Raw genomic sequence first — 69,804 nt, forward strand, 5'->3', positions numbered from 1 at the left:
ACCCCAGGCTTGGTTTGAAATTTGCCAGCGAGGAGAATCCAGCACTGCCCTGGGACGCTGTTTAAGAGTTCGTTCCCCCCAACAAGCAGCCGGCAGCAGAAGGAGGCGGAGGGCCGGTCTCTGGATGCGCAGCTGAGCCATGTTCAGGCATCAAAGGCAGACAAGGACTCGGACACGGCTGCAGAAAACACGGATCAGCTGCCGTGCAGAGGGGCTCCTTGTCCATCGCTGGTGGGCGTGAGGGCGTTCACATGGGCAGTGAGCTGACGCCAGCTGGGAGATCAGGGCCCAGGAACGCTGCTCCCCTCCCACCTCGCTGAGCCGGGCGCTCGGCCTTGTCCTGCCACGCTGGGCTCACCAGCAATTCTCCAGTCACCTCAGCGCAGCTCCAGCCCCGGGCCTCAACCAGCCACCACGGAGGGTCGCAGCGCAGATGTTCCCTGGGCCCAGTACCCCGGGGTGGGCGCTGCTCACTCAGGTGTGGGGGGAAGGGGGAGCGGCTGGGACTGTGACCAAGTCCCTTTCCCCCGTAACAGCCTGGGTCACGTCAGTGCTGTGATTTGTGGTCAGCTGAATAAACCAGAAGTGCCTTAGATCCCGTGTGCTGCAGTCTCTGTGCTGGGCCCTGAATAACACCTCGGCCCTGCCCCTCGGGCGCTGGGATCCAGGTCTGGGTGTGTCCCACGCCGTGTGCCACTAGCACACCCCTCGACACGTTTACACCCCAATGCAGTGCCCCTGCTGTGCTGCCACCCCACGGCTCCCACAGACAGACTCAGCACTGGGCACCAGCGGGCCTGGCCTCTGCCCTGACCCCGTGTAGGGGCTGGGAAAGTCTGGGGCAGGCCCATGTCGTCTCGGGGATGGAGGCTTTGGTCGAATCAGAGACTGGGATGAAGAACCCATCAGCGCCATTTCCCCAGAGCTCGTTACACCGATATCGGATCCCAGTGATGTCACGCTCGCCCTGTGATCTCAGTGCGGGGGAACAGACCTGCCCTGGGAGGTGATGGCGGCGTGAGGGGAACCGGCTGGTTGAGGTCAGTTGGGTGTTTTGACGCTGAGGACTCCTCCTGCCCATGGCTGGGCCCCAGTTAATGGAGCACAAAGGGGCCAGACTGAGGGGAGGGCAGCCCCCAATTCACTCTGAAGAAGTGGGTTTTTTACCCACGAAAGCTTAGGCCCAAATAAATCTGTTAGTCTTTAAGGTGCCACCGGACTCCTTGTTGTTTTTGTAGAACGTTCTCAGGTCTACTGTCCAGCTGCTCCGTCCCATCCTTGTGGTGTTTGCTTTTCATGGACTGCTTGGGGGAACCAGCTCCTCCTCCCCGGCTCACCGCGCGCAGCACAGTCCCACCCCACCTCTCCTAGGTCTGCCCCACGAGCGGGGGGTGGGGTTCCTAACTCAGACAGAGGTACCCGCGCTAGATCTCATCTCTGCTAGGGGCAGCCACCGTAACACGGGCGATGGCAGTACGTCTCGGCCCCCCCAAGGACGCACCCATGTGGTTCAGGGGGGTTGTACACGGGGCAGCCGGCAGGGGGCCGTGGCTGTCCATGTGTCCAAGGCTACACGGCGATTTCAGCGTGCTGGATCCATGTGAGCTAGTGCCAGCGTGTTTGTGCCAGCTGGGACTCGCCCCCCTCGCTCGCAGTGCGGCCGCAGGGGCGGGGAGGATACAGCAGATTCGAAAGGGCTTGAGAGACCGGCAGTGGGAAGAATTTGGGGTCGAAGGGAGGCTGAAAAGACTGGGAGTGTTTAGTTTACAGAGGATGAATCAGAGGGATGTAAAATACCAGCTGGGTGGGGAAGGCAGATCCCCCCCCCTCCCCCGCTGCTATTCACCCATCTCGTTACAAGGGGCCACTGGACAAAAGCAAAAGGCAGCAGTAAAAGGAAGAGGTTTGTGCAGCAGCACACACACAATCAGCCTGTGAATGGTCCAGTCTGGCTGTGCCCATGGTGCTGTGAGGGCCTGGGGGCCAGGCTGGGAATGAGAGATGAGCCCGTTAGCCGGATCTTTCTGCTAAAATGGTCGGCAGCAAAGGGGTTCACAGTGTTGTCATTTCCATTGCCACCTTCGGGTTTCAGCGCCATCAGCCCGATCCATGGGGCAGTTCCCCTCTCGGAGCAACTGGGCCAGGCTCTCTGCAGACTCAGGCAGCGTTGCTGCATCATTTACATGTGGTTCAGATTTTAATGTGTTCTTTGTAACTGTAAGTGCTGAGAACGTCAATCCCTCCACTGAAATCTTAGATCCCGGCCACACGCCTGTAACAAGAGCTGGATTCTCTGGCAGATCCCACAGCTGTGGAATCCACAGGGCCCCGAACATAAAATTCACTGTACGATTTTGTTAGATTAAAGGTGGCCTTTTGTAAAGACTAAAGAGCAGGAGTGTCCCTGGGACCTCAGCTTCTACGTCAGGTGGGCACTTCTTGAAAATCCCACCCTAGGAGTCTTTCATGCAAAGGAAATTCTGACAGGACGTTAGTAACGAACAGCCAAGGGAGAGAGGTCCAGGGAAGAGGGGCTGAGGGTTACCAGGCTGCGCACACAGCCTGGTGCCTCCCAACGCTGCTCTCACAGGAGCCAGCTGGGTCTGGGGGCACTGTGGCGTGGGGAGCAGGGGGACCGAATATCCCAGCTGGCCCTACAGGGACTGGGCCATGATGCCATTGGGGCAGCCCCATATCCCAGCCCCCCCGCCCCAGCTCACAGACAGCTGGGGAGTTACTGCCTGAGTCTCAGTACAGCCCCCACAACCCCCGCAGACCTGGGGTTCCCAGGCCACAGGTACCTGGGAGGGGCTGAGAAACCCAACCCCACATGGCTCCCAATTGCCCCTCTCTCCTTAACCCTTTGCCTGCCTTTGCCTGGTGACAGCCAGGGGGTGGATCAGGCCCCGTCCCCCCACCCCCGGGATGAATGCCAGGTGGGGGGAGCGGCCGGCACAGGGCACCCAGAGCTGATTCGCCCCAGAGCGCTGGGAGTGGGGACTGCTATCCGGCCGTGGGTCTGTGCAGCAGTGAACGGCTCCCTGTCAGCACCAGGCGGGTGCCACCTCTGAGCCAGTCCTTGACGGTGTCTGAGGGGGGCAGAGACTGTCCCAGGGAGCACGTTGATGCCAGCGCTGGGCAGGTGTGTCTGAGCCTCACCCAGCGACATCAGAACTCCTGATCCTTGCACTTTGCACGTTGTTACAGCCCCTCCCTGTGATCCGTGGAAAGTGAAAGGGAATTCGCTGAGGGCCCTGCCAGCCCCGGAGAAGATGGCGACTCTGTGGGGATGGAGGGCAGGGACCATGGGGCTGGGGGGTCTCCTCATCCCCCTCCTCTTCCTTGGGGTGGCCGGTAAGTACAGACCCCCTGGAATGCCCGGGGCGGGGCGGGATATCAGCCCTGGCAGGAGTCGCGGGGGGGGGGGGGGGGGGGAAAACCTGGAGTTGCTCCCACCACAGGCCGGCCTGGCAGTGCTGACAGGCGCAGTGCTGCGCAAACACCAATGAATTCTCACCTGCACTTTGTTACCTGTTTTTCCAGTTCTAGCCCGTGTGACCCATGGGGAGTGAAGGGCTCTCCTACCAGCCCCAGAGATGGCGACTCTGGGGGGATGAAGGGTGGGGACCATGGGGCTGGGGGGGTCTCCTTGTTCCCTCCTCGTCCTTGGGGTTGCCAAGTACAGATCCCCTGATGTCCTGGGGGAGGGCAGGGCAGGGCTCTGGGGCTCCCCGGCAAAGTAAAGTCCCGGGGACAGGGCCTGGGGACAGGTTGGTCAGTCACAGAAGATCAGGGTTGGAAGGGACCTCAGGAGGTCATCTAGTCCAACCCCCTGCTCAAAGCAGGACCAACCCCAACTAAATCATCCCAGCCAGGGCTTTGTCAAGCCGGGCCTTAAAAACCTCCAAGGAAGGAGATTCCACCACCTCCCTAGGTAACGCATTCCAGTGCTTCACCACCCTCCTAGTGAAATAGTGTTTCCTAATATCCAACCTAGACCTCCCCCACTGCAACTTGAGACCATTACTCCTTGTTCTGTCATCTGGTACCACTGAGAACAGTCTAGATCCATCCTCTTTGGAACCATCTTTCAGGTACTTGAAAGCAGCTATCAAATCCCCCCTCATTCTTCTCTTCTGCAGACTAAACAATCCCAGTTCCCTCAGCCTCTCCTCATAAGTCATGTGCTCCAGACCCCTAATCATTTTTGTTGCCCTCCGCTGGACTCTTTCCAAATTTCCACATCATTCTTGTAGTGTGGGGCCCAAAACTGGACACAGTACTCCAGATGAGGCCTCACCAATATCGAATAGAGGGGAACGATCACCTCCCTCAATCTGCTGGCAATGCCCCTACTTATACAGCCCAAATTCCGTTAGCCTTCTTGGCAACAAGGGTACACTGTCGACTCATATCCAGCTTCTCGTCCACTATAACCCCCAGGTCCTTTTCTGCAGAACTGCTGCCTAGCCATTCGGTCCCTAGCCTGTAGCAGTGCATGGGATTCTTCCATCCTAAGTGCGGGACTCTGCACTTGTCCTTGTTGAACCTCATCAGATTTCTTTTGGCCTAATCCTCTAATTTGCCTAGGTCCCTCTGTATCCTATCCCTACCCTCAAGCATATCTACCTCTCCCCCCAGCTTAGTGTCATCTGCGAACTTGCTGACGGTGCAATCCATCCCGTCATCCAGATCATTGATAAAGATGTTGAACAAAACCGACCCCAGGACCGACCCTTGGGGCACTCCGCTTTATACCAGCTGCCAACTAGACATGGAACCGTTGATCACTACCCGTTGAGCCCGACGATCTAGCCAGCTTTCTATCCACCTTATAGTCCATTCATCCAGCCCATACTTCTTTAACTTGCTGGCAAGAATACTGTGGGAGACCGTATCAAAAGCTTTGCTAAAGTCAAGATAAATCACATCCACCGCTTTCCCCATATCCACAGAGCCAGTTATCTCCTCATAGAAGGCAATCAGGTTGGTCAGGCATGACTTACCTTTGGTGAATCCATGCTGACTGTTCCTGATCACTTTCCTCTCCTCCAAGTGCTTCAGAATTGATTCCTTGAGGATCTGCTCCAAGATTTGCCGGGCTCTGCCCGGCCTCAGCCGCTGAGTCTGTCCTGAGCCCGTGTGAATGCCCCAGAGTGACAGGAGCTGGCGAAAATGGGGGAGAATCCCAGCGAGGACAAGGGGAGGACGGGGTCTGAGAGCCCAGACACGGCAGGGTGCACCCAACAATTAACCTGACATTTATTTGTTGCACATCATTGGAGCTGTCACCTCCCACACCCAGCCCCGTCTCCCTGCCTAACTCTCTCCCCACCTCCTCTCCAGATTCCCAGCTGGTCCTGTCCGTGGGCCCCTCCCCGGTGAGGGCTGCGCTGGGCTCCGACGTACAGCTGCCCTGCACCTTCACCGTCATGGAGCGCTTTGAGATCACTAAGTTCTACCTGGCCTGGTCTCTGGGGGGCCACAGGGTGGCCGAGTACATCAGAGAACAGAAAATCTACCAGCAGGGATCAGAGCTTTTCCCCGAGGAGCTGAGCAGGGGGAACTGCTCCCTGCGGCTGCGCCAAGTGGCCGTTCGGGACGGAGGCAGATACACCAGCACAGTCATCTACACGCCCGACAAGGAGGAGAAGCAGCTGGAGCTGCAGGTGACGGGTGAGTTTGCTGCAGCTTTGTGGCCAGGTGGGAGGCTGAAGTCCTGGAGTTTTTCCATATCCCGTATTTATAGCGGGTTAAACTCTGGGCGTCGTGTTCTCATTCCAGCTGCTCCCAGACTCTCCATCCCCCGGAAAGCAGGAGTGTTAAACGCAGCGACCTCCTTCCCCTGCCACGTGTGGGGATTCTACCCCCAGGACGTCACCGTCACGTGGCTGAGAGACGGGCGGGTTCTGACCGACGCCACCCGCTCTGCCCCCCAGAGGAACCCGGACGGGACCTTTAACCTCACCCTGACCCACACCTTCACCCCCACCGCGAACGACTCCGGCAGCATCTTCTCCTGCCACGTCAGCCACGCGGCTCTGGCCCAGCCCCTGCGGGAGGAGTTCCCCCTGGTTATTGGAGGTGAGTGCAGCTTTCTCTGCCCCCAGCAGCTTCCCTGAGAGGCAGAGCGGAGACCAGCTCTGCCCCACTGCAGCCAGCTCAGCTGGGGGCGACCCCGAGGGAGACCCGCTCTGCTTGGCTCAGGCCCTGTCCGCACTGGCCGCTGCAGAGCGATCTCCCGTCACTGCTGTAGCACCGGTGCAGCTCCATGGGCACCCACAGCAAAGGGAGCGCCCGTGTGGGCCGGCCCACGGCACTTTAACCCGTGTGTAGACGAGCTTTGTGCAGGGTCAGAGAGCCCAACGGCACGTGACCTGAGCTCGGCCTCCAGACAGCAGCTCCCGCCCGCTGCCGCAGCAGGACGGGGGCAAAGGTGGGAGATCTCCCCCAAGCTATCCGTGCAGACAAGGGGGAATGCGGGGGGTCCGCGGCCTGGGCACAAACCATTGGCGTTGCCCAGACACGGGCCAGCTCTGCTCCAGCCCCAAAGTGCAGACAAAATACTCCAACTCCCGGGGCAGAGACTAACCGGGACACGCCCACCCTCAGGGCAATGGCGCAGCACTGGGAACCCAGTGATGGGAGACCCCCAGCAGCCCGACAGACAGCGAGATGGGGCCCTGCTGGAACTGGCCGTGTCTCCTGTGCGAACGGGGCCAGACTGGGATTGTCCAGACTACAGATGCAGGCGGGCCGGATCTGAGAGGACCCGGAGGACCTATTGGGCACAGTATTGTCAGCACTGGGGCGTTGTGCTAGGTTAGACGGACACTCGGTGAATTTCTATTAGACCCATAATATTTGCCTCTTCCGCATTTTCAGCTCCTCCGAGAATCTCTGTTCCCAGGCGATCGGCTGTAAGAAATACAGAGACCTACTTCCCCTGCCACGTGTGGGGATTCTACCCCGGGGACGTCACCGTCACGTGGCTGAGAGACGGGCGGGTTCTGACCGACGCCACCCGCTCTGCCCCCCAGAGGAACCCGGACGGGACCTTTAACCTCACTGCAGTTTACATCTTCACCCCCATCGAGAGTGACTCCGGCAGCATCTTCTCCTGCCGCGTCAGCCACGCGGCTCTGGCCCAGCCCCTGCGGGAGGAGTTCCCCCTGGCTGTCACAGGTGAGTCTGGGCTGGAGACCCCGTGAAACACCAGGTGCTGAAGGGAGGACTCGGTACAGCAGGGCTGAGTGGTCAGGAACGTGGCACAGTCTGCACTGCTGCTGCATCGGGGTACGGTAACCATGGTAATGTACAACCCGGGCCGGAGCCAAGGGCCTGCCACAAACAGCTCCAAGGAGTGACCCGCAGGCCGGGGGTTGCGTGTCCTTGCCGTGTGCTGGAACCAGCTCTGCAGCCGCAGGAGGTGGCTGTGAAGGTCGGGGGCGAGGGGCGGTACGGGGCGAGGTCTGACCCTGTCTCTGTCTCCTCCCCGTGCAGAGGCGCATGGTTCCACCACGGTGCTCACAGCAGTGCTGGGGATCTCGGTAACACTGGCCGCGGTGACGACAGCGTTAGCCACTTACTTCTGGTGCCGATGGAAAGGTAAATGCTGATGCCATGAGCCACTGGGGGAGAGGGGGGGGCCGGATCCATTCGCCACCACAGGGGGGCCACAGGACCCCCGAGGGAGCAGCGGGTCGGGGAGAGTCCATTAGCCACTGAGCCTGTGCCTTGTCGATGCTATTCACCTTCCCTCTCTGCCTAGGCCTCTGTGCCCCCACCAGCACTGGTGGGAAAGTTCCCTACTCCGACTCTGAGGTACCAGATGGGAAAGTCTCCAAATCCGTCTCTGAGGTGCTGGTGCCGGGCGATGCCATGGAGGGGACATTCCCCGAGGACACGGCTGTGACATGGGAGCGGATACACGGACAGGACAGGACACTGATCGGGACTGACGGGGTCAGCGAGGCTGGGGAGGGGCCTGAGCACCAGCCGCTGTTACACCCCCAGCCCCAGCGCTGGAGAGCGACACAGGAGAGATCAGGGACCTGCCTCATGGATAACGGGGCACGGGACAGCTGCAGCTTCCACCACGAGGCCAGAGGGATCCAAGAGCAGCGAGAGTCTGGGGAGATCCGGCCGTGGGGTGAGTGTCCCCAGGGCTGTGATGTGTTGCTAGGACCCCGCCCCTGAGCCAAGCAGAGTCCAGCGAGTGCCCAGGGACTCCAGCAGCCGATGGGCTGTCAGAGCCGGTAGTTTGGGTCTGGCTCAGTGCAAGGAGGGCGCGTTGTGTTAGCTTTGAGGGAAGGTTTCTGGTTAACGTGGGGGGATCCCAGCACTGACCCCAGCAGCCTCCGGCCGAGATAAACAGCCACTGGGCCCCGGTGCAGGTGTCTGTATCTGCCAGTCCTGGGGGCCGGGGGCTCTGGTCACAGCTCAGGACACAGGCAGGCAAACCCCAGCCTGGGCTGTTTCCCGCCTAGGGAAGGCGTATTCCCACCCCAGCATCATCCCCCCAGGTCTCAGCCATCGATTAGCTACAGTTCCTTTATCAGCAGTGGGACCTGCTGGGAGGCCGGAGGGAACTGGGCCAGGGAGGAGTCCCGATTTATAGGCACCGTTTGCTCAGGGGCACCTGGCTGGTGCCTCCCACCCGGATGAGTCTCTGCAAGGGCCCAGGGTCCCTGGGGTCATGTGGGGATGTAAAAGGCACTGGTGGGTGGGTCTCTGCCAAGCTCCGCCCCCTGATGGTTGCAGAATGAGACGCAGCAATTGGCAGGGTCTGCAGACAATCAAACAATCGTGTGTGTTCTGCTGGGCTCAGCCCCCCCACCCTCCCGGCAGGGCTCAGGGCCCCCGCTGGGCTCCACGGCCTTGACCTCTTCACTGGGGAGAAGACTATTGGGCTGCAAGTCCCCAAGCGTGTCTGTTCCTTCTCCCAGGGCTGGGCTGTGTCTGGGGACTCACTCCCCTGCAACAGGAGTTCAGTCCCCCCTTTCCACCCGTAACCCGTCTGCCAGGGGGTGTCGGCAACAGCAAGGGCCGGGTTCGATGTCTGGGGGTTCCTCTGAACAGCACAACACAGAACCAGCTCCAGCCCCCACCCAGGAATCCAGGAAACCAAACCCCACCCCTGGGGGCCTCTGAGGGAATATTCCCCCACTCGCAGCACTGAGAGTGTCTGACAAACAAACCCTCCTTACAAGGGAGAGGGGACTCAGCATTCACTTGGGAAAACACCACAACAAGGATTCCAAAGCCTGCAAACCCCAAGCAAACACCCACCCCCCAGTTTACTGGGCAGTGCCCTTTGCAAGGCGGGAAACTGAGGGAATGTTAAATGTAAAGGGTGGATGTCCCTGTAACATGCTGCTCCCCTGTTTCTCCACGGCACCCCACTCACGGTTAGTTGTCCAAGAGCAGCAACATCCCAGCATCCAGGGTGGGGTTGCTCCTACCCCTGGGGGGCTGGTTGAGTGGATCCTCTGCCTCTGCCCCCTGTTCTGAGGTTCCTTCCCCTAGCCCAGCGCTCCGTGTTCAGCTGCAGTGATCGGCAGATGCCAGGTACAGCGGGAATGAACCACGACTCCGTCACATCAGTTCTAGCTTCAAAAACGGAGCAAACAGGTCAAAAACTTCCAATCCTGCTAATCTGATCCAACTCCCCAAGTCTTTCCTGTCCATTTGGCATAATTGTCTCCCGCTCACAGAGTGGGTTCTGTCAGGGTGCCCCCTGGCCCTGGCCCCATTAGGACACATTAATCACAGTTCTGCTGCCCTGTACTCACAATCAGCCTGACAACATTTCATTGCCCCACAGCCCAGACTAAAGTGAATTTTAACCCTCAGCAGCCCGAATGGATCTGTGGCTGAGTAGGGGCATCTGGGGAAATACGGCGTGCTCCTGGGGTCTCGTGCCCCAGTTCATCGCCAGCTGGCAGAGCAGAGCTGGCTCAGACCCTGCGTCCACACACAGGCTCCATCACACCCGTATGTCACTGAGCACGTCGCGGGGTCTCCAGCTGTTATAAGGAGAGTGAACCAGACACGCAGAGCAGAGTAACTATTCGGGAAGGGGGTTCACCTGCAGGGGATCCTGGCTTGGGCTAAAACCCCAGCCCCATTCTCACTGCTGTCTGTCCCCAGCCCAGCCGCAGGTGTCCGGGATCCAGGTGTTACCGCACTGGGAGCCCCGGGACGAGGTGCCGTTTGCCGTCCAGATCCAGAACTTTTACCCCAGCGAGATTCACCGGATCCAGTGGAGCTGTGATGGGAAAACCTGGGAAAAGTGTGAACCGATCGACTCCAGCCAGAACCCGGATCTCACGTTCAGTGCTACCAGCGTCTGGAGAATCCCCAGTCACCAAATCACCCGTCCGGAATTTACAGTCACTGTGTCCGTTCAGCAAAGCCCTCAAAGCCCCGCAATCGAGAGAGAGATCAGAGCCGGGGACACAGGTGAGGGGGGCTCCTTGGGGGCGGATGGGGAATGAGGGGAATCGCTGCCCCCCTGAGGGGTCCCTGAGGGATGAAGGAGCTTTGGGAGCTAATATTCCTCATCCCCGTTTCCGTCTGGAGACGCCTATGGGTCGGGGTGTAACAGTGTCACACACAGGGGTGATTTTATGGGGTAACAGCCCCACTGAGGGGTCAGATCTCTCCTGTCTGAAGGAAGGCGGGGGGGGCAGCCCCCCCCCCCGCCCTGTCTCCCCCTTACGGGGCCTGTAACTATCCCTGGATGTTTCATTCCCCAGATCTCCTGCGGCCCCCAGAGGTGTCGGAAATCTCCCAACCCGAGTCAGTGATGGCGGGGGAGGAAATCACCCTGAGCTGCTGCATGACAGGGCATTTCCCCGGGGCGCTGAGTGTGACCTGGCTCAGGAGGGGCCGGGGGGCCGGGGCTGCTGTTCCCCTGCAGGGCTCTGCCGAGTACAGAATCGAGCTCGGAGCTCCCCGCACACAGGACGGGAAAAGCTTCCAGCAGGAGACGAGACTCAGCTTCACCCCCTCGGTGCAGAGAGACCAGGGGGCCGAGTACATCTGCCAGGTGGGACACTGTGCCCTACAGACCCCCCTGGAGAGACGCAGCCGGGAGCTGCAGGTGACAGGTCAGTGTCTCTATCTGAAATCTCTGGTCACTGGAGCGTCTCCTCCATTCCGGGGGTGAAGGGAAACAGCCCAACAGAGCCCGTGAAATTGGAGCAGTTCTGGCCCCATCAGCCCCTCGCTGACCCCCACGTGCCCCCCACGCTTAGGGTGACCAGATGTCCCGATTTTATAGGGACAGTCCCGATTTTTGGGTCTTTTTCTTATATAGGCTCCTCTTATCCCCCACCCCCGTCCCGATTTTTCACATTTGCTGTCTGGTCACCCTACCCACGCTGGAGCCCCAGTGAGTGCAGGGGCCGGGTGCTCAGTCCCCCACCCCTGCGGACGGTGCAGCCCCTCCCCTCTCCCTGCCAGCCGGGGCCATGTGCCCACGGGGGGCAGCCCCACCTCCCCCCGCTCCCTTTGAGGGGTAAGGGCGCCATTTAGGGAGGACGGGGGGCACCTACCTCCCTGCCCCGATATTGTACCACATTGGTGGGGGCTGATGTTGGGGTGTCACCCTCCCCCCACCCGTATACCCGATCTCTGCTGCGTGGGGATGGGGGACACGGGAGCCTCTCTCTGCTGCTGCCTCTGGCTCAGGACTGGGAGCTGCAGCTGCTGCTGTCTGGACAAGGGTTTGGGCTCCTGAGAGCTCGGCTTAAAGAGACAGCGCTGACACGCTCACCCTGGCACGCACACACTTCCCCCCTCACACACCCCCCAACACACACACTGTCCCCAACACACACACGCACGCGTGTACACACACACACACACACACGCACGCACACGGTCCCTCTCTCACACAGTCCTCCCAATACATACACACACACACACACATTATTGTTACTTCTCGGTACTGCCTGAAATGCACAAGGCACATATATTCGCTGTAAGTTTAGTCTTTCAAAGTTCATTAAGGACAACAGTGCTGTTAGTTCAGTGTTTTGACCGGTTGGTGCATTTCATAATTTTATTGCTCTCTTATGCTTACATTGAATTCTGTGAGTAGTGAGTTCTAAAATGCCTAACCTGTCCTGGCTGGAATATTTATCATTATTACTGTTATTATCATATTGTGCTTTGTCATTCATTATTTAAAGTGGTACAATCAGTGTCACGGAGTCCCCGGGCGATGCTCTAGAACTGCTCCCCACAAAGCCAGTCAGGACTCTGGGGAGCCTCCTCTCCCTCGGAGCAGACTGTCTTCAGGGCAAGAAGCTCACACGGCTTCACCTCCTGGGTCTCTCCTGGGAGCATTCAGCATATGCCCCTCCGTGCGCTTCCCACAGCGAGTCCGCCCAGGCGGGGTCCTGGGGAAGCCAGAGGGTCCTGCACCCCCACTTCGCAGTCAGACGTGACTCTCAGCCAGCCAGTAACACAGAGGTTTATTAGATGACAGGAACACGGTCTAAAACAGAGCTTGTAGGTACAGCGAACAGGACTCCTCAGCTGGGTCCATTCTGGGGTCCCGCGAGTCAGACACCCACGTCTGCCCTCACTTCCCGTCCCCAGCTAGCTTCAAACTGAAAACCCCGTCCAGCCCCTCCTCTCTGGCCTTTGTCTCTTTCCTGGGCCAGGAGGTCATCTGATCTCTTTGTTCACCTTTAGCTATTTCCTTGGGGGGGGGGGAAGGGCCTCGGCCATTTGTTGCCAGGGAGACAGAGTGTCGCTGATTTATGCACACTGGCCTTTATCCCTCCACCTAGAGACTTAAGAAATGCATAGGGGAAACTGAGGCACCCACACAGTATTCAGAGGAAACATTAAGAACAGTCTCACTTTGTCACAATCAGATAATAGTATCCTCCTAGAATGTAACTTTAGCTTGTACTCACCTGAGCAGTGCCAGTTTAAAAACATTAGCTAAACCATAACTTTAGACACTGGGCAGATAAGTTTGCCAACTTTCTAATCACACAAAACTGAACACCCTTGCCCCACCCCCTGCCCCACTTCTCCAAGGCCCCACCCCCGCTCACTCTATCCTCCCTCCCTCTGTCGCTCGCTCTCCCGCACCCTCACTCACTTGCTCATTTTCACTGGGCTGGGGCAGGGGGTTGGGGTGCGGGAGGGGGTGAGGGCTCTGGGGTGGGGCCAGAAATGAGGGGTTCAGGTGCGGGAGGGGGCTCCAGGCTGGGGCAGGGGGTTGGGGTGTGGGAGGGGGTAAGGGCTCTGGCTGGGAGTGCGGGCTCTGGGGTGGGCCCGGGAATGAGGGGCTTGGGATGCAGTAGGGGGCTCTGGAATGGGGGCTGGGGCTGAGGGGTTCAGAGTGCTGGAGGGGGCTCTGGTCTGGGGCAGGGGGTCAGGGCACAGGATGGGGCTCAGGGCTGGGGCTGAGGGGTTCAGAGTGCTGGAGGGGGCTCATGGCCGGGGCAGGGGGTTGGAGTGCAGGAGGAGTTTCCGGGTACGGGCTCCAGGCAGCGCTTACCTCAAGCCTCTCCTGGAAGCAGTGGCATGTTCCTCCGGCTCCTAGGCAGAGGCACAGCCAGCGGTTTCCGACCAATGGGAGCTGCAGAGTTGGCACTTGAGGAGGGGGCAGCGCGTGGAGTCTCCGTGGCCACCCCTGCGCCTAGGAGCTGGAGGGACATGCTGGCCACTTCCTGGGAGCTGTGTGAAGCCGGGTAGGGAGCCTGCCAGTCCCGCACCTACTGGACTTTTAACGGCCTGGTCAGCAGTGCTGACAGGAGCCGCCAGGGACTCTCTTCGACCGGGTGTTCTGGTCGAAAACTGGACATCTGGTCACCCTATGTGCAGATGAAGGTCGATTAGTTTTAAATTGTATTTTTAGTTATATCTGTAAAATAACTTAAAATTCGTATGAAAGTAAATGTGGTACCAAGTCTCATACTAATAGCAATGATGGAGTCACATGCTAGTGAGTCACGTACATGATTGTGATCGATAAACATAAATGCCAAAATAATTAGAAAAAATAAATTCCTGTTCTTAATAAAAGAGAAAAAAACCTTAATCATGTATGTTAAAATGAAGTAAATACGTTTTTAGTGAAAAACCATTGACTGAAATAGAAGAGATAATTGCAGTAACACAGAGTGCATCTGTTAGAGAAAGTCAGCAGATTTTAAGCAGATTTGATTTATCTCTACTAAAGATAGTGCACAAAGTATCAAACGTGTGTTTCTGACATCTGTGTTGAGGCGCCAGAATTTATACCTCAAGGTTTGGGATTGGGAATATCTTGCTGTATTTGGGATATGGGGATTGGGGATTTGGGATATGTATATGGGATAGGATACAGAGGGACCTAGACAAATTAGAGGATTGGGCCAAAAGAAACCTGATGAGGTTCAACAAGGACAACTGCACTTAGGATGGAAGAATCCCATGCACTGTTACAGACTAGGGACCGAATGGCTAGGCAGCAGTTCTGCAGAAAAGGACCTAGGGGTTACGGTGGACGAGAAGCTGGATATGAGTCAACAGTGAGCCCTAGTTGCCAAGAAGGCTAACGGCATTTTGGGCTGTATAAGTAGGGGCATTGCCAGCAGATTGAGGGACGTGATCGTTCTCCTCTATTCGGCATTGGTGAGGCCTCATCTGGAGTACTGGGTCCAGTTTTGGGCCCCACACTACAAGAAGGATGTGGAAAAATTGGAAAGAGTCCAGCGGAGGGCAACAAAAATGATTAGGGGGCTGGAGCACATGACTTATGAAGAGAGGCTGAGGGAACTGGGATTATTTAGTCTGCAGAAGAGAAGAATGAGGGGGGATTTGATAGCTGCTTTCAACTACCTGAAAGGGGGGTTCCAAAGAGGATGGATCTAGACTGTTCTCAGTGGTACCAGATGACAGAACAAGGAGTAATGGTCTCAAGTTGTAGTGCGGGAGGTCTAGGTTGAATATTAGGAAACACTATTTCACTAGGAGGGTGGTGAAGCACTGGAATGGGTTCCCTAGGGAGGTGGTGGAATCTCCTTCCTTAGAGGTTTTTAAGGTCTTTAAGGCTTCTTTGACCTTCTGGGACCACATCCGAGTTCGCTGGTGACTGGAGCAGTCTCGCTCATTTGCGTGTGCAGGGAAGTGGCTTTGTGTAACACCTGCAGGCAGAGGAGTTGTGACCTCAACACACTGACTGACCCCCACCGGCAGAGCAGTTGTAGCCCCAAAACAACTCTTGACCCCTCTCCCGGGTAACAGCAACACCCGTGAGGTTGTGGGTGTCACAGGAGTCGTTCAGGGCAGCTCTCGCTGGGTAAGGGAAGGGCCTGTCTGAGGCTCCTGTGGACACAGGGCCAGGTCAGACCAGACGGTGACGTGTGTCAGATCTCCAGGTGCTGTAACTATGATGTGCAATTTCCAGATGTTCTAGTTCCAAAGACTCCAGTTCTGGGCGAGATCTCCCGGCCACAGGTCCTGGCCCCTGGGGAGCAGGTTACACTGAGCTGCTTCATATCCAGGTTCTACCCCAAGGAGCTGAGAGTGACCTGGCACCGACGGGGAAGAGGAGAGGCGACGTTCAGGTGCTTAGACAACCCGGACACCCACAAGATTGTCACCCTAGATCCCAAAGCCATGCCAGACAGGAAATCCTACAGCGTGACATCCCAGCTCCGCTTCACCCCCGTGGTGCCCGGGGACGACGGGGCAGAGTACCGGTGTTCTGTGGAACATCAGACCCTACAGGAGCCTGAAGCAAAATCCACTGGGCCGCTGGAGCTGCGAGGTACGAGCGAGCGGGGCCGGGCAGCGCCGCGCTGATGCTGGGGTGGTTGTGACTGAGGAGGTCTCTGCTCTCAGGCACTTGGAGTGTCCAGACAAAGCGGCACTTTGGGCTGAGCCTCCCCCGGCCGGTTCCCAGCACGTGGGGCGGTTCCTGGAACGTTTGGGGACTGGCCCGTTGGCTGCTTGCAGGTCCCCCCAGTGCTGGGGAAAGGGGGTGTCAGGTCTGGAGAGAATTGATGGGCGGGTGCAGCAGCCCCTCTGTTTAAACTGGGTTCAGTTTTCCACTTAAGGCAGTGACTCGCCCTCATTGTTTCGCAGGAGGAGAACAGTGTGTCCTCCCCACACTCACAGTCCAGGGTCTGAGGGCAGAGGAGAAATTTTCTAGGGAATTTCAGCTAAATCTGGGATCTGGTATGGGAATGGGAACGGCACCTCTGAGAAGGTTTTACCTAACGTGTCTGACCTTTGTTGACACTGTTTGCTAATAACAGCTGGGTCTGTCTCCTTCCCATGGCTGCCATGACTAAACCCCACTGCAAACTAGTTGCAAAGGGACAGGTGAAGACATTAAGCTGTAATTAAGCAAAGTGATTAATGGCTGTACCCAGTCTTTGATCTCATGGGCACAATTGGCCCTTGCCCAGGAGAGCTGCTGCTCCCCACACAGCGCCGTGGGACTGACGCCACCTCATGGGGTTGAAGCTACTCAAACCCTCAGCAGAGACGGTCCCTTTTCCACTGGCGAGGCCGCCCACAGTAAAGATGGCTGCTGTCTCCTGTTGTTTCAATAGCACTGAATCTACCGGCTGCCCTCAGAAAAGATGGCCGACCACATGAAAATGAGGCTGCCTGTACCAAAGATGGCCACCCTCTCCCATTGTTTCCAGTACAACAGTAGCCAGGCTGCCCTCACAGAAGAGCCCCCTCTTGGCCCCCCCACCCCGCCATGTTCCTTGGCAGGAAAACTGGGCAGGAAATTGTGAGGTGACATCTGTGCCGTGAGCCCCAGCTCAGTCCTGGGGAGCAGCAGCAGCTGGGGGGCCTGGGGCAGAGACACTCCCAGCTCCGGTGCTGGGGGCTCGTCTGCTCCCAGGGGCTGTGGCGGGCCTAGGGACCAGACGCAGCACTGGATGGGCTCCCTCACCAGTATAAGGCCGGCACCGCTGGGTGGAGTTAGGGGGTAAAGACTGACACGCTGCCTCAGAGCACCATTGTTGTCAGATGTTGGCTGTGTGTGTGTGTTCTCCCTGCGCTGCCCCAGCTTGGCACAGACAGCCGGCACGGCAGACCTCGAGCAAACTGCCCAATATGACCACAAGATCCATTGCAGTAGTGAAGGTGCCCGGCCAGGTTTATTGTCAGTGAAGCACGGTCCTAATGCCCCGGCTCGGTGGTTACAGGGGCACTAACACGTGTGCCCGTTGCAATGGACTTGCTCAGTAGTGACAGGACTTTCCATTCCCCACTCGGCTGGCCAAAGACACCCCCTCTGTGACCCCTCTTTATACACCGATACAAACAAGTTACGTATCGACCCTCGGACGTGGCTAGTTACCACTCGTCACCTTATACATGTTGGTTCGGTCAAAGCATCTCTATCCCTCACCCTGTCATCCTGACCTTATCTTTAGGAGGGGTCAGTGTGTTCTCGTTATATTCCGGGGGTGGGGGTGTTTGTACCATCCTTGGTATGGGGTGTTCTGGTACCAGCCGTCTGGAACGTGTCTGCTTGTGTGTCCTGTGCCTGGCACGTCTCAGGAACGTGTGTTTCTGCAATGCCAGCCCTGCTCTCGCCACGTTCTGTGCACCTGCCCCCAGGCACGTTCTGTAGCCGGGCCTGGCTTCTGCGCAGAGCCGGAGTTTTGCTCACTTTGCTTTATACCAGCAAGGCTTGGCCACCACCTTAGTTCAGGCCTCAGCACTCACACCGGGCCTTGGATACAGGCTCCCTTCCTACCATTAGCCTCCCCCAGTCTCTGCCTCCAACATCTCCACTACCTTCCATAATCCCACACAGCCCCACTTCCGTCCCACCCCATCCCCCCTCCAGTTGCTGTGTTAAAGAGACAGAAAAGCCTATAAACAACTCTACAATCCCACGCTGCCAGCCAGTCCTTTAGTGTCTGAAACTAAAGATTTATGATAAAGGAAAAGAACAAGAAGAGAACTGTTAAATGGTAATACAGTCACATACATACAGAGACCTCAGAGTCCCTGTATCAGGTTCCTAGCAGTATTGGTGAGTTTGGTGACTTGAAAGTCCCCCTGGAACACATCCATAGCTGCAGGGCCGGCTCCAGGCACCAGCCCACCAAGCTTGTGCTTGGGGCGGCACCTGGAGGGGGGCAGCGCGGTGCTCCGGCTCCGGCTGCCGGGGAGAGCGGGGCCACGGCCGGAGCTCGCCGCCCTCCCCCCGGCGCTCAGGCCGCCGGGGACAGCGGAGCCCTGGCCGGGGCTTGCTGCCCTCCCCCCGGGGCTCCAGCCGCCCTCCCGTGCCGCACTGGGGAGGGGGTGGAGGGGCGGCCAGAGGCTTTTTTGCCTGGGGCGGCAAAAAAGCCAGAGCCGGCCCTGCATAGCTGGGCTGGGTCATTCAGTCCTTTGTTCAGAGCTTCAGTTTGTAGAAAAGTCACTCCAGAGGTGAGAAGCAGGAATGAACACAAAACGGAGAAGATGCAGCTGCCTTTTATATCGTTTTGCCGTGCGGCTTGTATTTCCTTTGTCCCAAACACAAGCTGCCCAACCAGAGGTGCCGACTTTCTAATGTGCCAGGGTGTTGCCCCAGGCCCCGTCCCCCCTCCACCGCTTCCCCCAAGCTCCCATCCCACCCCACCCCCTCCAACCCTGCCCCACCCAACCCACCTCTTCCCATCCCGTTCCGCCCCCTCCCCCGAGCGCACCCTGCCGCTTACTGCTCCCCCTCCCCCCCAGAGCCTCTTGCACACTGCAGAACAGCTGATCTGTGGCAGGCAGGAGCCACTGGGTGGGAGGGGGAGGCTCTGATCGGTGGGGCCTGCTGGTGAGCGGGATGGTGGGGGGGGGATGACAAGCTGATGGGGGGGCTGATGTTGGGTGCTCAACACCCATCATTTTTTTTCCATGGGTGCTCCAGAGCACCCTCGGAGTTGGCGCCTATGTGCCCAGCACATGGCATGGAAGCCTTAGAGTTCTGCGCACAGGTGTACCACATTCCTTCCTGACTCATAAGGTGCAGTCCCTGGCTCCTTTCAACGGGCTCATTGTACGATTGATGACCCTTGATGGGCCATCGAACAAGCTAGGCAGTGCTGATGCCAATCTGTCTGCCATGGCCCCCTGCCCCCTCCTGTTCTGGCGCCCCTGCCCTGGGCTCCTCTGACCATCTGGTGCCACATCTGAGCTGGCTGGTGACTGGAGCAGTCTGGCTCGTTTGCGTGTGCAGGGAAGTGGGTTTGCGTAACGCCTGCAGGCAGAGGGGTTGTGACCTCAACACACTGACTGACACCCCCCCTGCAGGGCAGTTGTGGCCCCACTCTGACTCCTGACCCCTCTCCCAGGTAACCCCAGCACCCCTGAGGTTGTGGGTGTCCCAGGAGTCGTTCAGGGGAGCTCTCGCTGGGTGAGGGGAGGGCCTGGCAGAGGCTGCTGGGGACACGGGGACAGGTCAGACCAGATGGTGATGGGAGGCTGTGGTGTTTAGATGTTGCTTGTAATTATTAGAACTGGGAGCACTGGCTGTTGGGAGTCGGAAAGGACAGGAAACAGGAAGGAGGGGGAGGAGTTGAGGAGGCAGAGTGAGAGTTACAGAGGGTGCAGCAGCAGCAGCTTGGTAAAGAGGTTTCCACTGTAAAAATAAAGTCCTGTTGAAGTTTGTTAGTACCTTACCTGGTTGATACAACAGAGGTGTGTGTCAGATCTCCAGGTGCTGTAACTATGACATGCAATTTCCACATGTTCTAGTCCCACAGGCTCCAGTTCTGGGCGAGATCTCCCGGCCGCAGGTCCTGGCCCCCGGGGAGCAGGTTACACTGAGCTGCCAAATATCCAGGTTCTACCCCAAGGAGCTGAGCGTGGCCTGGCACCGACAGAAAAGAGGAGAGATGGTGTTCCGGTGCTTAGACAACCTGGACACCCACAAGATTGACACCCCAGACCCCACAGCCGCCGCAGACGGGAAATCCTACAGCGTGACGTCCCAGCTCCGCTTCACCCCTTTGGTGCCCGAGGACGACGGGGCAGAGTACCTGTGTTCTGTGGAACATCAGACCCTACAGGAGCCTGAAGGGAAATCCACTGGGCCGCTGGAGCTGCGAGGTACGAGCGAGCGGGGCCGGGCAGCGCCGCGCTGATGCTGGGGTGATTGTGGGTGAGGAGGTCTCTGCCCTCAGGCACTTGGAGCGTCCAGACAAAGCGTCACTTTGGGTTGAATCTCCCCCGGCCGGTTCCCAGCGCGTGGGGAGGTTCCTGGATCGTTTGGGGACTGGCCCGTTGGCTGCTTGCAGGTTCCCCAGTGCTGGGGAAAGAGGGTGTCAGGTCTGGAGAGAATTGATGGGCGGGTGCAGCAGCCCCTCTGTTTAAACTGGGTTCAGTTTTCCACTTAAGGCAGGGACTCGCCCTCATTGTTTCGCAGGAGGAGAACAGTGTGTCCTCCCCGAACTCACAGCCCAGGGTCTGAGGGCAGAGGAGAAATTTTCTAGGGAATTTCTACTAAATCTGGGATCTGGTTCGGGAATGGGAATGGGAACGGCACCTCTGAGAAGGTTTTACCTAACGTGTCTGACCGTTGTTGACATTGTTTGCTAAACAGCTGGGTCTGTCTCCTTCCCATGGCTGCCATGACTAAACCCCACTGAAAACGAGCAGCAAAGGGACAGGTGAAGACATTAAGCTGTAATTAAGCAAAGTGATTAATGGTGTACCCAGTCTTTGATCTTATGGGCACAATTGGCTCTTGCCCAGGAGAGCTGCTGCTCCCCACACAGCGCCGTGGGACTGACGCCACGTCCTGGGGTTGAAGCTACTCAAACCCTCAGCAGAGACGGTCCCTTTTCCACTGGCGAGGCCGCCCACAGTAAAGATGGCTGCTGTCTCCTGTTGTTTCAATGGCACTGAATCTATCGGCTGCCCTCAGAAAAGATGGCCGACTACATGAAAATGAGGCTGCCTGTACCAAAGATGGCCACCCTCTCCCATTGTTTCCAGTACAACAGTAGCCAGGCTGCCCTCACAGAAGAGTCCTCCCGTCCCCCCCCCCCCCAGCCCAACCTCATGCTCCATGGCAGGAAAACTGTGGCGGGCCTAGGGACCAGACGCAGCACTGGATGGGCTCCCCTCACCGGTATAAGGCTGGCACCGCTGGGTGGAGTTAGGGGGGAAAGACTGACACGCTGCCTCAGAGCACCATTGTTGTCAGATGTTGGCTGTGTGTGTGTGTTCTCCCTGCGCTGCCCCAGCTCGGCACAGACAGCCGGCACGGCAGACCTCGAGCGAACTGCCCAATATGACCACAAGATCCATTGCAGTAGTGAAGGCGCCCGGCCAGGTTTATTGTCAGTGAAGCACGGTCCTAATGCCCCGGCTCGGTGGTTACAGGGGCACTAACACGTGTGCCCGTTGCAATGGACTTGCTCAGTAGTGACAGGACTTTCCATTCCCCACTCGGCTGGCCAAAGACACCCCCTCTGAGACCCCTCTTTATACACCGATACAAACAAGTTACGTATCGCCCCTTGGACGTGGTTAGTTATCACCCATCACCTTGTACATGTTGGTTCGGTCAAAATATCTCTATCCCTCACCCTGTCATCCTGACCTTATCTTTAGGAGGGGTCAGTGTGTTCTCATTACCTTCCGGGGGTGGGGCTGTTTGTACCATCCTTGGTATGGGGTGTTCTGGTACCAGCCGTCTGGAACGTGTCTGCGTGTGTGTCCTGTGCCTGGCACGTCTCAGGAACGTGTGTTTCTGCAATGCCAGCCCTGCTCTCGCCACGTTCTGTGCACCTGCCCCCAGGCACGTTCTGTAGCTGGGACTGGCTTCTGCGCAGAGCCGGAGTTTTGCTCACTTTGCTTTATACCAGCAAGGCTTGGCCACCACCTTAGTTCAGGCCGCTGGACTCTCACCGGGCCTTGGATACAAGGGCTTATGTCTCAGGCTCCCTTCCTACCATTAGCCTACCCTGTGGGCTGGTGGCGTATGTCTGCATTCGGTGCAAGGAGCTCCTGGCCCTCAGAGACCGTGTACAGGCTTTGGAGACCAGAGTGGCTGAACTGGAGGAGCTAAGGGAGACAGAGGTACATAGATGAGACTTTCCAGGACACAGTAGTACATCCCACCCCCGGTCTGACAGCCTCTGTGCTGTTGAGGAGGATGAAAGCCTCAGGGAAGGAGAACATCCAACTGGAGCAGAGGGAAACGATCCCATAGTTGGGACCCTCCTCCCAGATGATGATGTGGTGTTCTCTCACACTGAGAATACATCTCCAGGGGAGGGAACTCCAGTTATTAGGAAGAGACAGATATTAGTAATGGGTGATTCGATCATTAGAAACATAGATAACTGGGTTTGCGATGACCAGGAGAACCGCATGGTGACTTGCCTGCCTGGTGTGAAGGTTGCGGATCTCTCGAGACATCTAGACAAACTTATGTGTAGTGTTGGGGAGGAGCCGGTGGTCGTGGTACATGTAGGTACCAATGACATAGGGAAGGGTAGGAGAGACGTCCTGGAAGCCATATTTAGGCTGCTAGATCAGAGATTGAAGTCCAGGACCTCTATGGTAGCATTCTCTGAGATGCTGCCAGTTCCACGTGCAGGGCCAGTTAGACAGGCAGACCTGCAGGGTCTCAATGTGCAGATGAGACAATGGTGTAGGGAGGAGGGGGTTTAGATTTATTAGGAACTGGGGAAACTTTTGGGAGAGGGGGAGCCTTACAGGAAGGATGGGCTCCACCTAAACCAAAATGGAACCAGACTGCTGGTGCTTAAAATTAAAAAGGTCGTAGAACAGTTTTTAAACTAAGAGTTGGGGAAAACCAACAGGTGCGGAGGAGCATGTGGTTTGGACATCCCTTAGGGGAGGATCTATAAATGGAGATTCCCTATGTCCTAATAAGGAGGAGGGGGGATCGACGGGGACCGGGTGGGCTGAAGAGTCAGAGAGAGATGGTTCAGGGGGTGATTGAGCCCTGGGAGTGTGTGACCAGAGAGAGGCACTGTTGCAGTAACAGGGTCCCCCGGGGGATCGGAGCGAGCGGTCTCAGGGGCGGAGGAGTCTGCAGCTCGACCCTGGCAGAGAGGGGGTGACCTGAAGAAGGGCTGGCACACTGGAACGGTGGAAAGCGGAGAGCACAGGCCGGCGAGTGGCAGCAGGAGGATGTATGCTAAACGCCTTTAGAGCGACCTGGTGGAGCTGTGCAGGCAGAGGGGGCTGCGCATTGGGAGGTCCACCAAAGAACAGCTCATTGCCCAGCTGGAGGAGAGGGATCGCTTGGATGAACCGAGCCCTGTCCTGAGGGAAGCCGCCCGGCGGATGCAGCGTGGGCCCTGGGGCCAGACCTGGCTGGGAGGGGTCAGACTGCTGCCAAGGACATCCCGAGACCCTGCCTATCTATACCTAGGGGAGGGGTTGGGGGAAGCCCAGCGAATACCGAGGGTGCCCTGACCCCGGCGGCCAGCAGGGGATCGTCCCGGCGGAGCTCCCCATCCCGGGAGCGGATGCAACTGGAATGTGACAGGGAGCTGAGACTGAAAGAGCTCGAGTTAAGGCAGCAAGAACTGAAGCAGGAGCGGGAAGAGAAGGAGAAACAACGTCAGCATGAGCTGGAACTGGCCAGGCTGAGGAGCAGTGGGGCCCCGGCTGTGGTGAGCGAGGGGGGATCCAAGACTGCAAAGAGCTTTGATAAGTGCTTCCTGGCCCAGCGTAAGGAGGGGGAGGACATGGATACCTTCCTGACGCCCTTTGAGAATACCTGCGAGCTGCTCCAGGTTGACCCTGCAGACAGGCTCCAGTTTCTCATCCCCTCACTGGACTCCACAGCCAGGGAGGTGTACAGCCTCCCCAAGGCCAGGGCGCAATGCCCCTCGCCGGCTCTGACTGCGGGTCACAACCAGGGCACCCTGGGGGTTGCTTGGCCAGTCCTCCAGGTCCCCCCCCATCAACAACTCAGTGGGCAAATACGGGTGTACCCCTACGCCCTTGGGGCCCTCCTTGGCCCCCCACTTCAGGTGTACCCTCGCCACAGGCACCTTGAATGGAGTCCCACCCACCCCCGTCAGAGTCAGGTGGGTGTTGGGCACCACCCAATCTGGGACCACCACCTCGGGCCGGACCAGCGTCACCCCCTGGAGTGGCACCTCCATGGCGCCCTATATAGGGGCCCGCCGACCCTCCACCCCCTCAGTTCCTTCTTGCCGCTCGTGACGGCTAGCTGGAACTTTGCTCGCTCTTGCAGCAAGCATAGCAGTGTCCCATTTCAGTGTATATAATAGTTTCCTCTCTTAGTTTAGAATTAGAGTTAGTTGTAGATAGTTGATAGCTGTTGGGTTTTTTTCCCCCCAACATACTAGTCGCCCCGCTGGGGCATGCCCGGGTCCCCAGGGTTTGAACTCTGCAAGGACTGCGGGAAGTTTATGCCGAAGAGTGACCCACACTCTTCCTGCTTAAGGTGCCTTGGAGAGAGCCACCAAAGAGACCGGTGCAGTATCTGCAGGGGATTCCGTCCCAGGACTCTTAAGGACAGAGAGCAGAGACTCAAAGTGCTCCTGATGGAGGCGGCCTTATGGCCACACTCGGACCCCGAGCTGCCCGACCCGGCGCCCAGCACCTCATCCTCGGTGCGCAGCGCCCCAGCACCACTAACAAGGCAGGAGGCCCAGTCTAAAACCTCTAAGTCCCGGCACTGGAGAGAATCGGGACATAGAAAGTCGGCCTCCGTGTGGGACTGATCACCATCTCCAGTGCCCGTGAAAAAGAAGAGGCCGGTGAGGGGCCGATCACCCCACCAGGACCTTAAAAGGCCAGCGGCATCCACAAGTGCCGGGGGACAAGCTGTGCCACAAACTCATCCTCCCATAGCTCTGTCGACTCCCGCCCTGGCGAGGGTGCGGTCGAGTCCGGACCGGTCAAGATCCCGGACCTCAGCGAGGATGTGCGTCTCCCATCGATGCTGGAGGCGTTCAAGGCAGCCTCTGACTTATTAAGCCTCCCGGTGCCGGCCTCTCTGCACCGGTGGAAAGAGCCGCCGACCATGGCCCTACCCCTGATACAATCACGGGGCAAGCCAGCCATGATGTCGCCTCAGTCCCTGCCCTGCGCTGCTCCACCGGCACCGGCCCAGAGGGAGCATTCCCCGGCCCTGCGGCACCACTCCCCGGCGACAGTGGGTACTGCTCCCCCTAGGTACTCCTATTCGGAGACCTCAGACTCGGAGGCGGAGTCCTACCGCTCCAGCAGATCGAGGAGTAGGAGGTTGGCTTCGCAGGCGAGCCAACAACCTTACCTGCCGCAGTGGCAGCAGCAGTGGCAACCGCCCTCCCAGTGGCCCTTCTGGACTCCCTGGGCCTACCCTCAGTCCATGGGGCAGGCGTACAGCCCTCACTCCAGGTCCGCTTCGGTCTCATCGATGTCGGTGGCTCTGGCGCAAATGCCTCCACCACCGGCACCGCCGTCCGAGAGGGGTGTGACACAACAAAGCCTGGCACCCCCTAGTCATACACCGGCACCGGCGGGGACCATAGTTCCGATGCCGCAGGCACCGCCCAGCATGCCTTGTCGTTCGGTGTTGACCCCGGTACCGGCCGCGGTGCCGCATCCTGTGTCCGCACCGGCCATGCAACCACAGTACCGTGTGCCAAAGGCCCCGGCGGAGACCGAGGGTGCGGAGGAAGTCCCGCTCCAAGTTATCTCTTCCTCTTCCTCTCCGGATGAGGCGGTCGCTGGTACTTCAGTGGCACCGGCCCTAGAGGACAACAGGATCCTCCAGCAGCTACTTACGCATGCAGCCCAGAGCCTCCTGATCCAGGCTGAGGAGATTGAAGTGGATGTGTATCTGGTGGTGGACATTCTGGCCCCCTCGGGCCCATCCAGGGTTGCCCTACCATTGATAAAAATGATGGCAGACACATCCTGCACTTTGTGGCAGACGCCAGCTTCATTGGCCCCTACGGCCAAAAGGACAGAGAGGCGATATTTTGTCCCATCCAAGGGCCATGAGCATCTGTATGCCCACCCTCCCCCGGACTCTCTGGTTGTGGATGCGACCAACCAAAGGGAGCGTCAGGGGTTCCAAGGGTCTACACCAAAGAACAGGGAGGCCAAAAAGTTGGACCTGTTTGGGAGAAAGGTGTATTCCACAGGGAGGCTGCAGTTGCACATAGCCAACCAACAGGCTATAGTGAGCCGGTATGGACACAACACATGCTCAGCATTGTCCAAGTTCGCTGAACTCCTTCCCCAGGAATTGCGAACAGAATTCTCCGCTCTGGTCGAGGAGGGGAAGTTAATTACACAAGTGTCCCTCCAGGCAGCTTTGGATGCGGCGGATGCAGCCTCACGCACTTTGGCGACTGGGCTGGTTATGAGGCGGGGAGCCTGGCTTCAGGTATCAGGCCTTCCACATGAGGTCCAACAGACCATCCAGGACCTCCCCTTCGAGGGGCCCATGCTCTTCTCCGAGAAGATGGACAAGAGGCTACATAGCCTAAATGACTCAAGGGCTACCTTATGTTCACTGGGCTTGCACACCCCAGCCACCCAACGTAGGCAGTTCAGGGCGCAACCGGCCCCATGACCGTACCAGCCTCAGAATTGTACAGGCGCCTTGCGTAGGCGAAGCAGAAACGGCAGAAGGAGGCAACAACAGCCCTCCGGCCAGTCATCCGGCCAGCCAAGGCCCCCATCGGGGCCTAGACCCCCAATTTGATGGGATGGTCGGGGACGACCTACCGGTCAGGACTCTGGATCCTTCCAACCCTACCTTTTTGTCACATCTGTCCCCCTTCTATCGTGCCTGGTCCCGAATCACGTCGGACAGTTGGGTGCTCCGCACGGTAGAGAGGGGATATTCTATCCAGTTCTCCTCCCTCCCGCCCTTCCACCCCCTCCCCGTCCCTCTTCAGGGACCCCTCTCACGAATAATTTCTAATCCAGGAAGTACAGTTGCGGGGGAGGGATAGCTCAGTGGTTTGAGCATTAGCCTGCTAAACCCAGGGTTGTGAGTTCAATCCTTGAGGGGGCCATTTCAGGATCTGGGGCAAAAATTGGTCTGGGGATTGGTCCTGCTTTGAGCAGGGGGTTGGACTAGATGACCTCCTGAGGTCCCTTCCAACCCTGATAGTCTATGAGTCCCTCCTCGCAGCAGGGGCAGTAGAGGAAGTTCCTCAGGAGCTATGGGGCAGGGGCTTCTATTCCCGCTATTTCCTAATACCGAAGGCAAAAGGGGGCCTCAGACCCATTCTGGACTTGCGGCATCTGAACAAGTTTGTAAAGAAGCTCAAGTTCCGTATGGTCTCCCTGTCCTCCATCATTCCCTCCATGGATCCAGGAGACTGGTACGCCGCCCTCGACTTGAAGGACGCGTATTTTCATATTGCAATAGTTCCCCAGCACAGGCGTTACCTCAGATTCATCGTGGGCAATCCCAATCTCCAGTTCACAGTCCTGCCTTTCGGCCTGTCAGCAGCCCCAAGGGTCTTCACAAAGTGCATGGCAGTCGTGGCAGCCTTCCTGCGCAAGCAGGGGATTCAGGTGTTCCCCTACCTGGACGATTGGCTCATCAAGGGCCGTGCCAATGCACAGGTGGAGGCTCAGGTGGTCTTCATCAGACAGACCTTCCTCGAGCTCGGCCTCCTGCTGAATGAGGCCAAGTCCACCCTGTCTCCTATCCAGAGGATAGAATTTATAGGGGCAGTTCTGGACTCGACACATGCCAGAGTGTACCTACCGGAGGCCAGGTTCCGGGCCATGTCCGACATCATTCTCAGTCTCCAACGTTGCCCGACACCACAGTGAGAAACTGCCTCAAGTTGATGGGTCATATGGCTGCGTGCACCTATGTGGTGGGCCACGCCAGGCTCAGGCTGCGCCTGCTCCAGTCCTGGTTAGCAACCGTGTACCGGCCAGCCAGAGACGCCCTAGACTCTGTGGTGACGCTCCCCCGAACGGTGCTGGATTCCCTCCAGTGGTGGCTCGACCCGTGGGAGGTCTGCGCAGGAGTACCCTTCGTCAGTCCCAGCCCTCCCTATCCTTGGTAACAGACGCATCGGGTCTGGGGTGGGGGGTGCATCTGGGGGACCTCAGGACCCAAGGCCTTTGGTCACCAGAGGACCTCTCCTTGCACATCAACGTCAGGGAGCTACTGGTGGTGCGTCTAGCCTGCCTGACCTTCAAATCTCGCCTGGCGGGCAGGTGTGTTGCAGTCCTCACGGACAATACCTCGGCGATGTTCTATATCAACAGACAGGGGGGTGCACGCTCCTCTCCCCTGTGCCGGGAAGCCCTCGCATTATGGGACTTTTGCGTACAGAATGCAATTAATATGACGGCATCCTACCTCCCGGGGGAGCAGATCGGACTGGCGGATGCCCTCAGCCGCTCGTTCCATGGACACGAGTGGTCCCTTCGCCGAGATGTAGTACGCTCAATTTTCCGTCTCTGGGGCTATCCCCAGATGGACCTGTTTGCCTCGAGAGACAACAGGAAGTGTCAACATTTCTGCTCCCTCATGGGGCGCAGTCCAGGGTCTCTGACGGATGCCTTCCTCCTCTCGTGGGAAGGCGGCCTGCTTTATGCCTTCCCCCGGATTCCCATGGTTCACAGGGTACTCCTCAGGATCCGCAGGGATCACGCTCGTGTCATCCTGATAGCGCCGGCATGGCCGTGCCAACTCTGGTACACGTCGCTCCTGCACATGTCCACACGGGCGCCCCTTATGCTGCCCTGCTCCCAGACTTGATCACACAGGATCGGGCCATCTCCGCCACCGAACTTGGAGTCGCTCCACCTTACAGCCTGGATGCTCCATGGCTAAACCCCGTAGAGATGCAACGCTCTCAGCAGGTCAGGCAAGTCCTCCTCGGTAGCAGAAAACCCTCCACCAGGGCCACATACATGGCCAAGTGGAAATGCTTCTCCATCTGGGCCGAGCAGCAGGGACAGGCCCCATTGCTCGCCCCGATCCCTCTCATACTGGACTACTTGCTTTATTTGAGACAGCTAGGACTTTCCCTCTCTTCGGTTCGGGTCCACTTGGCGGCCATCTCAGCGTTCCACCCAGGAGCGGAAGGTGGTTCAGTTTTCGCGAACCCATTGGTTGGTTGCTTCCTCAAGGGCCTGGACAGACTGTTCCCGCATACTCGACAACGAGCCCCGGCTTGGGACCTCAATTTGGTCCTTTCCGCCCTCACAGGGCCCCCCTTCGAGCCCCTGGCTACGTGCTCTCTATTATATCTCTCATATAAGGTCGCATTCCTAGTGGCTATCACCTCGGCCAGGAGGGTGTCAGAACTCAGAGCACTGACGTCCGAGCTGCCATACACTGTCTTCCACAAAGACAAAGTTCAACTCAGGCCACACCCGGCGTTCCTTCCGAAGGTGGTCTCCCAATTCCACATGGGTCAAGACATTTTTCTCCCTGTGTTCTACCCTAAGCCACACTCCTCTGGCACGGAGCGTAGGCTGCATTCCCTGGACGTCCACAGGGCCCTGGCATTCTATATTGAAAGAACCAAACTGTTCAGGAAATCAACCCAACTCTTTCTTGCCGTGGCCGACAGGAGAGGGTGCTCCAAGTCTCATCACAGTGTATCTCCTCATGGATCACGGCCTGCATCCGAGAATGCTACCGTCGGGCTAACGTACCTGCCCCGCCGATCACGGCCCACTCCACAAGGGCACAGGCCTCCTCCGCGGCGTTCCTGGCTCAGATCCCGACACAGGAAATATGCAGAGCTGCCACGTGGTCCTCAATCCACACATTTACGTTGCACTATGCCATCACGCACCAGGCCAGAGACGATGCAGCCTTCGGCCGTGCAGTGCTCCAATTCGCAGTGAACTCCGATCCCACTGCCTAGGTTCAGGCTTGTGAGTCACCTGCTTGGAATGGATGTGAACAATCACTCGAAGAAGAAAAAACGGTTACCTACCTTTTTGTAACTGTTGTTCTTCGAGATGTGTTGTTCATGTCCATTCCAATACCCACCCTCCTGCCCCTCTGTCGGAGTTCCGGCAAGAAGGAACTGAGGGGGTGGAGGGTCGGCGGGCCCCTATATAGGGCGCCATGGAGGTGCCACTCCAGGGGGGCGCCAAGGCCAACCCTATGGACGCTGCTAGGGGGAAAATCTTCTGGCTGGCGTGCATGCGGCACGCACACACCTGCTTGGAATGGACATGAACAACACATCTCGAAGAACAACAGTTACAAAAAGGTAAGTAACTGTTTTTTTTACCCCGAGGGGATTCACCAGATCAAGTGGAGCTGGGACGGAGCAGAGAGATGGAGAGACGAGAGCCCAGAAATCAGCCAGAACACGGATCTCACGTTCAGCGCTACGAGTGTCTGGAGAATACCCCGCCGGGGACTGAACCGTCCGGAGCTCAGAGTCCAAGTGTCCGTTCAGCAAACCCCTCAAAGCCCCGTGATCGAGAGAGAGATCAGAGCCAGGGACACAGGTGAGGGGGGCTCCCTGGGGTCAGACGGGGAATGAGCAGGAATCGCTGCCCCCCGCGGGGTCCCTGAGGGATGAAGGAACTTTGGGAGCAAATATTCCTCGTCCCCCTTTCCGGCTGGAGACGCCGATGGGTCAGGGTGTAACAGTGTCACCCACGGGGGTGATTTTATGGGGTAACAGCCCCACATAGGGGTCAGATCTCTCCTGTCTGAAGTGAGGGGGGAGCAGCCCCCCGCCAGACCCCATCTCCCCCTTGCGGGGCCTGTAACTGTCTCTGGATGTTTCATTCCCCAGGTCTCCTGCGGCCCCCGGAGGTGTCAGAAATCTCCCAACCCGAGTCAGTGATGGCGGGGGAGGAAATCACCCTGAGCTGCTGCATGGAGGGGCATTTCCCCGTGGATCTGAGTGTGACCTGGCTCAGGAGGGCAGGGGGGCCAGGGCTGCTGTTCCCCTGAAGGGCTCTGCCGAGTACAGAATCGACCACGGAGCTCCCCACACACAGGACGGGAAAAGCTTCCAGCAGGAGACGAGACTCAGCTTCACCCCCTCGGTGCAGAGATACCAGGGGGCAGAGTACGACCACCGGGTGGGACACGATGCCCTATGGACCCCCATCGAGAAGTGCAGAGGAATGAGGGTGAGTCAGTGACTCTCAGCCCAGAAAACTGCCCCCCAGCACTGCCCCTGCCCCCTCAGTCCCAGCCTCCCAACACCTTTAGTATGTATGTGGTGTTTGCACAGAATCTCTGCCCCACCTCCTCATAGCGGGATCTTTCAGCCCAGCCCCTAGACCAGCTGGGGAGAGGGGCTGTGGCTGGGGGGGGGTGGCTGAGGGTGGGGTCGGGGAGGTGAATGAGTGAGATGGGGAGAGAGAGGGGAGGGATACCCGAGAAGAAGCCTCACAGGAGATGGTCCTGGGAAGAACAGCAAACCCAGGGAAGGGAGCACAGAGACCACGGCCGGGCTTGGTGAAGAGCCAGAACACAAGGGGGTCCCGGCTTCTACAGCTTGTGCTGGGCCCTGCTGAGGTCCCTTCCCCTCAAGCTGCCCCATGGACAGGGTATGAGTGGGGACATGGAATGGGGTGAACCAGATGCAGCTCCAGTGCCTCTATGGACAGAGCCTGGTTTTCTCCCAGTGAGGGGCTAACCAGGGCCCTGGGGGCTCCGCAGAGAGAGACCTCATCCCCTCCCCTCTGCTTTTCTCCAGGGCACAGAGCCAGCGGGTGGCTCTGGGATCCCAGGCAGCAAGACTCCCAAAGAGATGTGGACAAAGACCTCGGGGTTCCAGGACACACAGGACCACCCACAGACCCACAAACCTCCACCCGCCAAGCCTGTCTGCACCTTCCCCCACCCCACGCCTGCCCGGGGCCTGGCACCAGCCCAGGTGCCTCGGAGGTCTCTCTGTGCAGGGATCCCCTGCCTAGAGGCCCATGTGAACACCACGCACTCAGTGTCAGAGCTGGGGGCACAGAGTGACCTTCAGGTCAATCCTTTGACTTGTGTCAAATCACTGACGAGGATGTTTGAGAGCCAGATCCAACAACTGCACCCACCTCCCATCCAACCCCGGCAGCACAGTGGCCCCCAGAGGCCGTGAGCTTTTCCAATCCAACAGCAAACCCCTCTTTGGCATAGACCGTATCCTTATAAATAATGGCATAGAGAGCACACTTATAAAGTTTGCAGACGATACCAAGCTGGGAGGGGTTGCAAGTGCTTTAGGGGACAGGATTATAATTCAAAATGATCTGGACAAACTGGAAAAATGGTCTGAAGTAAATAGGATGAAATTCAATAAGGACAAATGCAAAGTTCTCCACTTAGAAGGAACAATCAGTTGCACACATGCAAAGTGGGAAATGACGGCCTAGGAAGGAGTCCTGCGGAAAGGGATCTGGGGGTCAGAGTGGATCACAAGCTAAATATGAGTCAGCAGTGTAACACTGCTGCAACAAAAGCGAACATGATTCTGGGATGTATTAGCAGGAGTGTTGTAAGCAAGACACGAGAAGTCATTCTTCCGCTCTGCTCTGCGCTGATACAGAATCAGCTGGAGTATTGTGTCTAGTTCTGGGTGCCATATTTCAGGAAAGATGTGGACAAATTGGAGAAAGTCCAGAGAAGAGCAACAAAAATGATTAACGGTCTAGAAAACATGACCTATGAGGGAAGATTGAAAACACTGCGTTTGTTTAGTCTTGAGAAGAGAAGACTGAGAGGTGACATGAGAACAGTTTTCAAGTACATAAAAAGTTGCTACAAGGAAAAGGGAGAAAAATTGTTCTCCTTAACCTCTGAGGACAGGACAAGAATGGGCTTAAATTGCAGCAAGGTAGGTTTAGGTTGGACATTAGGAAAAACTTCCTAACTGTCAGGGTGGTTAAGCACTGGAATAAATTGCCTAGGGAGGTTGTGGAATCTCCATCATTGGGGATTTTTAAGAGCAGGTTGGACAAACCCCTGTCAGGGATGGTCTAGATAATACTTAGTCCTGCCATAAGTGTAGGGGCCTGGACTATATGACCTCTCGACATCCCTTTGGGACTCTCTGTCTCGGGGGAACACCCTGCATCCCCCCGTTCATCCTTATAATATGATTGTGTGGTATCCAATGCAAAGTTTGTCATGTCGGGTGTCTTCGGAAGGCTCATGATGCACTGAGCATTGTTGTTATAGTCATGTTATAGGTTGTAATTTCATGTATATAGTTATGAGACTGAAAATGTGTCCTCATGGCTTAAAAAAAGCCCAGACAAAATCCAAGAGCAGAGGGGCAGTTCACACCTCATCAGGGCATGGATGGGACAAACCCAGCCCAGCCTCACAGGAACAAAGGACACTGGCCTAGGCAGCAACAAAGGATCTGTTGGACTCTCGAGTGAGTCACCCCCCTTCCCTTGGTCAGTTTGGGACGGCGATGAGGTGATGCTCACCTGACCCTGAAAGGGGGGGCGCAAAGCCAAGAGGGAAGAAAGAACATGATAAAAGGGAGAGACATTTGCCATGCTCTTCCTCTCTCTTCCACCTCCATCTACAGACATCACTACCAAGCGACTGAAGCGCTGATCGAAGGGGAGAGCCTGGCTGAAGGACAACCAGCCAGCCTGTGGTGAGAAGCATCTAAGTTTGTAAGGGCATTGAAAGTGTTAAGATCAGCTTAGAATGCGTTTTGTTTTTATTTCATTTGACCAAATCCGACTTGTTATGCTTTGACTTATAATCACTTAAAATCTATCTTTATAGTTAATAAATCTGTTTGTTTGTTCTACCTGAAGCAGTGCATTTGGTCTGAAGCGTGTCAGAGACTCCCCTTGGGATAACAAGCCTGGGACATATCAATTTCTTTGTTAAATTGATGAGCTCATATAAGCTTGCAGTGTCCAGTGGGCATAACTGGACACTGCAAGACGGAGGTGCCTAGGGTTGTGTCTGGGACGGAGATATTGGCTAGTGTCATTCGGTTGCACAATCCAAGGAGCAGTTTACATGCCAGAGGCTGTGTGTGAACAGCCCAGGAGTGGGGTTCTCACAGCAGAGCAGGGTAAGGCTGCCTCCCAGAGATCCAGCAGATCACCGGTCCAGATAACACCAGGGGAACATCACATCCTTCCAGTCCTATGATTCTTTGCCCTGTCCATGTGTGACAAAGTGGGACTGTTCTTAATGTCTTGTCTGAATACAGTGTGTGTGCCTCAGTTTCCCCTATGTATTCCTTAAGTATCTAGGTGGTGGGACAAGGGTTTGTGATCATTGCAGACAGTCCTAGAGGGCAGGTGTGACTGCGACTGGATGCCTGGGCACAAACAATGGCCGACACTCTGTATCCTGGCAACTGATGGCTGGGACCCATCCTCTGCAACAGCTAGCTGGAGGTGTTTGAGAACTAAGCAAGAGGTGGAGGCCAGGTGATCTGCTCTCCCGAAAAGCCCGGAGGAGGGGAGCTGGGTGTGACTGAGGCTGGGTGGCTGGAAGCTGGTCAGTCTCCTAGTTAGGACTCGGGGGCAGAGCCCAGGCTCTGGTTCCACCCAAGATAGATTTTGCTGTAACTTCCTGCTTTTTGTGCTAAGAAGCTCTGTTCTATGCTGGGTTCCCGAGGGCTGATAACCTGTCTGTGTCACATGCTGGCTGGGAGTCACAGCTGGCTGCAGAGTGGGGGGCAGGGCCGCGTCCAGAGGGACTCGCTGTGAGGAGCTCATGGGGTGAATGGGGCTGGACGCCCCGAGGTCAGACCCAGGAGGCGCAGAAGCCAGGGAAGCCAAACCCTACTGATAATGTGCCCCGAGGGGTGTCACATGACAAGGGGTCCTGTCTGACTTCCTTCAGGGCGGCTCCAGAGCCCCGAGCCTGTGACTCTTTGACACCGTGATACATGGCGACGGAGATGCCTCAGGGCCAGACGGGGTCACCACAACCTCCCAGCTGCTGCCGTGTAACGTGAGTGGGTGTGGATCCCCCCACGCCCCAGAGCCGCCTGTGTGGGGGAGCTCTCCGGGCTGAATATGCCAGCAGCCCCCAGAGTGACTCACTCCCCCAGGGGACACCACACGCTGCGTGGAGGAGGCGGGGGGGTGGGGGTTTCAAGGACTCAGATGAAAAATTTCACATGTATAAAGGATGAAATGGTCCCAATGTGAGTGTGTGTCTGTCCCTTGGGGAGCCCACGGGAGTCTGTCCCTGACCCAGGGCCACCCAGAGGATTCAGGGGGCCTGGGTCCCCCGCCGCCGAAGTGCTGCCAAAGACCCGGCACTTCAGCGGGGGTCCTGGGGCGGAAGGACCCGCCGCCGCCGAAGACCCGGAGCGGAAGAAGCTCCGGGGGCCCGGGCCCCGCGAGAGTTTTCCGGGGCCCCCAGAGCGAGTGAAGGACCCTGCTCCAGGGGCCCCGAAAAACTCTCGTGGGGGCCCTGCGGGGCCCGGGGCCTGGGGCAAATTGCCCCACTTGCCCCCTGTCACGGAGTCCCCGGGCGATGCGCTGGAACTGCCCCCCACAAAGCCAGTCAGGACTCTGGGGAGCCTCCTCTCCCTCGGAGCAGACTGTCTCCAGGGCAAGAAGCTCACACGGCTTCACCTCCTGGGTCTCTCCTGGGAGCATTGAGCATATGCCCCTCCGTGCGCTTCCCACAGCGAGTCCGCCCCGGCGGGGTCCTGGGGAAGCCAGAGGGTCCTTCACCCTCCACTTCACACTCAGACGTGACTCTCAGCCAGCCAGGGACACAGAGGTTTATTAGACGACAGGAACACGGTCTAAAACAGAGCTTGTAGGTACAGCGAACGGGACCCCTCTGCCGGGTCCATTCTGGGGCCCAGCGAGGCAGACCCCCGTCTGCCCTCACTCCTAGTCCCCAGCTAGCTTCAAACTCCAACCCCCTCCAGCCCCTCCTTCTCTCGGCTTTGTCTCTTTCCCAGGCCAGGAGGTCACCTGTTCCCTTTGTCTCCAACACCTTCAGTTGGCACCTTTGCAGAGGAGGGGCCCAGGCCATCAGTTGCTAGGAGACAGAGTGTCGGGCATTTATGTACCCTGGCCCTTTGCTCTGCAGCAACCATACACCCTTATCCCACCACCTAGATACTTAAGAACTGCATAGAGGAAACGGAGGAAAACATTAAGAACAGTCCCACTTCGTCACACCCCCCCACACACACCCATCCCCGGGCGGCCCTGCCCTGACTCTGTGTGACCCAACCGCTCTTATATGACCCTGCATGACTTCCCGCTCCCCAAACCCTGTGTGAACCCCCCACCGATGTCACTGCCCCTTTAGACCTAGGGGGTCATGTCCGTCAAACATTCTCCACCCCTCTAAACGATCCATGACCACAGTGGCAGGAGCAGGCTGGACACCCCATCGCTCAGCAACTTTCCCAGGCCCTGAATTCAGTCCAACCTCAGGGGGCTTTTCCTAGCATTCGAGATCAATTTCTCAACCTCTGGCCCCAGCCAGGGTCCTGTGGGGGTGACACCCGGTTTCAGCGGCAGCGCAGAGTGCTGAGCTGTGCTCACCTCACAGCCAAGCAGAAGCAGACGCTATTTCAGGCCCTGGCCGGGGAGGAACTGAAATAGCCGGTTAGAGGCAGCTCTGGGCTGCTCCTGGCTCTGTGGCTGCTTTCAGCCCCCAGCAGAGACGGGCCCAGCCAGACGTTCACCCTCTACCGCCCGTTACCCCGGCTTTGGGGGGCTGGGGGCTGCATCTTGGCGACTCGGCGCCCGGGGACAGGGACCTGCTCAGGGCAGCTCCCATGTCACCAAGCGCCCTGCACAGAGCCCATGTCCCGGCCTGGGGCCCAGCAGCCCCTGGGGGGAGCACGGAGCCCCCAGAACCCCCAGCCCAGCCCAGCCCCATGGGACCATCCGGCCCAGCGCTCCCAGAGCCCCTGCAGCTATTTGCACCAGGCTAGTGCAGACCCCTTCCCTCTATGGGCTGGGGGAGGAGGTCTTGGCCCCATGTTTGGGAGCTGCTCCCCGGAGCAGGGACAAGCAGCCCGTGCACGGCCCAGGACAGACACGGCTATTGTGGAGCAGGGTCTCCCCCGCTCAGCCCTGCAGGGCCCAGCGCAGCCTGGCCACACGTCCCCACAAACACGTGGGGGGGGTGGGGTGGAGAGAAGCGGAAATCCTGTATTAGTCGCTCACCTCCGAGGTATGATGTGAAACTGACCCGGCCCCCCCGGGACGGCTCAGTGCAGCCATGGCCCTGCGGATCGCGCTGCTCCTGTGGTTGGGGAGTGCCGGTGAGTACGGAGTCCCCGGCTGCCCCACGCCCTGGGGTCTGACACGTCTCTGGCCCCAGCCCCGGGCCGACCCACACGGCAGCCGGGACCTGAGTGTAGGAGCTGGGACCCACCTGGCTCCCTGGGCGACCGCGGGGGCAGGGCGATTAAATGACCCCGTCTGCTCACCCTGCAGGGCCGAGGCTGAGACAGTGACTGTCTGGGGGGGCCCTGCCCTTCGGGGGGTCGCTGAGACCCAGGACGGGGCTGGGGTTTGATAGGAGGGGCTGACTCCGGCAGCAGGGATAGCCCAGGGGAGCTGCAGGCGCTGCCCGAACCCAGAGAGACACAGGGGTCTGGGCTGAGCTGGGATGGGGGCTGGAGGGAACAGGGGAAGCAGCCATTGGGGGGGCGTGGAGCAGAGGGGCAGTGAGTGGGGGCAGGGCCGGGGACAGGGGTGAGTAGGGGAGGCAGTGGGTGGGTAGCGAGAGGGGGGCAGTAAGTGGGGGGGCCGGGGAACTGGGGACAGTGGGGGGCAGGGGGGGCAGTGAGGGAGCCAGCAGACGAGAGTCTCTCAGACCAAGCTGCGCTCTGATCTGCCCTTCTCTGGGGGCTTTTCAGGCTCCCCAATGTCAGCCAGTTCCCGTGCCCCGAATGCAGCGTCTCCGAGCGTCTCAGCTCCCGCAGAGACCAGCAGGGGCGTGGAGCTGCCCCCCGGGGGCATTGGCGCAGGTAGGGGCAGTGAGTGATGCTTCTGTGCAGTACAAGCTCCCGCCCCCCCGGGCTGGGCAGACACAGACTGGCCCATGGTCTCGCTCCAGAGACGCAGGCTGGTGCCTGGATCCACATTGAGTATTAGCTGGGGTGTAACTGGGGGGGTCCCGCTTTGACAAGGTTCAGTGTGGGGCTGTCGTAGCCTCCCCCCCCCGGCACCCCATGGCTGTTTCCCCCTCCTGCCCACAGGCCTAGAGGGGAACTGAAATAACCTGCCCCGGGGCGTGAGCTGACCAGCTATGGGGGGGCATCGGGCTGCGGGGACATGGGCTCTTCCTTCTAGGGGGCACCAGCTCTGATCAGCCCCATGGTGGGGACTGGTGGGCTCAGGGGTGGGGTTGGGGGGGAAATAGGATATGAGAACTTTCCCCATCCCCTCGAGGTAAGGTCGCCAGGTGTCCGGTTTTCCACTTGGCAGCGCAGAGGGGCTGGCAGGTTCCCTACCTGGCTCCGTGAGGTTCCCGGAAGCGGCCAGCACGTCCCTCCAGCTCCCACCTGCAGGCCGTAGGGGCTCCCGTGGGGGCTCTGTGCACTGCCCTGCCCCAAGCACCGGCTCCGCAGCTCCTATTGGTCAAGAACTGCTGCCAATAGAAGCAGGAGCAGCATGTGGAGCCTCCTGGCTGCACCTCTGCCTGGGAGCCGGTGGGACGTGACGCTGCTTCCAGGCGCTGCCTGAGGTCAGCCCTGCCCAGAGCCCGCATCCCTCGCCCCATCCCACACCCCAACCCTCCTGCCCCAGTCCAGAGCTACCTCCCACACCCAAACTCCCCCCCCAGCCCTGAGCCCCCTCTCACTCCCCAACCCCCTGCCCCAGGCGGGAGCCCCCTCTCACACCCCAACCCCCTGCCTCAGCCCAGAGCCCCCTTCCACACCCCAACCCCCTGTCCCAGCCCGGAGCCCCCTCCCACACCCTAACCCCCTGCCTCAGCCCAGAGCCCCCTTCCACACCCCAACCCCCTGTCCCAGCCCGGAGCCCCCTCCCACACCCAAACCCCCTGCTCCAGCCCGGAGCCCCCTTCCACACCCTAACCCCCTGCCCCAGCCCGGAGCCCCCTCCCACACCCTAACCCCCTGCCTCAGCCCAGAGCCCCCTTCCACACCCCGCCCCCCCCGCCCCAGCCCATAGTCCCCTCCCACACCCCAACCCCCTGTCCCAGCCCGGAGCCCCCTCCCACACCCTGACCCCTCTGCCCCAACCCGGAGCCCCCTCACACACCCCGACCACCCACCCCAGCCCAGAGTCCCCTCACACATCCCAAACCCCTGCCTCAGCCCTGAGCCCCCTCCCACACCCTAACCCCCTGCCCCAGCCCGGAGCCCCCTCCCACACCCTAACCCCCTGCCTCAGCCCGGAGCCCCCTTCCACACCCCGCCCCCCCTGCCCCAGCCCAGAGTCCCCTCCCACATCCCAAACCTCTTCCCCAACCCTGAGCCCCCTCCCACAACCCAACCCCCTGCCTCAGCCCGGAGCCTCCTCACACAACCCAACCCCCTGCCTCAGCTCAGAGCCCCCTCACACACCCTGACCCCCCACCCCAGCCCAGAGTCCCCTCACACATACCAAACCTCAGCCCCAGCCCTGAGCCCCCTCCCACACCCTGACCCCCTGCCTCAGCCCGGAGCTCCCCCCACACCCCAACCCCCTGCCCCAGCCCTAAGCCCTCTCCCACACCCCCAACCCCCTGCCCCAGTCTGGAGCCCCCTCCCACACCCCAACCCCCCTGACCCAGCCCGGAGACTCCTCACACACCCCAACCCCCCTGCCCCAGTCTGGAGCCCCCTCCCACACCCCAACTCCCTGCCCCAGCCTGGAGCCCCCTCCCACACCCCAACCCCCTGCCCCAGCCCGGAGCCCCCTCACACAACCCAACCCCCTGCCTCAGCCCAGAGCCCCTTCCCACACCCCAACCCCCTGCCCCAGCCCAGAGCCCCTTCCCACACCCGAACCCCCTATCCCAGCCTGGAGCCCCCTGCCCCAGCCCAGAGCTCCCTCCCACACCCCAACCCCCCTGACCCAGCCCAGAGATTCCTCACACACCCCAACCCCCCTGCCCCAGCCTGGAGCCCCCTCCCAGACCCCTGCCCCAGCCCGGATCCCTTTCCCACACCCAACCCCCCTACCCCAGCCTGGAGCCCCCTCCCACACCCCAGCCCCCTGCATCAGCCAGGAGCCCCCTCGCACACCCCAACCCCTTGCTCGAGCCCAGAGCCCCCTCCTGGTGTGTGGGGGGGTCTGTGAGCCAGGGGCTCCCCTCTCTGTGGGAAGGACCAGGAGCCCCAGAGGGGCGGGGCCTCAGAGAAGGGATGGGGCAAGGGGTGAGGATTTGGGGTAAGGGGGTGGGACAAGGGTGTTCCGGTTTCTGTGATTAGAAAGTTGGCAACCCTGCCCCTAGGCGGCACCAGCTCTGATCCAGCCCCAGGGTGGGGGCTGGCTGGCTCAGGGTGGGGGATGGGGTGGGGAATGGGACATGGGGCCTTTCCATTCTGGGGGGTGCCAGCTCCCACCCAGCTCCAGGGCAGGGGGCTGGCAGGCTGTGGGGGGAATGGGACACGAGGCCTTTCCCCCCAGGACCCCAGATCTGTATCGTGCTTCCCCCACAGCCGGCGCGTTCCCTGTCTCCACCGACCCCTCCCCGGTGACGGCGCTCCTGGGCTCCGACGTGCTCCTAACATGCAGCTTCCCCACGGCCCCGCATGGGGCAGACGAGGGGGACGGGCAGCTGCGGGTGACCTGGTACTTCCAGGGCCAGACGCTGATGGAGCTGGATGGCATCGCGGTCACCACGAGGAAGGGGGCAGAGCTCTTTGCCCCGGAGCTGCCCAGGGGCAACGCTTCGCTCCTCCTGCCCCGCGTCACGCTGGCCGACCAGGGCCCCTACCGCTGCTCCGTGCGCTACGGGGGGCGGCGCGGAGAGGGCAGCGTCCGCTTACAGGTGGCAGGTAGAGTCACGCCCCGGCCTCGCCCCGTGCTCCCGGCCGGGCACGGCTGTGTCACTGGGCCCCTGACGAGCTCGGACCAGCTCCGGGGTGGCTGCAGAGCCGCATTCTCTGGGGGGAGTTGAGCGAGTCCCAGGGCTCCCGGGGGGCTGGAGGAGCCACGGGGCCTTTGTGGAGGGGACGGGGAGGGTTTGGGGCTGCCAGCGCTGGCTGGTGGGAAAGCCTGTGATGGGGCTGACGCCCCAGGCTGCCCTGGATGGGGAGCAGGGACGGACACCGCGGGGGGAGCTGGACACCTGGAGAACCGTTCCCTGCCCTTTCAGCTGGGACCTTCCACCCCAGCCGCTTCCCCTGCGACCTCCTCTCCCCGCAGAGCTTCCCCTGCCCGGCTCGCTGGACTCCCCGTCTCTGTCTCCCCTAGCGCTGCCGCGGGTCGAGGTGCCCAGCCCTGTGGTGCGGAGGGACGAGGACAGCGCCCTGGTGTGCTGCGTGCGGGGGTTTTACCCCCAGCACATCGCAGTGTCCTGGCTCCGGGACGGGCGTGGGGGAGTTAGGGCCCTGCACCCCTCTTCCCGAGATTCACTGCGACTCTCAGCCAGCCAGTAAAGCAGAAGGTTTATTTGGATGACAGGAATACAGTCCAAGACAGGTCTTGCAGGCACAGACAACAGGGCCCCCCCTCAGTTAGGTCCAGCTTGGGGTCCCAGGGCATGCCAGCCCACCCCCCTTTGGGGGGGGTCAGAGCCATCCCTGCCTCCCAGCCATCTCTCCAGCCTCCTTCTCCCTGCTTCCAGCACTCTCCTTTTACGACCCCTCCCACAGCCTTTGTTCAGTTTCCCGGGCTAAGGAGTCGCCTCGCCTTCAACCCCTTCCTGGGTTCTCATGTTACACACTCAGGTATGCGCCCTCGGGCAGATCCCATTCTGCAATGCAGACTATCCCAGCACACTCCCCTGTCAGCATTCACAGACCACCGTGAGAACAGGCCCAGTTCGTCACATCTCTCCCCCCTTCGAGACCGAACTGAGCAGGGTCACTTTAGCCAGTGACCCGGGGAAGTTCGAACCTACCCCCGTTCCCATGGATGCCCCCGCATCCCTCCCATTCCTTGGTGGGAATTACACCAGGCCCCTCCAGTTTCACGCTCCCCCTTAGGTTGGGGGTGCTTGATGGCACTCGCAGTTCGCATGTGGGAAGGTTTATGCGGCCTGCGCCCTTTTCCCACCCCCATACCTCTGGGGCTCCAACTGGGCTGTGGTCTTCTCCCAGCGCTCCAGTCTGGAGGTCTGTGCTTTGGGCTCTCTTGGTTTAGAGCCGCCCTTTTTACCTTGGTCACCCTCCGAAAAGGCTCCTCTATGCTGGGCAAGGGTCCTAAAGCTGTTTTCCCCTTGTCCCAGGCCTTCCTCCCCCTCTGACAGGGGTCACAGGATCGGCAGTACTGTCGGACAGTAGCAAAGACCCCAGGCCAGTAAAAGCTCCGTAGCAGCCTCTGCTGGGTACGCCAAGTTCCCTGGTGCCCTGCGAGGGGAATGTCATGGGCCCGGCACAGCAGCTGGCGGCGATACTTCTGGGGTACCACCAGCTGCCTCCTGATCCCCCCTGACTCCATTTTCCCTGGGGGAGCCCATTCTCGGTACAGGAACCCCTTCTCCCACAGGAACCTTTTCCGGCCACCTCGTCCCATGGTCTGTACCGCATTGAGGTCGGCCAGGTCCCTTATCTTCCGCAAGGAGGGATCTCTCTGCAACTCGGCCTGGAACTCAGCAGCTGGGACGGGGATGGCCACCTGCTCTTTCTTGCCCGCTGGGTCCGAAGCTGCAGCCTCCCTGAGCCGCGTCCCTGGGCGTTCCCTCCCCACCGGGTTAGAGTCCCGCGCCTCAGGCAAGGCACCCCCCCCAAGGCCAGGGCGCAGTGCCCCTCGCCGGCTCTGACCGCGGGTCACAACTAAGGCGGTCTGGGGGCTGCTGGGCCAGTCCTCTAGGTCCCCACCCATCAACACCTCAGTGGGCAAATGGTGGTGCACTCCCACGTCCTTGGGGCCCTCCTTGGCCCCCCATTTCAGGTGTACCCTCGCTACGGGAACCTTGAATGGGGTCCCGCCCACCCCGGTCAGGGTCAGGAAGGTGTTGGGCACCACCCGATCTGGGGCCACCACCTCGGGCCGGGCCAGTGTCACCTCTGCGCCCGTGTCCCAGTAACCATAAACTTCCTTCCCATCCACCTCCAGGGGAACAAGGCACTCGCTCCGCAGGGACAGCCCCGCGCCAACCCTGTAAACGGAGAACTTTGAATCCGGAGCATCTGGCCCCCCAGAGAAGCTGGCCTGGGGCTCTCCTCCCTCCTTAGCAGGTGGTACTCTGCCAGCCCCCCTTCCCTGGGAATGCTGCCTCTCGCCGGGCTGGGTCTCTACCCAGTCAACCCTCTGTGGGTTCGGCCTGCTCAGTCTGTCCCTGAGCCTGGGGCATTGGGCCCGTATGTGGCCCTTTTGGCCACAGTGGTAGCAGCCCATGTCCCATGGGTCCCCTTGAGTGGGTCGGATGGTCCTGATGCCGGATGTTCCCCTCTGATGGGGTTTTTCTGTATTTTCCCACGGGGAGGTCCCATGGTGACTCTCTCTCTGCGTTGTGGTGGGATTGCTCCTTTGGGACTCCTCCCTGCCACCCCCTGACCGGCTCTTTACAAACTCATCAGCCAGCTGCCCGGCGTGTCGCGGGTTCTCTGGCTTTCTGTCCACCAACCACAGCCTCAGGTCGGATGGGCACCGCTCATACAGTTGCTCCAGTACCAGCAGTTTAATCAGGTCCTCCTTCGTCTGGGCCCCACCAGCCCACTTGCTGGCGTATCTTTCCATGCGGGCGGCTAGTTGCAGATATGAGATCTCAGGGGTTTTATCTTGACTCCGGAACCTTTCCCGGTACATCTCAGGAGTCAGCCCAAATTCTCGTAGCAGGGCCTTTTTGAATAGTTCGTAGTCCCCTTTCTCTGCCTCTCCCAGTTGGCGGTACAATGCCACGGATTTGGGGTCCAGTAAGGGGGTAAGGACCCGGAGTCTGTCCGCGGGCTCCACCCGGTGCAGCTCGCAGGCCGTCTCAAAGGCCTCCAGGAAGTCATCCATGTCCTCCCCCTCCTTGTATGGGGCCATGATGCACTTATCAAAGCTCCGTGCAGTCCTGGGTCCCCCCTCACTCACCGCAGCCGGGGGTTCGCTGCCCTTCAATCTCGCCAGTTCCAGGTCATGCTGACGCTGTCTCTCTTCATGCTGTCTCTGTCTCTCATTCTCCTCCCGTTCCTGCTGACGCTGTCTCTCTTCACACTGATGCTGTCTCTCTTTCTCCTCCCGTTCACGCTGATGCTGTCTCTCTTTCTCCTCCCGTTCATGCTGTCTCTGTCTCTCTTTCTCCTCCCGTTCATGCTGTCTCTGCTGTTCACGATCCTCCAGCTCTCTCAGTTTTAGCTCTTTCTCCCATTCCAGCCAATTCCGCTCCCCGGATGCCGAACGTCGCCGGGAGGATCCTCTGCTGGCCGGCGAGCTTCGCCGGGGGGACCCCCTGCTGGCCGGGGGGGCCACGGCGCCTTCAGTATTTGCTGGGCTCCTCCCCACCCTTCCCCTAGGCATAGGAAGGAGGGGTCTCGGGACGCCCTCAGCAGCCGGCTGACCACTCCCAGCTGGGACAGACACTGGTGCCTGCGCTGCATTTGCCAGGCTGCTTCCCTGAGACACAGGGATCAGTTCATTCGCGCGATCTTCTGCCTCCAGCTGGGCAATGAGCTGTTCTTTGGTGAGCCTCCCAATGCGCAGCCGCCTCTGCTTGCACAGCTCCACCAGGTCGCTCTTAAGCCGCTTGGCATACATCTTCCTGCTGGCCACTCACCGGCCTGTGTGCTCACAGCTCCCCACAGTTCCCAGGGGGCCCCCTAGTGTGCCAGCCCTTCTCGAGGTCACCACCTCTCTGCCAGGGTCGAGCTGCAGACTCCTCCGCCCCTGGGACCACTCGCTGCGATCCCCTCGGGGGACCCTGTTACTGCAAAAGTCCTTCTCGCTGGTCACACACTCCCAGGGGTAATAACCGTCCCTCTCTCACTCTTCAGCGCGCCTGGTCCCCGTCAATCCCCCTTCGTTTTACTGCTCCCCAGTCACTTACTGCAGGAAGCGCTGTCCACGGGGTGCAGTAGATCCCACCTCTGCCACCAGTTGTTGCGGATTGTGGGGGAGTTAGGGCCCTGCACCCCTCTTCCCGAGATTCACTGCGACTCTCAGCCAGCCAGTAAAGCAGAAGGTTTATTTGGATGACAGGAATACAGTCCAAGACAGGTCTTGCAGGCACAGACAACAGGGCCCCCCCTCAGTTAGGTCCAGCTTGGGGTCCCAGGGCATGCCAGCCCACCCCCCTTTGGGGGGGGTCAGAGCCATCCCTGCCTCCCAGCCATCTCTCCAGCCTCCTTCTCCCTGCTTCCAGCACTCTCCTTTTACGACCCCTCCCACAGCCTTTGTTCAGTTTCCCGGGCTAAGGAGTCGCCTCGCCTTCAACCCCTTCCTGGGTTCTCATGTTACACACTCAGGTATGCGCCCTCGGGCGCCCTCGGGCAGATCCCATTCTGCAATGCAGACTATCCCAGCACACTCCCCTGTCAGCATTCACAGACCACCGTGAGAACAGGCCCAGTTCGTCACACCTTCCACCCCAGCCGCTTCCCCTGCGACCTCCTCTCCCCGCAGAGCTTCCCCTGCCCGGCTCGCTGGACTCCCCGTCTCTGTCTCCCCTAGCGCTGCCGCGGGTCGAGGTGCCCAGCCCTGTGGTGCGGAGGGACGAGGACAGCGCCCTGGTGTGCTGCGTGCGGGGGTTTTACCCCCAGCACATCGCAGTGTCCTGGCTCCGGGACGGGCAGGAGCTAAACGCCTCCTTCGTCTCTGCCGCGCGCCGGGGGCACCGGGACGGGACCTTCAGCCTGGTGACCGTCTACAGATTCACCCCCACGGAGCAGGATCTGGGGGCGCTGTTCTCCTGCCGGGCACAGCACCCCCTGCTGAATCAGTCCCGCCAGGCCGACTTCCGGATCGCCTTCAGGGGTGAGGCCTCAGCACGTCTGCCCCGTCCAGGGTGTGAGGATCCCCCACAACCTGCCCCCCAGCCCTGGGGCTCCCAGACTTTCCTTGGGGAGGGGACCCCCAGTTCACAACCCCCCTCAGCTCTGGGATCCCTGCCCTTCCCATGGAGAGGGGATACCCCGTCTCACAGACACCCCCCCCAGCTCTGGGGCTCCTGGCCCTTCCCATGGTGAGGGGATCCCCCGGCTCACAGACACCCCCCTCCCAGCACTGGGCTCCCGGCCCTTCCCACGGAGAGGGGATCCCCCGGCTCACAGACCCCCCCAGCTCTGGGGCTCCCGGCCCTTCCCACAGAGAGGGGATCCCCTGACTCACAGACCCCCCCAGCTCTGGGGCTCCCGGCCCTTCCCACGGAGAGGGGATTCCCTGGCTCACAGACCCCCTCTACACCAGGGTTAATTCTATGCTCCAACCAGAACCCCCTTGTATCATTTCACCCCGTTATTCCTGGCTCTCCCCTGCACTATCCCTCCCTCCCCCCATGTGGAGCCCCCCACGTCAGAACCACCCCTCCCATACCCACGTGCCGAGTTAGTCACTGACCCCCGTGATCTCCCCCTGCCGGATCCCGTCGGGGTCTCTGTGCTCCCAGTAAATAACCGACTCATGGCTGGGGCGCCCCCGCATGGCTGGACGTGGCGTATCGGGCTCTCCTGCCAGCCGTCGCTCTGGCTCTGCCGCGGTCTCCCTTCTCCTGACCCCGCTCTCCGGCCAGCTCACGTGTTACTGCCGCCTCTGCCAGGGAAACCAAAGGCCAACAAGTACCAGCCCAATGTCCTGACAACAGGGCTCCGGGCTGGCTCGGGGACCCTGGGCCTCACACCCTGCTCTGCGGGCGCTCGCTCACCCTCATCCCCTGCCTGTTCCTCCATTAGACCCCCCTCCCTGGAGGGCCAGATCCTGCCTTTACCTCCCCACTGGGGCTTGTTCCCCCGGCGGCTACTCCAGGGGCCTCCTGGCCGCTTATCGACTTCGCTACTCGGGAGAGGAGCCCAGAGCCGCCCCCAGCCCCCCAAACTCTCGAATCCCAGACAAGGGCAGTGTTCCTCCCGCAGCCCCTTCTGCTCCACACGTCCTGCCTCCATAACACCCGGCCCCTCTCCCCTCGGACTCAGCTCAGCTGGGCCAGCCCTCCGCCAGGTGCAGCCAGGTAGGTAACGGGCCGGCCCACATTAACCCTTTCAGAGCCAGGATGGGGCATGTACCTCTCACAACCCCTCCGGCCCCCGTTCTGGTGCCGGGGGTAACACCTGGGCTCCCGTTGGCAGGCACGTCCCGGGGGAATCTCCTGTAGTGTCCACGGGCCGGGCGGGGGAACCCCCAGGCGTTTCCCCAGGAACTGGGCTCAGCTCCCTGGCTAAGCAGCAGGTCACAGGGACCACGGCAGGAGCAGGGGGGCAGAGGTGCCGGGCGTCTCTCTCTCACCTGCTCCCTTTGCCAGGGCCGGAGGAGGAGCGCGGCCGTCTGGAGCCGGGGCTGAGGATTCTGCTGTGGACGCTGCGAGGGGCTCTCCTGCTGGCCATGGCGCTGGGGGGCTGGAGCTGTTACTGCTCTGGGAGGAGGCGTGGGCAGGTAAGGGCTAAGGGCAGAGGCCCCTACGGGCGAGCACAGCATTGGTACTGGCACGGCCCTGCCGGGACGCCAGCCCTCGGTCTGGTGACACGAGCTCACGGCAGGAAGCCAGTTCCTTGGGCAAGGAGGACGTGGCTGCATCTCCCCTGTGGGGTAACTGGTCCGAGGGACCTGCCAGAGCTCTGCCCACCCAGCGCTGCCAGCGACCGTGTCCCCCTCTGCCTGGGCTCTAACGCTCTCCTTGTTGCTGGCACAGGTGTGGGAGTCGATCTGGGCCCCCCGACGCTGGAGATTACCGTGGGGCGCAGCCAGAGGAAGCGGCAGAGGGACAGGCGGTGCCGTCCCTGCTGAGCGGCTAGAGAAGGGGATCCCATGAGCGCGGCCCATGGAGCTGCCTGTGCATCGCGCCTCATTCTCACTGGGGCCCCAGCTGAATTGCTGATGGGTCCATCCCTGCGTCTGTCGGTCCTGTCTCCCCCGCGAGGTCGCAGCAGCATCCCTGCTCCCCGAGATCCGGGTGTCAATAAAAGCTGCCCATCCCCCTCCCTGTGCGGCAGACGCAGGAACTGTTCAGATAACCTGGACCTGGCTCAGACTGTCACATGGGCAGCCCCGTGGTCCCACATGTCCCCTCAGCCCCGGCCCCTCACTGTACCGTGTGCGTTGCTGAGATGTGGCTCTCACACCCTGAGCAGCTGTCAGTGCTCAGCCCATGCGCAGTAAAGCTGTCTCTGCACCCTCTGTGCAGGTGTTGTTACTGGGCTGCGATCGCCCCCTGATCCCCACAGGCCTCTCTGCTGGGAGCCAGCGCTCGGGTCAGGCATTGCCTTGGTCTGGCTGGGCCCTGCTGCACCCCAGGACGAGCCCCTGGGCCCACTGCCTGGCACGCTCACGGCTGCTGATACACAGAGCAGGGGTGTCACGGACTCACAGGACTCGCGCTCTCTCTTGGCCCCGTGCGGTCCGTGGGGGGTGCCCCTTTCAGTGAGACAGCCCTTCTCAGGGGTCCACTCTCTCTCGGGGTCAGGCCCCTCCACCTCCTGGAGCCGCACCTCTCTGAGCCTTAGCACGTCCGGCTCTCGCCGTGGGCCCCCTCAGGGAGTCCCCTCACTCTGGGTCCCCCGGGCTTCCACCCCCGAAGGGGTTGTTGCCCCCGTTCTCTAGCCCGGAGTGACTCTCAGCCAGCCTAACACAGGAGGTTTAGTGAGTGTCTGAACCCAGCACAGGAAACTCTCAGGGCCTCAGGCCTGGCCTCCCTCAGCCCAGCACATCCCAGTCTCTCTGCATCCAGGTGGGCTCTGCCTGCTCCCCCTCTCCAGCCCCGAGCCCCTCTGCTCCCAGCTGGGCATCCGCTATCACTGGCCCCAACAGCTCCTCCCCTGTCCTTTGTCTTCAGTCCAAGGTAGACAGGTCAATGGGGACCTCTCTCTTCCGTCCTTTGTTCCTCTCAGGCCAGAACCGGCTGTGGCGTCTGAGCTGGGCCTCCCGGTCCCCAGGTCCGCAGTCGCTGGGGTATCCATTCTCCAGGCCAGTGGCTGGGGTCCCAAGTTCCGTTGCTGGTCCTGTGTACCAACAAACGCCCTCTCCCCTCCCCTCGTTAAACCAGTAACCCCCAGGGAAACTGAGTCCCACCCCCTCTGCATGCAATCCACTGAAAACAAGAAGAACCCCCCTGCTTCGTCACCCGCGCTGCACATTCCAGGCAGCCCAGGGCCCTTGTTCCCCAGGCTGGGTCCCCAGTAACCCTTACTTGGGTTGGGGGAAGAGTGGGGTCAGTCTGGGTCGCACATGCTCAAACAAGGGTTTCCGGAGTCGGCATGAATGAGATGTCAGAGGGATTACTCTCCCCATTGACCCCAGTCGCCAGAGCGAGGCGGTGTGACCCAGCGGGCTCTGCCCCCCAGAGAAGGGGGTGGATATGAAGGCGACTGAGGCAGAAGGAGTTGGCTGAGGGCCAGGAGCTGTTTTGGTGTCAGGATGGGGCCTCAGCCCCACCGGGGAGTTTGGGACTCAGAACAGAAGCGGCTGCAGATTGGTTAGTGGGATCCTCACCTGTCCCGGGCTGGGTTCCAGACCAGGAGCCTGGTTCATGCCAAGGCAGCCTGAGGGGGGCGGGGGGCTCAGGCTGGGCTGAGAGCAGCGCACGTGGCATTGGGGATCCCACTTACCCTAGGGCCGTTCAGTGACTGGCCACAGTCTACCCCAGGAACTGTGTACAATGGAGACTTCTCAGAGAGACCAGGGAGAAAATGGAGACAGCTTGAGCCATGTCATAGCAAAAAGAAGAACAGGAGTACTTGTGGCACCTTAGAGACTAACAAATTTAGTTAGATGCATTTAGATGCATTTAGATGCATCCGAAGAAGTGGGCTGTAGTCCACGAAAGCTTATGCTCTAATAAATTTGTTAGTCTCTAAGGTGCCACAAGTACTCCTGTTCTTCTTTTTGTGGATACAGACTAACACGGCTGTTACTCTGAAACTTGTCATAGCAAAAAGATCTTCCCAGCCAGCTGGAAGAAACTATAAAAGAGAGGAAATCCCGTGGCCTCACTCCCCCACAACGCAACACCTGGAACACGTCTGCAGGACAAGGACTTTGACTGGGGGTGGGGGTGGTCCCGGGCTGAAGGAGAGTTCCAGCCTGTGTATTCAAGATCTGTAACCTGCTTGTTGTATTTACCAGGGTGAGGCACGGCTTGATTTGAATCCTCTCTAGTTTATAGAACTTAAGAGTGTGAATTTATTTTATTTCTTAGGTAACCAGCGTTGAGCTGTGCGCTTACTGCCCATACTCACTCACAAGCTCTGTCCGTTGCTAATAAATCTGTTTGATATTTTGCCTAAGACAGTGCGTTTTGCTAGAAGTGCCTGGGGAACCTGCTCAGGCTAGTGCACGTCCACTTTCCTTTGTAGACGTGGCCGAGTCAATGAACTTCACTGCTCAGGCTTCTAACTAGTGCAGGACGGTACAGCTCTGGGGTGCTAGGCTGGGGAACTGGGGGGAATTCGCTGGAGCCTCTCTGTTGTTGGTTCATGAGTGGCGGGGAGAAGCCTTCATGAGTTGGGTGTGTCCCTGCCTGTGGATTTTATGTACGAGCAGGATTCAGAGGGGTAGCCGTGTTAGTCTGTATCAGCGAAAACAACGAGGAGTCCTTGTGGCACCTTAGAGACTAACAAATTTATTTGGGTATAAGCTTTCGTGGGCTAGAACCCACTTCATCAGATGCATGGAGTGGAAAATACAGTAGCAGGTATAAATACACAGCACATGAAAAGATGGGCGTTGCCTTACCAAGTGGGGTCAGGGCTAAGGAGCCAATTCAATCACGATGGAAGTGGGCTGTTCTCAACAGTTGACAAAAAGGGGTGAATATCAAGAGAGGGGAAATTATTTTTTGTAGTGACCCATCCACTCCCAGTCTTTATTCAGGCCTAATTTGATGGTGTCCAGTTTGCAAATTAATTCCAGTTCTGCAGTTTCTCGTTGGAGTCTATTTTTGAAGGTTTTTTTGTTGAAGAATTGTCACTTTTAAGTCTGGGCCAATTCGCCCCAGAGCGCTGGGAGCGGGGACTGCTGTTCGGGCATGGGTCTGTGCAGCAGTGAATGGCTCCCTGTCAGCACAGGTGGGTGCCACCTCTGAGCCAGTCCCTGACGGTGTGTGCGGGGGGCAGGCACTGTCCCAGGGAGCACGTTGGTGCCAGCGCCAGGTAGGTGTGTCTGAGCCTCACCCAGCGACATCAGAACTCCTGATCCTTGCACTTTGCACGTTGTTACAGCCCCTCCCTGTGATCCATGGAAAGTGAAAGGGAATTCGCTGGGGGCCCTGCCAGCTCCGGAGATGGCGACTCTGTGGGGACGTAGGCTGGGGGGTCTCCTCATCCCCCTCCTTGTCCTTGGGGTGGCCGGTAAGTACAGACCCCTGGTGTCCTGTAGGAGGGCAGGGCAGGGCCCCGGGGCTCCCCGGCAGAGTAAAGTCCCGGGGACAGGCCCTAGTCACTGCCCAGCTCTGCCCGGCCTCAGCCGCCGGGTCTGCCCTGAGCCCGTGTGAATGCCCCAGAGTGTGACAGGAGCCGGGGAGGGAATGGGGGAGACATGGGCAGTATTGCAGGGGAAGGGGGCAGGAGGCAGACGGGAGTATTGAGGGGGTAGAGGGAAAATTATAAGGATTTTGCCATCCCCATAAGGTGGGGGCAGGGCCCAGCTCCTCACTACGTGCCCCGCGCTGGGCACCTGTGGGCTGGGACTGCCCTGGCCTGGGGCGGTGACTCCTGCTGGGCAGGGTGAGGTCAGTGTTGTACTTTAAGTACTGCACAGGATCTTTTCAGGGGGAATAAGGCAAAACGCCACATTTATTAGTAATACATGTATTCATTAACACTGTATTATATGCATATAATATATTACACTTACACTCACACACACACACACACACACACACACACACACACACACAAACACACTCCGTCTTGTTGTTACCAATTAGTTGCTCCCCTTAACTTCACTGGCCAGGTGAGTTAGATGGGGGAGGGGGTGGAGCCGGGCTTCTGCCGATCCGGATCGATGCTCCCATGTTGACAAGACGAGACCCGGGGTCCTCTGCAAGACACCTCACTTTTATAGCAGCTTCCCTCTTATGCAAATCTAGACCAGATTTAAACTCTGAGTCTGTGTCCATTGGTCCTTTGTGCTGCTTTCTTTTGAGTGTTGTCCCAATGCTGCAAAGAGGGTGTTTCCAAAAGAAGGTGCTTGCTTCTAACCCCCGAGGCCGTGGGTATGTCTGCTTGTCTTTAATGAGCCCACTTGACACGTTTTATTGTCCTTGGGTCTGGCTCTCAGCCCCTCTCCAACAGTTTATTATACCAAGGGCAATGCAAAGTTTCTAAATGAGGCTTTGATACAAAGTCCCATGAAAACAGAGGTCACACGTGGGTTAGACCCACCACAAGGTTATATGAAGAGGCACAATGTAAAGTCATATGAAAATTATCAGAGATTTATCTACATTGTCCCTCTTTTGACCTCTCGAGAACAATTCTTGAGTGGTCACCATATAAATCTTTTGTATTTGATGCAAACAAACCAAACAATTATAACCAGGTGAATATAACTAAAACCATTACAATTGACTAAACACCAGATATAACATAAACACAAATGCAAACAATTATAATTATAATAATTGGAAATACAACAAAACCATTACCATTCCAATAATTGGGTACATTGACAAACAAAATGAGGCCCCAGTTTGATGCTGCAATAGCCATCAAACAATAAAAGTCACTGAGGTCAGGACCTTCTTAAGCACACACAACAAATAAAATTTTGTAGGAGTACCACAGTTGTTATGCAAGGTTAAGCTGATTTGGACTTAAACTAACATTCAGTTGCTAAAATGTTGTAGAATCCCCTATTTTTAACAGTTGTTCTCAGAGGTTTCTGGGGACCTGAAAGATGGGGCCATACAATTATGGGCCAAGGTATTACAGGTTATGGGGGCCCAAGAACTACCCTTCAGCGCTTGGGGAAATAGAACCAGAGTGCATAGAGGAAAGTGTGGAATTAATAATAATACAAGCAAATGTAACTAACAATACAAATGTATTAATAACAAAAATTAACAACAAAATGACTATTAGAGAACCTAACCAAAAATAAACCTGATGCCCTGGGGACCAAAGTCTTTTGGACACAAGTGGTGATTGATAAGTTGGATGGAGATGGGGGAAGTAGAGAGAGGAAAAGACATTTGCCCTGTCTAGTGTAGTATCCCCTCTCTCTGGACCCAATGCTAGCACAGGACACCACTAGAGACAGACACAGAACATGCAACACAGACTTTGTCATGACACTAGAACCATGGTATTTTATAACTCTTCAGCTGGTACCAGCTCTCCTGATGTTCTGGTTCAGAGCCTGAAAGATAGAAGCTTGGAAACAAATTAGCACAGTGCTTTCACCCTGGCAGAACCTGCTTGGTCTCTGCCACAGTGTGTTTGGTACTTGGGGCTGCACAAATGCTAATTAAATGGTGCATTTCTTGTGAGTGTAAATCCTCCCTTTCTCTCAGTAAAAGGGCGTTAACACTCCATCTAGAAAAAAAATCTGTTTTAAAATCTCCAGCCATTTTGCCATGGCCTGGAGATCTGAGAAAGAAGCAGGCACTGTTGTTAACTGTTTCAATGGCATTTTGGCCCTGGGAGGAGGAATTTACCCAAATATCCCCCTTCCCAATCTCCAGAGGAGTCCCAAAGGTCTGCCCCCTTCTGGGGTAGGGTTACCATACGTCCGGATTTTCCCGGACATGTCCGGCTTTTTGGGCTCCAAATCCCCGTCCGGGGGGAAATCCCAAAAAGCCGGACATGTCCGGGAAAATCGGGACATGCGGGCGGCAGTGCTGGGCTGGGGGTGCCAAGCGCCGGGGGCACCGAGCGCCGGGGGCTGGCGGGGCCGAGCGCCGGCGGTGCCGGGGACCAGGGGGGCCGGGGGCGCCGAGCGCCGGGGGCTGGCGGGGCCGAGCGCCGGGGATGCCGGGGACCGGGGGCCGGCGGGGCTGGGGGCCGGCGGGGCCGGGGACCGGGAACGCCGAGTGCCGGGGGCCGGCGGGGCCGAGCGCCGGGGGTGCCGGGGACCGGGGGCACCAAGCGCCGGGGGCCGGCGGGGCCGAGCACCGGTGGGGCCGGGTCCAGGGGGCCCGGGGGCCGACGGGGCCGAGCGCCAGCGGAGCCGGGGGAGTGCTCGGCCGGGGGCTGGGCCGGGGGGTGCTGAGCGGGTCGGCAGGGCTGGGGGGTGCTGAGCGGGCCAGGAGTGCTCGGCCGGGGGCCGGCGGGGCCAGGGGGGGCTAGGCTGGGGGTCCGGGGGCGGGGCCGGGGCCAGGTGAAGTGTCCTCCTTTTGGAGGCTCAAAACATGGTAACCCTATTCTGGGGTCTCAAATGTTTCTTCTTCTGATGTTACTGCTGCTGTAAGATTTGAGAGTGCTGTTTTAACTCTCTGTACCCAACCTGTTTTCCAGTTTCTCTATCTGTTGCTTGCCTGGGCCCGATCCTGCTTTTTTCAATAAACAGTTCCTTTCCATGGGCACAAGCCTTGTTCCACTATCAATTTAGCAAGGAGGGTGGGCTTTTCAACTAGCCCCCACCCTTCCTGGTCCCATTCCTTAAACATTTTTTTCAAAATTGTGAAATTACCACAATATTACTTACAAAAAACAAACAAACAAACAAACATAAACCAAACATAAACCTTGACAGAACAAGGAGCAATGGTCTCAAGTTGCAGTGGGGGAGGTCCAGGTTGGATATCAGGAAAAACTATTTCACTAGGAGGGTGGTGAAACACTGGAATGCGTTACCTAGGGAGGTGGTGGAGTCTCCTTCCTTGGAGGTTTTTAAGGCCCGGCTTGACAAAGCCCTGGCTGGGATGATTTAGCTGGGAATTGGTCCTGCTTTGAGCAGGGGGTTGGACTAGATGACCTCTTGAGGTCCCTTCCAACTCTGATATTCTATGATTCTATGATTCACACTACACTGCCCAAATTCCTATATCCTTCAGAGTTTGGTTTAACAGAACAAGATCTGCATCTTACGTTTTTAACCCACTCTGGGCCAGAGGGAGAGACGCTAAGCTTCCCTCTGTATTACTCGGTCTGCTACCACCGAGGGTTCATACACCAATTATACAAATCCTTCCCCGGATCAGAGTGAGAAACACTAAGTTCTCCTCTTTAGCTCAGTCTTGCTACGGCTGAGGGTGTATGTACCTCTATAACACAATTTAAACCTAAACTCCTATATCCTTCAGAGTTTGGTTAATTAACTGAAAGTTTACGCTCTTTTTCCTCTAGTGCCAGGCTTGCTAAAGCTGGCGGTGTGCACACCAGTTTTATAATAACTGTGGGTTCTATGCTTGCTCCCCCTTTCGCATTCTCCTCCAAAATGTTGTACTTAAAGTACTGCACAGGATCTTTTCAGGGGGAATAAGACAAAACGCCACATTTATTAGTAATACATGTATTCATTAACACTGTATTATATGCATATAATATATTACACTTACACTCACACACACAAACACACTCCGTCTTGTTGTTACCAATTAGTTGCTCCCCTTAACTTCACTGGCCAGGTGAGTTAGATGAGGGAGGGGGTGGAGCCGGGCTTCTGCCGATCCGGATCGATGCTCCCATGTTGACAAGACGAGACCCGGGGTCCTCTGCAAGACACCTCACTTTTATAGCAGCTTTCCTCTTATGCAAATCTATACCAGATTCAAACTCTGTGTCTGTGTCCATTGGTCCTTTGTGCTGCTTTCTTTTGAGTGTTGTCCCAATGCTGCAAAGAGGGTGTTTCCAAAAGAAGGTGCTTGCTTTTAACCCCCGAGGCCGTCGGTATGTCTGCTTGTCTTTAATGAGCCCACTTGACACATTTTATTGTCCTTGGGTCTGGCTCCCAGCCCCTCTCCAACAGTTGCATCCGAAGAAGTGAGGTTTTTACTCACGAAAACTTATGCCCAAATAAATCTGTTAGTCTTTAAGGTGCCACCAGACTCCTTGTTGTTTTTGTAGATACAGACTAACACGGCTACCCCCTGATACTCCAACAGTTGAGGCTGTCTGGAGGTGCTGCCTTCCATGCCTTGCTCATCCACACCTCATTCATTCAACAGGGCAATTGATTAAGAGTGGGGGGCGGGGGAGAGCTCTTGTTCTACTGCTAGCAAAAAGACATTTTTCTTCTATCTTATTCTATCCTTAGGGGCTATAACATTATACCAAGGGCAATGCAAAGTTTCTAAATGAGGCTTTGATACAAAGTCCCATGAAAACAGAGGTTACACGTGGGTAGACCCACCACAAGGTTATACGAAGAGGCACAATGTAAAGTCATATGAAAATTATCAGAGATTTATCTACATCACTCAGGGCCTGGCTGGGGCTCTGCTGTTAGGGGCTACGGGCTGCGCTGCTGGATCAGCCCCTCTCCCCGCTCAGCCGGACGTCTCTTTTCTCCTAGCAGGCTCCCAGCTGCAGATCTACACCCCCCCGTCCTCCCAGGCCCCGCTGGGCTCTGGGGCGCTGCTGAAATGCCGGTTCAGCATTGGGGAGCAGATTGACCTGAGCTCCCTGCGGGTTCAGTGGTATTTCTCAGGGCGCCGGATACTGGAGTACCCCCCGGGGCAGGGGGATCCCCAGCCCGGAGCCAGCATCTCGGAACAGGAGCTAAGGAACGGGAACGCCTCGCTGTCGCTGGCCAGAGTGACGCCGTTTGACCAGGGGCCCTATAAATGTGTCGTCGGGTACGGCGTGGAGGAGCTGCAGAGTGAGACGACCCTCAGCGTGGCCGGTGAGGAGACTGGCCCCTAAGAGAAACACGCTGGGCTGGTGGGTGTGATGGGCCAGGGTCCCTGTACTGCTGGATTCCCTGCAAGGTGTGGGGTGTGAGAGGGGTGTGTATGTGTGGTGCCCCCCGTGCAGTGTTGTGTGAATGCTCACAAACAAGGGCAAGGGGCAGTGTTGGTGAGGATGTGAGAGTCAAACTTGTTGCTCCTCTGTAACTTCCAGCGGCTCCGAGAATCTCCATCCCCCGGCGATCGGCCAGGAAAGATACTGAGAGCTTTTTCCTGTGCCACGTGTGGGGATTCTACCCCGGGGACGTCACCGTCACGTGGCTGAGAGACGGGCGGGTTCTGACCGACGCCACCCGCTCTGCCCCCCAGAGGAACCCGGACGGGACCTTTAACCTCACCCTGACCTACACCTTCACCCCCACCGCGAGCGACTCCGGCAGCAACTTCTCCTGCCACGTCACCCACGCGGCTCTGGCCCAGCCCCTGCAGGAGGAGTTCCCCCTGGATGTCACAGGTGAGTCTGGGCTAGAGGGACTGGAGCATAGAGACACAGGGATCCCCATCTCCATCACTCTGCTACAGGGAGTTTCTCCTGGTTAGGGGAGGTGCGTTAAGCTCAGGGTGGCACCTGCGAGCTCCACCAGTGTCATGGTCTTCTGTACCAGATCTGGACTGGGTCAGAGCTGGCTTCCACACCCCAGATATGTTCATCCTGAGATCCGGTAATGCTCTGCCAGGTCTGGCTGTTGTGAGCTTAGAGAAGGTGTGTTGCACCCAGTGCCCCAGTGGCTGAACAGTGTAATACAATTCAGCATCCCGAGACATGTCCCCCTTGAAGTGCTACTTTCCTACCATTGACAATAGTGACTCAGTCACGCTGTCTTTGGGGTTCAGAGCAGATCCGTTTGTAAAGTGTCTTTGAATCGTACCCAAATGCAGAACAACAGGGTTATCTGGCATTGAGTTGATCCTTGACGTGCTTTATGGACGAGGTTTAGAATTTCTCCTCTTGTTTCTTTTGGAATTGTGATTGCAATTGCCTTTAATCATGAGCCCATTTGACTCAATTCATTGTCCAAACTCCACAAAGTCGTCTCTTGTCACTTACTTAATTAGTGGCCGTTAGCTACTGGGACCAGCCAGGTCTCAGTCTCAGCGCTGGGGGAGGACAGCTCAGCACAGTTTGTGTCCTGGAGCAGAAATATAAATACGAAGCACGTTCCCAAGCAGGGCTGCTTTACGGCCTGTGGTGACTGGTACGGCTTTGGTGGTGTGATAAGATCATCAGTGAGAGACACAGGCTGAACAACCCACCAACCACCTTAAGGGCTTACAGATCAACCCATGTGCCGCTCGATCTGCATGGATGCCATGGCCTTTTGGGATTTGCCTTGATGATGATGGTGGTTTGGTGTAAACTTCTGGCATCTTCCAGGTTTGGCCCAGCTCCGCTCCTGCCCCAAAGTGACAGAAAATCCAGGGACTTGGGATGTTTTGTTTCCTGGAAAATTTAAGCAGGAATTTAATTCTGCCTCGCATTCCAGCTGCTCCCAGACTCTCCATCCCCCAGCGATCGGCCGGGACAGACACAGCGACCTCCTTCCCCTGCCACGTGTGGGGATTCTACCCCCAGGACATCGCCGTCACGTGGCTGAGAGACGGGCGGGTTCTGACCGACGCCACCCGCTCTGCCCCCCAGAGGAACCCGGACGGGACCTTTAACCTCACCCTGACCTACACATTCACCCCCACCGTGAGTGACTCCGGCAGCATCTTCTCCTGTCACGTCAGCCACGCGGCTCTGGCCCAGCCCCTGCGGGAGGAGTTCCCCCTGGATGTCACAGGTGAGTCTGGGCTGGAGACCCCGTAAAACGCCAGGTGCTGAAGGGACTCGGTGCAGCAGGGCTGAGTGGCAGTAGCGTAGCTAGTGGGGTGCAGGGGAAGCAGCCGCTTCCCCTCAGCACATTTTCCAAAAGAGGTGCCTTAGTTAGGGGTTACCATGGCGCCAGCGGGAAGGGCCCACACTTCGCTCTGAAGCTTGGCCTGCCGGGCCGGCGCTGGGCTCCTGCAGGCGGGGGGGGGCAGCACACCCGTAGGAGCCATGGGGGGGGCAGCATGGCCGGAGGAGCGAGGGGGGCTCGGAGGCGCTTTCAGCGCAGGAAGCCGCTGGCGCGCTGTGCGCCCTGAGCCTTGGAGAGGTGGGGGCGCTGCGCCCTAGTGCACGGGCCCCTCCCCAGCTCAGGCAGCAGGGCCCCGGGGTGGTATCCGGTGCCTCTGCCGCTGCTGGTGGGAGGGAGAAGCCGCTCAGTCCTGGGGCCGTCTCAGCGCCCTGGAGTCGAGCCGGTGGGTGGGGAGCCTGGCTATGGTGCCCGGCTCCTGGCTGCAGCGCCCGGGGAGAGCCTAGCGGCGGTGCCCCAGGAAGCGAAGGAGAGCCCCCAGTGCGGGGCGGCGATGCGGCTGGGAGCTGCGCGCCGGTGACCGTGGCAGGGCAGGGGGAGGTGGGAAGCTTGTGGCCGGCCCTGGCGCTGCTCCGCCCGCCGCAGTGGTTCCCTGTGCTGCCATGTGCGAGGCTGCGGCTGACGCTCAGGGATTCCGGCTGCCGGATGGTACAAGCCCCTGCAGCCGCAGCCTCGCACATGGCAGCCCGCAGCACGGCCGGAGGAGCCATGGGGTGGGGGCGGGGGGAGGGCAGCAGGGCTGGGGGAGTCAGCCAAGGGGGGGGGCGCGGAGCGGCCAGAGGAGGAGCCAAGGGGGGGCGCCTTTTTAATGTTTGCTCCCCCTGCACTTAGAACCTGGCTACGCCACTGCTGAGTGGTCAGGAACGTGGCACAGCCTGCCCTGCTGCTGCATTGGGGTACGGTAACCATGGGAATGTACAACCCGGGCCGGAGCCAAGGGCCCACCACAAACAGCTCCAAGGAGTGACCCGCAGGCTGGGGGTTGCGTGTCCTTGCCGTGTGCTGGAACCAGTCTGCAGCCGCAGGAGGTGGCTGTGAAGGTCGGGGGTGAGGGGCGGTCAGGGCCGGCTTTAGGAAGTGCGGGGCCCGATTCAAACAGTTTCCACGGGGCCCCGACAGGGATGACTAAAAAAAAAAAAAAACACGTTAAAAAAAACATGTGGGGCTTGTACTCATCGGGCCGCGCTCCTAGTCTTTGGCGGCGGGTCCTTCACTCGCTCCAGGTCTTCGGCAGCACTGAAGGACCCGCCGCCAAAGTGCCACCAAAGACCCGGAGCGAGTGAAGGACCCGCTGCCAAAGACCTGGAGCGCCGCTGGGTGAGTAAAAATTAAAAAGGTGCCTCTAGCCAGGGAAGGGATTCTCTGCCACTTGCCCCCCACTCTGGGCGACCCTGCCACTGGGCGTGGGGCCCTCTTAAGCGCGGGGCCCGATTCGGGGGAATTGGTGGAATTGGCCTAAAGCCGGCCCTGGGGGCGGTACGGGGCGAGATCTGACCCTGTCTCCATCTCCTTCCCGTGCAGAGGCGCATGGTTCCACCACGGCGCTCACAGCAGTGCTGGGGATCTCGGTAACACTGGCCATGGTGACGACAGCGTTAGCCACTTACTTCTGGTGCCGATGGAAAGGTAACTGCCGATGCCATGAGCCACTGGGGGGAGGAAGCGGGGGATCCATTAGCCACCACAGGGGGGCCACAGGGCCCCTGAGGGAGCAGCGGGTCGGGAAGAGTCCATTAGCCACTGAGTCTGTGCCTTGTCGATGCTATTCACCTTCCCCCTCTGCCTAGGCCGCTGTGCCCCCACCAGCACTGATGGGAAAGTTCCCTACTCCGACTCTGAGGTACCAGATGGGAAAGTCTCCAAATCCGTCTCTGAGGTGCTGGTGCCGGGCGATGCCATGGAGGGGACATTCCCCGAGGACACGGCTGTGACATGGGAGCGGATACACGGACAGGACAGGACGCTGATCGGGACTGACGGGGTCAGCGAGGCTGGGGAGGGGCCTGAGCACCAGCCGCTGTTACACCCCCAGCCCCAGCGCTGGAGAGCGACACAGGAGAGATCACGGACCTGCCTCATGGATAACGGGGCACGGGACAGCTGTAGCTTCCACCACGAGGCCAGCGGGATCCGAGAGCAGCGAGAGTCCGGGGAGATCCGGCCGTGGGGTGAGTGTCCCCAGGGCTGTGATGTGTTGCTAGGACCCCGCCCCTGAGCCAAGCAGAGTCCAGCGAACGCCCAGGGACTCCAGCAGCCGATGGGCTGTCAGAGCCGGTAGTTTGGGTCTGGTTCAGTGCAGGGAGGGCGCGTTGTGTCCGGTCTGGGGGACGGTCTCTGGTTAACGTGGGGGGATCCCAGCACTGACCCCAGCAGCCTCCGGCCGGGATAAACAGCCACTGGGCCCTGGTGCAGGTGTCTGTATCTGCCAGTCCTGGGGGCCGAGGGCTCTGGTCACAGCTCAGGACACAGGCAAGAAACCCCAGCCTGGGCTGTATCCTGCCTGGGGAAGGCGTGTTCCCACCCCAGCACCATCCCCCCAGGTTTAGCGCGTTCTCAGCCATTGATTAGCTATGGTTCCTTTATCAGCGGCGGGACCTGCTGGGAGGACGGAGGGAACTGGGCCAGGGAGGAGTCCCGATTTATAGGCACCGTTTGCTCAGGGGCACCTGGCTGGTGCCTCCCACCCGGCTGAGTCTCTGCAAGGGCCCAGGGTCCCTGGGGTCATGTGGGGATGTAAAAGGCACTGGTGGGTGGGTCTCTGCCAAGCTCCGCCCCCTGATGGTTGCAGAATGAGACGCAGCAATTGGCAGGGTCTGCAGACAATCAAACAATCGTGTGTGTTCTGCTGGGCTCAGCCCCCCCACCCCTCCCGGCAGGGCTCAGGGCCCCCGTTGGGCTCCGTGGCCTTGACCTCTTCACTGGGGAGACTATCGGGCTGCAAGTCCCCAGGCGTGTCTGTTCCTTCTCCCAGGGCTGCGCTGTGTCTGGGGACTCACTCCCCTGCAACAGGAGTTCAGTCCCCCCCTTTCCACCCGTAACCCGTCTGCCAGGGGCTGTCGGCAACAGCAAGGGCCGGGTTCGATGTCTGGGGGTTCCCCTGAACAGTACAGCACAGAACCAGCTCCAGCCCCCACCCAGTAATCCAGGAAAACCAAACCCCACCCCTGGGGGCCTCTGAGGGAATATTCCCCCACTCGCAAGCACTGAGAGTGTCTGACAAACAAACCCTCGTTACAAGGGAGAGGGGACTCAGCATTCACTTGGGAAAACACCACAAGGATTCCAAAGCCTGCAAACCCTGAGCAAACACCCACCCCACAGATTGCTGGGCAGTGCCCTTTGCAAGGCGGGAAACTGAGGGAATGTTAAATGTAAAGGGTGGATGTCCCTGTAACATGCTGCTCCCCCTGTTTCTCCACGGCACCCCACTCACGGTTAGTTGTCCAAGAGCAGCAACATCCCAGCATCCAGAACACATTACGCACAGTCCTGCTCCCCTGCGCTCACACAATCAGCCCGACAACACTTCAGTGCCCCACTGTGAATTTTAACCCACAACAGCCCGAACGGATCACTGTGGCAGAGTAGGGATGTGTGTGGAAATACAGCCTGCTCCTGGGGTCTCGTGCCCAGTTCGTCGCCAGCTGGCAGAGCAGAGCTGCTCAGACCCCGCGTCCATGCAGGCTCCATCACACCCGTATATCACTGAGCGCATCGCGGGGTCTCCAGCAGTTATAAGGAGAGTGAACCAGACACACAGAGCAGAGTAACTATTCGGGAAGGGGGTTCACCTGCAGGGGATCCTGGCTTGGGCTAAAACCCCAGCCCCATTCTCACTGCTGTCTGTCCCCAGCCCAGCCGCAGGTGTCCGAGATCAAGGTGTTACCGCACTGGGAGCCCCGGGATCAGGTGCCGTTTGCCGTCCAGATCCAGAACTTTTACCCCAGCGAGATTCACCGGATCCAGTGGAGCTGTGATGGGAAAACCTGGGAAAAGTGTGAACTGACCGACTCCAGCCAGAACCCGGATCTCACGTTCAGTGCTACCAGCGTCTGGAGAATCCCCAGTGACCAAATCACCCGTCCAGAATTTACAGTCACCGTGTCTGTTCAGCAAACCCCTCAAAACCCCGCAATCGAGAGTGAGATCAGAGCCGGGGATACAGGTGAGGGGGGCTCCCTGGGGGCGGATGGGGAATGAGCAGGAATCGCTGCCCCCCTGGGGGGTCCCTGAGGGATGAAGGAGCTTTGGGAGCTAATATCCCTCGTCCCCCTTTCTGGCTGCAGACACCGATGTGTCGGGGTGTAACAGTGTCACACACGGGGGTGATTTTATGGGGTAACAGCCCCACTGAGGGGTCAGATCTCTCCTGTCTGAAATGAGGGGGGAGCAGCCCCCACCAGGCCCCGTCTCCCCCTTACGGGACCTGTAACTGTCTCTGGGTGTTTCATTCCCCAGGTCTCCTGCAGCCCCCGGAGGTGTCGGAAATCTCCCAACCCCAGTCAGTGACGGTGGGGGAGGAAATCACCCTGAGCTGCCTCATGACGGGACATTTCCCCGGGGATCTGCGTGTGACCTGGCTCTGGAGGGGCCGGGGGGCCGGGGCTGCTGTTCCCCTGCAGGGCTCTGCCGAGTACAGAATCGAGCCCGGAGCTCCCCGCACACAGGACGGGAAAAGCTTCCAGCAGGAGACGAGACTCAGCTTCACCCCCTCGGTGCAGAGAGACCAGGGGTCCGAGTACGTCTGCCGGGTGGGACACGTCGCCCTACAGACGCCCCTGGAGAGACGCAGCCGGGAGCTGCAGGTGACGGGTGTGTCTCTGTCTGAAATCTCTGGTCACTGGAGCGTCTCGTCCATTCCGGGGGTGAAGGGAAACGGCCGAACACAGCCCGTGAAATCGGAGCAGTTCTACCCCCATCAGCCCCTCGCTGACCCCCACGTGCCCCTCACGCTGGAGCCCCAGTGAGTGCAGGGGCTGGGTGCTCAGTCCCTTACCCCTGGGGACGGTGCAGCCCCTCCCCTCCCCCTGCCAGCCGGGGCTATGTACCCTCAGGGGGCAGCCCCACCTCCCCCCGCTCCCTCTAGGGGGCTGCAGCCCCAGGCTCCCGCGAGTGAAGGGGCTGCAGCTGTCTCTGGGACCTGGTGCTCAGCTGGGGCAGGTCAGGTAGCGGGGAGCTCACTCCAAGCTGGGGAAATAATTCCCGCTGGGACGATGCGCCGGCCCTGGGGAGCGGGGCTGAGACGGACGGGGTGTCACAGAGGCACATGGAGCCCCCGGCCTCCGACTGCCCCTGTCACTGACACTCCTGCTATCTGCTCAGCTCGGCCGCAGGTGTCCGGGATCCAGGTGTTACCGCACTGGGAGCCCCGGGATCAGGTGCCGTTTGCCGTCCAGATCCAGAACTTTTACCCCAGGGAGATTCACCAGATCCAGTGGAGCTGTGACGGGAAACCTTGGGAAAAGTGTGAAGCAACTAAATACAGCCAGAACCCGGATCTCACGTTCAGTGCTACCAGCGTCTGGAGACTCCCCAGCCAGGGACTGAACCATCGGGAGCTCAGAGTCCGAGTGTTCATTCAGCAAAGGCTCCAAGAGCCCCAGATCGAGAGAGAGATCAGAGCTGGGGACACAGGTGATGGGGGCTCCCCGGGGTCGGACGGGGAATGAGCAGACTTGCTTTCCCCGCGGGGTCGCTGAGGGATGAAGGAGCTTTGGGAGCTAATATTCCTCGTCCCCATTTCCGGCTGGAGACGCCGATGGGTCGCTGTTTAACAGTGTCACACATGGGGGTTATATTATGGGGTAACAGCCCCACTGAGGGGTCAGATCTCTCCTGTCTGAAGTGAGGGGGGAGCAGCCCCCACCAGGCCCTGTCTCCCCCTTACGGGGCCTGTAACTGTCTCTGGGTGTTTCATTCCCCAGGTCTCCTGCAGCCCCCGGAGGTGTCGGAAATCTCCCAACCCCAGTCAGTGACGGCGGGGGAGGAAATCACCCTGAGCTGCCGCATGACGGGGCATTTCCCTGGGGCGCTGAGTGTGACCTGGCTCAGGAGGGGCCGGGGGGCCGGGGCTGCTGTTCCCCTGCAGGGCTCTGCCGAGTACAGAATCGAGCCCGGAGCTCCCCGCACACAGGACGGGAAAAGCTTCCAGCAGGAGACGAGACTCAGCTTCACCTCCTCGCTGCAGAGAGACCAGGGGGCCGAGTACGTCTGCCGGGTGGGACACGTCGCCCTACAGACCCCCCTGGAGAGACGCAGCCGGGAGCTGCAGGTGACAGGTGAGTGTCTCTGTCTGAAATCTCTGGTCACTGGAGCGTCTCGTCCATTCCGCGGGTGAAGGGAAACGGCCGAACACAGCCCGTGAAATCGCAGCAGTTCTGGCCCCATCAGCCCCTCGCTGACCCCCACGTGCCCCCCATGCTGGAGCCCCAGTGAGTGCAGGGGCTGGGTGCTCAGTCCCTCACCCCTGGGGACGGTACAGCACCTCCCCTCTCCCTGCCAGCCGGGGCCATGTACCCTCGGGGGGCAGCCCCACCTCCCCCCGCTCCCTCTAGGGGGCTGCAGCCCCAGGCTCCAGCGAGTGAAAGGGCTGCAGCTTTCTCTGGGGCTGTGTGTGGGGGATGGGCAGGGGGGCAGGTACTTGTTCCCTCCCCCTGCTCCCCATGGCTGGGCCAGGCCCCACTCAGCCCTAAGTCTCCCAGTGGGAACAAGACCACGTCTTGGCTCCCCTCCCCTCCTGGTAAGCGGGGAATCGCCCCGGCTCTGAGGGTCACAGGGCCCCACACTCAGGGCCTGGCGCTCGGCCGGGGGAGGTCAGGCAGGGGGGGAGCTCGCTCCAAGCTGGGGAAATAATTCCTGCTGGGACGACGCGCCGGCCCTGGGGAGCAGGACTGAGACGGATGGGGTGTCACTGAGCCACATGGAGCCCCCGGCCTCCGACTGCCCCGTCACTGACGTTCCTGCTGTCTGCTCAGCCCGGCCGCAGGTGTCCGGGATCCAGGTGTTACCGCACTGGGGGCCCCGGGATGAGGTGCTCTTTGCCGTCCAGATCCAGAACTTTTACCCCAGGGAGATTCACCGGATCCAGTGGAGCTTTGACGGGAAAGCCTGGGAAAAGTGTGAACCAACTAAATACAGCCAGAACCCGGATCTCACGTTCAGCGCTACCAGCATCTGGAGAATCCCCAGCCAGGAATTGAACCGTCCGGAGCTCAGAGTCCAAGTGTCCGTTCAGCAAAGCCCCCGGGAGACTCCCATCGAGAGAGAGATCCGAGCCGTGGACACAGGTGAGGGGGGCTCCTGGGGTCAGACGGGGAATGAGCAGGAGTCGCTGCCCCCGGCGGGGTCCGTGAGGGATGAAGGAGCTTTGGAAGCTAATATTCTTCGTCCCCGTTTCCGGCTGGAGACGCCGATGGGTCGGGGTGTAACAGTGTCACACATGGGGGTGATTTTATGGGGTTACAGCCCCACCGAGGGGTCAGATCTCTCCTGTCTGAAGGGAGGGGGGAGCAGCCCCCACCAGGCCCCGTCTCCCCCTTACGGGGCCTGTAACTGTCTCTGGATGTTTCATTCCCCAGGTCTCCTGCGGCCCCCGGAGGTGTCGGAAATCTCCCAACCCCAGTCAGTGGCGGCGGGGAAGGAAATCACCCTGAGCTGCTCCATGACGGGGCATTTCCCCGGGGATCTGCGTGTGACCTGGCTCAGGGGGGGCCGGGGGGCCAGGGCTGCTGTTCCCCTGCAGGGCTCTGCCGAGTACAGAATCGAGCCCGGAGCTCCCCGCACACAGGACGGGAAAAGCTTCCAGCAGGAGACGAGACTCAGCTTCACCCCCTCGGTGCAGAGAGACCAGGGGGCCGAGTACGTCTGCCGGGTGGGACACGTCGCCCTACAGACCCCCCTGGAGAGACGCAGCCGGGAGCTGCACGTGGCAGGTCAGTTTCTAAGGCCCCTTTCCCAAACAGCTCAGCTCCCATTTAGACACCAGAGTCAGTGGCGAGATTCCCAGGAGAGCCCGGCCTGTTGGTGCCGAGCGCTGGGAAACGTGGCCCTGGGCCAGAAGCAATGGAAGCTCCCTAAAAGTGTGTGTCGGGGTGACAGGCACCCAAATTGTGACCTTGCTCCCGCCCCCGCACCGTCCCTTCCCCCCGAGTACCTGCCCTCACTCCACCCCTTGCCCTGAGGTCCTACCCCACGCTGCCTCTTTCCCCTCAGGTCCCTGCCCCCCACTCGCTCATCTCAACTCCTTCCCCCCCATCGCTCGCCCTTAGAGCAGATAAAAAGTGATGGGGCCATGGCCCCCTGCCCCCTCCTGTTCTGGTGCCCCTGCCCTGGGCTTTTTTGACTGTCTGGTGCCACATCTGAGCTGGCTGGTGACTGGAGCAGTCTGGGTCGTTTGTGTGTGCAGGGAAGTGGGTTTGCGTAACGCCTGCAGGCAGAGGGGTTGTGACCTCAACACACTGACTGACCCGCCCCAGCAGTGCAGTTGTGTCCTCCACCCACTCCTGACCCCTCTCCCAGGTAACCCCAGCACCCCTGAGGTTGTGGGTGTCACAGGAGTCGTTCAGGGGAGCTCTCCCTGGGTTAGGGGAGGGCCTGGCAGAGGCTGCTGGGGACACGGGGCCAGGTCAGACCAGATTGGGGGGGGGGGGTGTCAGATCTCCAGGTGCTGTAACTATGACGTGCAATTTCCACATGTTCTAGTCCCACAGGCTCCAGTTCTGGGCAAGATCTCCCAGCCACAGGTCCTGGCACCTGGGGAGCAGGTTACACTGAGCTGCCGAATATCCAGGTTCTACCCCAAGGAGCTGAGAGTGACCTGGCTCCGACGGGGAAGGGGAGAGCCGGAGTTCCGGTGCTTAGACAACCCGAACACCCACAAGATTGACACCCCAGACCCCACAGCCGCGCCAGACGGGAAATCCTACAGCGTGACGTCCCAGCTCCTCTTCACCCCCATGCTGTCCGAGGACGACGGGGCAGAGTACCGGTGCTCTGTGGAACATCAAACCCTACAGGAGCCTGAAGGGAAATCCACTGGGCCACTGGAGCTGCGAGGTACGAGCGAGCGGGGCCGGGCAGCACCGCGCTGATGCTGGGGTGGTTGTGGCTGAGGAGGTCTCTGCTCTCAGGCACTTGGAGCGTCCAGACAAAGTGTCGCTTTGGGCTGAACCTCCTCCGGCCGGTTCCCAGCACGTGGGGCGGTTCCTGGAACGTTTGGGGACTGGCCCGTCGGCTGCTCGCAGGTCCCCCCAGTGCTGGGGAAAGGGGGTGTCAGGTCTGGAGAGAATTGATGGGCGGGTGCAGCAGCCCCTCTGTTTAAAACTGGGTTCAGTTTTCCACTTAAGGCAGGGCTGTGACGGGTTGGATCACAGAAACCCTCTTGGGAGCTGCCACCTGATGTGCCAAGACTACCCCTGCTTCTGCTTTCCCTGCCAGCTCAGGACTCCAGCACCCTGTCTTGCTGAGCCAGACACTCCCGTCTGCTCCAACACAGACCCAGGGTCTGAATTACTTGCCCCAAAGCTGCAGGTTTACCTGAAAGCAGCTAACAGAAGTGTTCCTGTCTTTAGCACTCAGATGCCCAACTCCCAATGGGGTCTAAACCCAAATTAACCCGTTTTACCCTGTATAAAGCTTATGCAGGGTAAACTCATAAATTGTTCGCCCTCTGTAACACTGATAGAGAGATATGCAGTTGTTTGCTCCCCCAGGTATTAATACATACTCTGAGTTAATTAATAAGTAAAAAGTGATTTTATTAAATACAGACAGTAGGATTTAAGTGGTTCCAAGTAGTAACAGACAGAACAAAATAAGTCACCAAGCAAAATAAAATAAAATGCGCAAATCTATGTCTAATTAAACTGAATACAGATAATCTCACCCTCAGAGATGCTTCAGTAAGTTTTTTCCTCAGACTGGACACCTTCCAGGCCTTGGCACAATTCTTTTCACTGGTACAGCTCTTGTTCCAGGTCAGGTGGTAGCTAAGGGGTTCTTCATGATGGCTCCTCTCTTTAGCCAGCTGAAGACAAAATGGAGGGGTCTCCCACGGGTTTAAATAGACTCTCTCTTGTGGGTGGAGACCCCCCTCCTCACTTCTATGCAAAGTCCAGCTCCAAGATGGAGTTCTGGAGTCACCTGGGCAAGTCACATGTCCATGCATGACTCACAGTTTTTACAGGCAGAAGCCATTGTCCACATGGTATCTTGAATGTCTCCAGAAAGACTTCTTATGTGGATTGGAGCATTCCAAGATGCATTGTTCCCCAAGTGCTTCCTGATCAGGTACTTAACCTTGCAAATTCCTTCCTAAAGAAACTGACCAAATGCCTCACAAAGCTTACTTAAAAAGAACAGGAGTACTTGTGGCACCTTAGAGACTAACAAATTTATTAGAGCATTTGTATTTGTTAATCTCTAAGGTGCCACAAGTACTCCTGTTCTTTTTGCGGATACAGACTAACACCGCTGCTACTTTGAAAGCTTACTTAGAAATCAAACAAGTATACAGCCAATATTCTTAACCTCAAATACAAAATGATATATGTGTACAAATAGGATGAATAGATTTAGTAGACCATAACCTTTACAGAGATGTTACATGGCTCAGGCAGCACAAAACATATTCCAGTTATGTCATATTCCCATAAAGACTTATGGGAGGTACCGTCACAAGGGCCTCACCCTCATGGTTTCGCAGGAGGAGAACAGTGTGTCCTCCCCAAACTCACACCTCAGGGTCTGAGGGCAAAGGAGGAATTGTCTAGGGAATTTCAGCTAAATCTGGGATCTGGTTCGGGAATGGGAACGGTGCCTCTGAGAAGGTTTTACTTAAAGCATCTGACCTTTGTTGACCCTGTTTGCTAATAACAGCTGGGTCTGTCTCCTTCCCACGGTCACCATGACTAAACCCCACTGCAAACTAGCGGCAAAGGGACAGGTGAAGACATTAAGCTGTAATTAAGC

General features: G+C 58.8%; 2 protein-coding genes across 2 annotated transcripts; both read left to right on the forward strand.

The window, feature by feature from the left end:
* The first annotated feature begins 3,183 nt into the window (after positions 1–3,183).
* On the forward strand, positions 3,184–33,662 carry LOC128837209 (uncharacterized). Its single transcript, XM_054028182.1, is given in 17 exon segments — positions 3,184–3,354; positions 5,347–5,676; positions 5,785–6,084; positions 6,886–7,185; positions 7,504–7,608; positions 7,772–8,152; positions 10,153–10,464; positions 10,761–11,114; positions 15,422–15,784; positions 19,720–20,093; positions 20,935–20,953; positions 26,068–26,079; positions 27,250–27,272; positions 30,186–30,429; positions 30,723–30,848; positions 30,851–31,065; positions 31,638–33,662. Coding segments are annotated over 17 exon segments (3,933 nt in total). The 5' UTR covers positions 3,184–3,272; the 3' UTR covers positions 32,031–33,662.
* Positions 33,663–51,115: 17,453 nt separating this feature from the next.
* Positions 51,116–60,921, forward strand: LOC128835476 (natural cytotoxicity triggering receptor 3 ligand 1-like). The gene is made up of 7 exons (XM_054024986.1): positions 51,116–51,155; positions 56,545–56,874; positions 57,093–57,392; positions 58,423–58,722; positions 60,358–60,462; positions 60,624–60,821; positions 60,869–60,921. The coding sequence occupies exons 1-7, from the start codon at positions 51,116–51,118 to the stop codon at positions 60,919–60,921; spliced, it is 1,326 nt and encodes a 441-aa protein (XP_053880961.1).
* The last annotated feature ends 8,883 nt before the right edge of the window (positions 60,922–69,804 follow it).

The sequence above is a fragment of the Malaclemys terrapin genome, chromosome 4, assembly GCF_027887155.1.
Source record: "Malaclemys terrapin pileata isolate rMalTer1 chromosome 4, rMalTer1.hap1, whole genome shotgun sequence".
Classification (NCBI taxonomy): Eukaryota; Metazoa; Chordata; order Testudines; family Emydidae; genus Malaclemys; species Malaclemys terrapin.

Coding starts and splice junctions, on each gene's coding strand:
- LOC128835476 (XM_054024986.1), top strand. CDS start 51,116: ATGGGTCTGTGCAGCAGTGAATGGCTCCCTGTCAGCACAG. Junction 51,156..56,544: donor ATGGCTCCCTGTCAGCACAG/GTGGGTGCCACC, acceptor CTTTTCTCCTAG/CAGGCTCCCAGCTGCAGATC. Junction 60,463..60,623: donor CTTCTGGTGCCGATGGAAAG/GTAACTGCCGAT, acceptor CCCTCTGCCTAG/GCCGCTGTGCCCCCACCAGC.